This window comes from Dendrobates tinctorius, unplaced genomic scaffold, assembly GCF_039654945.1.
Source record: "Dendrobates tinctorius isolate UK_male_01 unplaced genomic scaffold, ASM3965494v1 ptg000162l, whole genome shotgun sequence".
NCBI lineage: Eukaryota > Metazoa > Chordata > Amphibia > Anura > Dendrobatidae > Dendrobates > Dendrobates tinctorius.
In genome coordinates, this window is record NW_027361829.1 from 19,303,374 (window position 1) to 19,375,462 (window position 72,089).

General features: G+C 44.2%; 1 protein-coding gene across 1 annotated transcript; it reads left to right on the forward strand.

Moving 5' to 3' along the window:
* The first annotated feature begins 33,915 nt into the window (after positions 1-33,915).
* Positions 33,916-47,301, forward strand: LOC141052570 (uncharacterized). The gene is made up of 5 exons (XM_073549816.1): positions 33,916-33,971; positions 34,064-34,122; positions 34,204-34,274; positions 34,475-34,666; positions 46,026-47,301. The coding sequence occupies exon 5, from the start codon at positions 46,243-46,245 to the stop codon at positions 47,257-47,259; it is 1,017 nt and encodes a 338-aa protein (XP_073405917.1). The 5' UTR covers positions 33,916-33,971; positions 34,064-34,122; positions 34,204-34,274; positions 34,475-34,666; positions 46,026-46,242; the 3' UTR covers positions 47,260-47,301.
* Positions 47,302-72,089: the final 24,788 nt, after the last annotated feature.

Genomic DNA, 72,089 nt, shown 5'->3' on the forward strand with positions numbered 1-72,089 from the left:
TCCAGCTCAATGTCATGCAGGCCTGCAATGCTGCTTACATGCAGGCTATGCAGCAGACTTGGTACTTGCAGCCATCAGTGGTGGCATTTCCACCTGTGCCAACACTGACACACTTGACCTCAATACTGAGTTCTGCTGCATACCACTGCACTGCCACCACCATTCCAATCCCTGCCTGACAATACTACAGCGCCACCACCATGCCGAGTGCTGCTGCACAGTCCACCGCCACCACCATGCCGAGTGCTGCCTCTGCTGGGACCTCCTCCACCACCACTGACATGCCACAGCAACCAGACCCTGGCAGGACATCCACCACCAGCATGCAGCAGCGGCAACTGGACCCTGGCATGCTGTCCACCATCACCAGGCCACAGCAGCAGCACCAGGATCCTGCCAGGACGTCCACCAGCACCAGGCCGTAGCAGCAGCACCAGGATCCTGCCAGGCCGTCCACCAGCACCATGCCACCAGAAGACACCATGCCAACGCTCCCCAGAAGACAGCACTGCCGAGCACAGGACAGGGACAGGAAGAAAAAAAAGAATGGACTCTCGCACTCCCTCCCCTCTCACCTGCCAATGTGTCTCTGATGTCCGGTTTGTCTCTCCCTTCCAGTGTGTCTGTCCACATCCCTGACCCCACTAGTTTCATCGCCCCTTCCCCTGCACCCCCTTGGTCGGCTTTACCCAATCAGTCATCTCAGCTCAACAACCCCCAGTTCCGTCACTTTACCCCAAGTCGCCGCAGTTAATTTCTTTCTTTATTTTTTTGTAAATAAATTAGATTTTCTTTGCTCATACTACTGTTTGGTTCTTTGTGTATTTCGCCACCGGCAACACACACCATGCGCTGACTAAACACACTGCGCCATACACTTTGTGTTTTTGACACCGCATAGCTCCAGGAGTGAGACATCTTGAACACTGCAGCTTTGCTTCTTGTGTTTGTCATGGAGCTATGAGTTGTCAAAAACAAATATGAACTGTATTTTCTCCAGCATCTCTTCAGTCTGCGTAATTTATTGGATGCAGACTGAAGAGACGATGGAGGTAATACAAGGCATATCTATACTCACCTGGCCAGGTGTCTGAAACAGTAAATTCAGGATGCACAAAGCCCAGCATCCTGAATTAACTATTTCTGACACCTGGCCTGGTGAGTATAGATATGCCTTGTATTACCTCCATCGTCTCTTCACTCTGCATCCAATAGATACTGCAGACTTTCGCTGGATCAAATCAGATGTCACCTACCATAGCACTGACATCATAAGTGTATTTGAGATCAAAGACATAGGAGACTCGGTACAGGTCTCAATACAGGTTTTTTATTAACACCAAACATTACAGGAACATTTTAACATTACAGGTACATACACAAACATAACAGAACATTTTATTAAACCATTTCATCTTGGCATGCCACATGTCCAATATCAGAAACAAAGTAGGCAGCAAAGGGTGATGATGGTAATCTGGCAATGGGTTTGAAACAGGTTCATCAAGTTCAATGTTGGGTCACTCTTTAGCCATTATGTAGTTATGCAGAACCACATAGGCTTTGACAACCTCATTGACTGTCTCCATTTTTAGATTAATGGCTGTTCCAAGAATGCGCCATTTGGAGACAAGAATCTCAAAGTTATACTCAACAGTTCTTCGGGCCCTCGTCAGTCTGTAGTTAAGAAAAAATGTTTGCGTGGTTCAAGTCCCGACTGGAGTATGGTTTCAGTAGGTTTTCACACATCTAAAAGGCCTTATCCCCAACCAATACAAATGGCATTGGTAAGCCTTGAGTGTTGGAAAGAGGTCGTGGCAGGGGGAAATTAAATTTTTTTCCCATACAAGCGTTGACCCATGTCAGAGTTTTTAAAAGTCTGGAAGTCATTGCCACGGCCAAAAGCTCCAATGTCCATGGCAATAAATCGATAGTCCTCATCTGCAATCGCCATGAGCACTACAGAAAAATATTTCTTGTAGTTGAAGTACTCACATCCAGATCTGGTGGGTTTGGTAATCCGAATGTGTTTTCCATCCACTGCTCCCAAGCAGTTGGGGAAATTACACACTCGACAGAAATTTTTGGAAATTTCCATCCACATTTCCGCGGTGGGTAGGGGGATAAGTTCATCCGGAGAACGTTCCACAAAGTCTGGCAGGTGTCCACAACTATTCCAGAGAGGGTGGAAATTCCTATCCGGTACTGACAATGGAGCGATGATAAGCTCTCTCCGGTTGCCAGGAATCTGCCAAACAGAGAAACAAAAAAAATTAGGAACAATAATATTTATTTTGGAGTTCTGCAAAACACAAAAAGGAAAAAACAATTAATACAAGGCAGAACAATAATGACAGGCGTTTGTTTTGAAATATTACGTACCTTAATGTGACCAGGAGACGTTCCTCAGTAGGAATCGCTCTACGGAGCTGGGTGTCCTGTCTCCTAATGGTTCCTTGGATTTTTTCCTGGAAAATTTTTCGCCTTGCGCACAAAAAGCACAAACACATGCTAAATGCATGAAAACGCTGCGTTTTTTTGACCGCATGCGTAAGCTGATGCCTATAAAAAACACTGCGTCTGCACATGTTTGCGGGTGGTTTTTCATGCGTTTGAGGTTGCAGAAGATACGCTGCGGATTCAACCGCAAATGTGAAACTAGCCTTACTGAATGAAATATCGCAGCTGCAAATCTTAATTCATTACATAATGGCATGCATTGAGAACAAGAAAACAAAAATGATCAATGTAAATCAAAATCAATATCCCATGGAGGTCTGGATTTAGAAGGATACTCAAAATCAAAGTGGAAAATCAAATTACAGGCTGATCCAACTTCAGTGGAAATGCCTCAAGACAAGGAAATGATGCTCAGTAGTGTGTGTGGCCTCCACGTGCCTGTTTGACCTCCCTACGACACCTGGGCATGCTCCTGATGATTCGGCAGATGTTGTCATGAGAGATCTCCTCCCAGACCTGGACTAAAGCATCTGCCAACTCCTGGACAGTCTGTGGTGCAACGTGACATTGGTGGATGGAGCGAGACATGATGTCCGAGATGTGTTCAATCAGATTCAGGTCTGGGGAACAGGTGGGACAGTCCATAGCTTCAATGCCTTCATCTTGCAGGAACTGTTGACACACTCCAGCCACATGAGGTCTGGCATTGTCCTGCATTAGGAGGAACCCAGGGCCAACCGCACCAGCATATGGTCTCAAACGAGGTCTGAGGATCTCATCTCGGTACCTAATGGCAGTCAGGCTACCTCTGGTGAGCACATGGAGGGCTGTGCGACCCTCCAAAGAAATGCCACCCCACACCATTACTGACCTACTGCCAAACTGGTCATGCTGAAGGATGTTGCAGGCAGCAGATCGCTCTCCACGGCGTCTCCAGACTCTGTCACATCTGTCACATGTGCTCAGCGTGAACCTGCTTTCATCGGTGAAGAGCACAGGGCACCAGTGGCGAATTTGCCAATCCTGGTGTTCTGTGGCAAATGTCAAGCGCCCTGCACGGTGTTGGACATTGAGCACAACTCCATCTGTGGACATCGGGCACTCAGACCATCTTCATGGAGTCAGTATCTAACCATTTGTGCAGACAAATGCACATTTGAGGTCTGCTGGTGGTCATTTTGCATTACCTGTAGTGATGGGCGAACACTAAAATGCTCGGGTGCTCATTGCTCGGGTCGAACAAATTGGAATACTCGGGTACTCGGACAGAACAACGAGCCCAATGTAAGTTCTATTGAAGACCCAAGCATTTTTACCGCGATCCCCCCCCGGGGGTCCTTTCAAGGTCTAAAAATGTCTGAAAATGATGGAAATGTCGCACCGCCTTGTGGGATGCAGGGCCTAGTACCTTGGAGGATGGTTCAGTCATGGTGACTCCGATGTCTCTAACAATCCCTAGCTGAGGTGGCAAATAATAAAGGGGGAAGTTGACGGATATATGAGTCTGAGAGTTATGTTGATGTCGGCAAGGTATGAGGCCGCGGACGAAAGAAGCATACACCAGGGGTCCCGTGCAAACTTGAAAGATGAAATTTACTGAATACCTGTAACAATTCTTATGTTTTTCCATATAACAGTCATGGATAGCAGATACAATTTTCCTTACACTTTGTGCCAGTCAAAGCATTTTCTCGGCCCCGGCCTTGGGAGGATGGCAGTAACTTTTCATTTGAATAAAGGCCCCGTCACACACAGCGATGTCGCCAGCGAGATCGCTGATTTTGTGACGCCACAGCGATCTCGCCAGCGACATCGCTGTGTGTGAGATGGATCAGCGACCGGCCCCCTTGCCAGGTATCGCTAATCGCGCTCCATCGTCCTGGGCCGTTTTTTGAGCGTTGGTCTCCCGCTGACCAGCGCGCATCGCTGCATGTGGCAACGAGAGACCAGCGATCAGCGACGCTGGACGCTGGTTTCCAAGGTAAACAGCGGGTAACTAAGAGCTGTGCGGCTCTTAGATACCCGCTGTTTACATTGGAAACCAGCTTGCTTGCTGGTCCTGATCGCTGGAGGGGCTGTCTATGTGACACCTCACCAGCGATCAGCTAATGATGTCCCAGCGATCCCATCCACATCGGATCGATGGTGGGATCGCTGGGACATTGATAGGTGTAACGGGGCCTTAACTGTGCTGCGTGAAGGAGGAGGTTTAGCTGACCTTAATCGGATCAGAGTATCCGGAAAATCTGCAGCTCCTTCGCTTGTCTCAGGACTCTGTTGCTGTAAACAAGGGGCACTCCAAAAAAAACTGCTATTTGTACTACCCGCTTGTCCTAGATGAGGAGCCTCAATTTCCTACCTCCTCTCACCACCAAAGCCGCACGACGCACCACCTTTTCAGTCTCCCTCACACCTCCAACTGCCACTTATTTTCAAATCAGATAAACAAGTTGCAATACCAAACTAAGGCAGAAGAGGGCAGCATAATATTAAATAATTTACCTCCTCCCAAGGCAAGACGGGAAATTGGTGTTACAAATGCAATCATGTAAGGAATAGAGAACACACTTACCATATGACATATAACATACATTAGAAATGGTTTTTATGGTCACTACAGAAACACTGCTCAAATGACACAACAACATCATGGGGATCGCCCCTGGAAGCATTCCTGACTCCTAGTTCACAGGTTTAAACAATTTTTTCAGAGTTTCATGCCATTTTTACCGGTGCATCAAAAAACATACCAAAACTAAACCAAAACGGATTTTGCTGGGAAATAAGTTAAGGTACATCCTTTTCAGGTTAATGTCTTGTATATAAGACAAAATAATTAACCCCAGACGAAAATGTTCCTCCCCCACTTAGGCTATGTTCAGACGCAGCATTTTTGAAGCATTTTTCAACTTTAACATTGCTTTCAATCAATGCAAATGCATTCACTGGGAAATGTCATTGTAACTTTTAACAACCCTAGCTGGCCATGTGGTGTGTGACACATAAGCAGACATATCTTGTTTCATTTATGAAGAATGGACTCTTAAAGTCACAGAGCCTATTTTTACAGGGGCATCAGGCGGCATTAATCTTAAAGGGTCATTATTAATCAGTGGGCCTCCTAAACTGTTATTGCCTATGCAGTGAGAGGATGGACTGCCAAGAATTACGACGCACCACAATACCCCTTTCATGAGTGGTACAGGAGGGCTTCCTGAAAAAATGTTGCATTGAATGCAAGGCATGGCCTGCCCCAAAGTTAAATGCACCCCAATAAGCTTTTCAAGCCACGTACTGGATGTCCACCTGAAAATCCACCTCACATTATTCATTTCGTAATCCCAAACTATTTTCTTATGCATTGTCTGCAAGGCCTGCCCTGATGCAAATTATCTGCACCCCAATATGCCTTTGAAACCACATACTGGATGGGCACAGGAAAATCCATTTCACATTATTCATTTTGTACTCCAATTCTGTTTTCTTATGCATAGACTGCAAGGCCTGCCCTGCTACCAAGTCATATGCATCCCAATAACCCCAATCCCATCTTGAAAGAAACATGGAGGTGGGCCTATTAACAAAAAATGTCCCATTAAAAAGGAGCGTGTCTCCTAGACTTGGAATGCCCATACACTAAGTGTGTTGGCTGTCAAACATTTTCCACTGTGGGGTACACCTCAACCTTTTCCATAACAAGCCTTTTACGCCCAACAAAACCACCCACACTTGTTCAGAATTCGACCCTGGCTGTAGCAGCACATAACACGTTAATGCTGGTGATCTAGTGGCGGCGGATGATGAGATGTGGAGGAAGGCCTGATTTAAAACTATGCCCAATTTAAAGAAGCGGGTCTCCTACAATTGGAATGGCCATATACTTCGTGTATGGGCTGGCAAACATTTCCCCTGTGGGGTACACCTCAACCTTTGGCAAAAGAAGTATTTGACGCACAACCTAAACACCCACGCTTATTACAAATTCGACACTTGCTGTAGCTGCACAGAACACGTAACCCATTTGAACTAGTGGGGGGTGGATGATGAGACTTGGAGGAAGGCCTGATTAAAAAATAGGCCCAATTAAAAGGAGTTTTAGGCATCGGGTTCCTGCAGCAGCTCAACAGGAATCCAGAGCCTCACATTCTGCGGTCTCCCATTGTCTATCGACCGCAGAGTAGTTTGCTCAGCAGTTCCGGCATCCCAGACGCTCTGCCCAGACCTGCTCTGTGGGTCTGGCTGTTGCTGCCACCTTTGAGTCAGCAATAGCAATGCAGGCTTCTCAGCAGCAAATCGCTCCAGAGGCTAAGTCCTTCTGTCCCTCCACTGAGCATGCTCACGAGACGATCTCCCATTGGAGATCGGGAGTCACATATCCAGGTCCTTCTCCAGATCTGATTGGTCCAACTCAGGGATTTGGAAGCTTCTGGAAGGTCCTGGCTATAAAAGGTTCACATGGCCACTCGGCCATGCGCTAGTATAGACTCTAGTGGCTAACTGTGTGAATGATGATGTATGCATGTACCTGCGAATAACTCATTAAGATCCCCTCCCTCTGATATTATGAGTGTGTATAGGGACTTAGGTTTAGAGTCAGCGCCAGTCAGTGGCAAGCTACAGCCACAATAGCATCCTCCACAGTGCTAGCATCCGACAGTGCGCCTGCTACCGGGCATTGTAGATTAGCGGCAGTGTCTGCAGTCTGCAGCTCTTCTTGGCATACGCAGTAGCAACGCCGCACACACGGTAGGTCTAGACAAACGCTGACCCTCTGCCTAGAGCCAAGCTCCTGTGACCATATACCGTAGTGCACTTCTCTGAGACCTGTGACGTTAACAGGCTCAGCCTTTTGTGTTTATCACTTAGGCGTCTCTGTGAATAAACAGAGATCGCCCAGCGCACCCGGGTGACGTTCAACCCGCGTGCGTAATACCGCCATATTGTACGTCCACCATTATCTAGAAGCAGTGTTAACACCTTCTGCACGGTGGACCCCGGGTGGCGAACGCACTTTACGTTATTTAATATTTAGTGCGTTCTGCCGTCCCTAACATTATTCTAGCGCCAGGGTCTGGCTAGTAATGGAGGACCTGCAGCAGCTAAGGCAGCACATTCGGCAGCTGGAGGGCAGGGTGGAGGCTATCGAGGGCTCCACCTCAGCTGCGAATGCTACAGTGGCCGCTGCCCAGGCAGTCGCAGAGGCTGTTTCGCGTGTGCCCACATCTACGCCTGTGCCGACAATATCCCGCCTCCCGCTGCCCGATAAATTTTCTGGTGACAGCGCCTTCTGCAGGGGTTTCATGAGCCAGTGCTCTATCCAGCTTGAGTTACTGGCCGCTTGATTCCCTACAGAGCGGGCTAAGGTGGGGTTTATCGTCTCCCTCTTGTCGGGCAGGGCGTTAGAATGGGCCACGCCGCTGTGGGAGCGTGGTGACCCCATGGTTCTGAGCGCTGCTCAGTTTCTAACCTCCCTAAAACAGGTATTTTTGGGGCCACGGGTCACTCACGACACCTCTCTCCAGCTACTAGCGTTAACACAGGGATCCCTCTCGGTCAGCCAGTACAACGTCCGTTTCCGGACACTGGCTTCCGAGCTGGAATGGCCTGATAAAACCCTCATCCCTGTGTTCTGGAGACGTTTGGCGGAGCATGTTAAGGATGCTCTATCTACCAGGGAGGTTCCCGTAAATCTGGAGGAGCTGATTACCATTTCCACCAGCATCGATCTCCGTTTTTCAGAGCGCGGGCTGGAGCGTGCTCAATCCAGACTGAAGGCTAGCTTGGCTCCCAACCGCTTTTAACCTCTAGAACCTCCTGAGCCAGAGAGTTTATCTCCAGAGCCCATGGAGGAGTCCCGCGCCAGTCTCAAGACGTGTCCAGCACAAAGCTCCACACGCTGTTACCAGTGTCGACAGTCTGGTCACCTGGCTAACAGGTGTTCGCAGCGGTCGAAAAAATGAACGCATTCACTGGTAATTGGTGGGGGTCTATTTGCTATAGAGACCTTCTCCCCCAAACCGGCGCTCCAAGGGACGTTAGTGGTGATTCCTCCTGGGAGGTACAGGTCACAGCGGATTCCAGGGCAGAAGGGAACTTTATGTCCTAGTCCTTCGCCCAACAGCACGCTATCTCGTTGGTACCACTTCCTCACCCAGTGCCCATCAGGGTGGTAAACGGGTCGACTTTGTCATCCCAGATTACCCACCAGACAGCACCCCTTAGGCTCTCAATTCCACTATCTCATCAGGAGACTCTGTCCCTGCTCATTATGCCACAGGGCATCGATCAGGTGCTCCTCGAGATTCCCTGGCTCCGTTGCCATTCCCCTCATATAGAGTGGTCTTCGGGGAAAATACTGGGATGGAGCAAAGACTGTGTGTGAAGGTGCATGGGGGGCAGCATCCAAGTAGCCTCTGTGGAGGTGTCTGCGGATCTTTCCACGTCCCCTACTGGGAATCTGAAGACCCGGGCTCCGGTCGCCCTTGAGTCAGTGCCGCCGGGCAAGACCTTTGTCCCGCCTCACCTGCGGTCCAAGGTTCTCATGTGGGCACACGTGTCCAGGGAGGGTGGCCAATTTGGCTACAAGCGGACCACAAAACTCCTGGCAAGGTCTTATTGGTGGCCGCACAGGGCTTAGGACACTAAAAAATACATTCAGGCATGCGCCTCTTGTGCTCGGAGCAGCTCCTCTAAACAGAGGCCAGCTAGGTTACTGTATCCCTTGCCGGTGGCAGACCGGGCAATGGAGGTCCGCGAAAGTTTGGGTCGCACCTAGCATGCCACTCATGTCTCTAAAGAGAGAATGAAGACGCCCGCCAACATACATAGGTTCCCCGCTCCAACTTTTGCCCCTGGTGACTTAGCCACCTCTGACGCCTTCCACGTGTCCCTTCTCAAACCTGTTCACATGTCCCGGTTTTCCGAGTCATCTGCCGGGACATCAGACTTGTCTTCGGACGAGTCTGAGGCCTATGCCTCTGTGGGACACAAGGTGGTATGTGGCAAAAAATAGCAAAAAAACAGGAAGGGTATATCCATGTTTGGTTGTGAAGAGGTGCATGTGAATACACCTCACAAAAAAACACTACATTGGAGTTTATGCTTCGCTATCATCATTTGGTGGTGTCGCGAAGTCAGGCCCAATGCATCCATTGTTCATTTTTATAAGAGTCAGCCTGTCTGCATTTTCTGTAGAAAGGCGAATGCGCTTATCTGTGCTAATGCCACCAGCAGCACTAAAAACCCGCTCGGACAAAATGCTAGTGGCAGGGCAGGCCAGGACCTCCAAGGCGTACAGAGGAAGCTCATGCCACGCGTCCAGCTTGGATACCCAATAATTAAAAGGCACAGAGGAATTATGGAGGACGTTGGTACCGTCAACAAGGTACTCCCTCAGCATCTTAGAAAAGATTGCATTCCTTGTGAGATTACCCCGCGCCTCAGTGCATGGGTGATGGGAGAGTCTTAGAACACTGTCCCAGAACTTTGCCAGTGTTCCCCTGCCTCTGCTGAAGTGGACTTGTGTCTGTGCCGCCTGTCCTGCTTGGTTGGCCAACAAAATGTTATCTCTGCCGCCTGCATTTTGAGAAGGGAATTTTTTTTAATAACTCTGCAACGATGGCCCTATGGTACTGCACCATTTAAGTACACCTGTCTACCTCTGGAACAAGAGATACAAAGTTATCCTTGTAGCATGGGTCAAAAAGTGTCACTAGCCAGTAATGACTGTTACCAAATATTTTGACAATACGAGGGTCACGGGAAAGGCAGCGCAACATAAAAGTCAGCCATGCGTGCCAGACTGGTAACAGGCAAGCCTTCCATGTCCTCACCAACAGGACTGACCAAGGTGTCCTCCTCCTCCTCTTCTCTGTCCTCAGGCCATCCATCCTGAACAGTATGACAGTTGTGGTTGTAGTCCCTTCTATAGCGCATGAAAGTAGCTCCTGTTCCTCCTCCTCTTCCTCATTATCAATCAATCCACGTTGGGATGACATGAGGCTGGGCTGTGTGTAATCACCCTGTATGGTTCCTTGATCCATGTCCTCATGCTCCAACTGCAATGCATCCTCTTTCTTTGTGAGCAGAGAGCTTTTCAGAATGCAGATGAGTGGGATAGTGATGCTAATTATGGCGTCATTGCCGCTCACCATCTTGGTGGACTCCTCAAAATTTTGGAGGATGGTACATATGTCTTAGGCCTCTTTCACACTTCAGTTTTTTACAATCAGTCACAATCCGCCAGGTTTTTAAAAAAACGGATCCGCAATTTTCTTTTGAGGATCCGTTTTTTTCCCCATTGACTTCCATTATTGGCGGATTGTGACTGATTGCAGTCCGTTGCATCTGTTTTTTTTGCGGATCCGCCAAAAGTTCCTGTCCGTCACCATCCTCAAAGATTTCAAAACGGAGCTTGCAACGTTTTTTTCTGTGGCGGATCCTCCAGACACTCATTTAACCCGAAATTCTTTCTGGCTGCCGGACAAAAAAATTCTCTCTCTCTCTCTCTCCCTCTCCCTCTCTCTCTCTCTCTCTCTCTCTCTCTCCTTTTCCAGGCTGCGATTCCTTTAAAATTCTTCATTTGTCGGATCCGTCAAAAAAACGGGTGGCATCCGTTGTCATCAGTACTAAAACGGATCCGCCATCCGTGCTTTTGGCGGATTTTGACTGATGCAAAAAACTAAAGTGTGAAAGAGGCCTAACATCTATGTCCACTCCTGAGGTCTTATTTGTGGTGTCAAACCTGAAACACAACGGCCTTGTTGACGCTGGTATTCAACAACTGCCCGCTTCTGCTCACAAATCCTTTCCAACATATGGAGTGTAGAGTTCCAATGTGTGGGGACATCACACACCAATTGGGGAGCCGGAATCTGCAATCTGTCATGATACCAGTGCGGGTTTGACTCGCATATGTGGGGTTAATGTCTGGAACCAGTGCTGATGACTGGCATTTCTAGGGTTAAAGGTTGTGATCCCAGTGCAGGCTTACCTGCACACCTGGGGCTTATGATTGTGGCCTCTCCCAGGTTCTGGGAAAGGCTTCTTATAGCCTCAAGAAGCTCCTATCCCCGTCAGTTATACTTTCGCCCTTGGCATAGTGTGGTGACCCCTGAGTGTGTTTGTGCTGTGTTCTTGTTTATCTGATACTCTGTGTACGACTCGGTCTGTTCTCTGGATACTGCTTGTTGGATTCTGCTTGGTACCTTCTATGTCTGTTTGGCTTTGACCACTGCCTGGCCCCAACTCTCCGTTCTGTCTCATCCCAGGTACTTTACTGTTATCCTTGTGTATGACCCGGTTTGTCTGACTTTGAGAACTCCTGTATTAGTGTTCTGCCTATCTCTGACAGCAGGACGCTAAGCCCCACCCCTTTGTGGTCACATGACCGTAGGTCCTTCACTGCTCACTGACTTTAGCTTCTCCAGGTCCTGCTTCCTGAACTATCCGGCCGTGTCTGACCCCGGGCCCCTCTGCAGTGTGAGTGAGTCCTTGCTCAGCGGTGGCTGCACGTCGACCTTAACAGGACCGTGACATTATAACTGACCGTTAAGTTTTTTGGTTGTTTTTTTTCTCTGCTGGGAAATATGGATCCCATACAATCTCTGGCTGAACAAATGAAAAATCTGAGTCAGATGTTTCAGGGTTTATCTCTGGAGCAGCAAGCTCTGGCTCGTTCTCAGAAGCAGGTTTCTGAGACAGTGCGGGGGGCTTTAGCTGCTGGGTCTCTGGGGGCTGGGGCAAGTGGTGTTGTTTTGGTGTCCCCAGAACCACCTGATAAACAGCCTGACTTCTTTTCTGGGAGCAAAAAGGAGTTCAGGATCTTCATGGAGGGGTGCAAACTCTTCTTTAGTTTGAGGCTATGTTCCTCTGGGGACAAAAGTCAGAAGGTTGGGGTCATTATGTCTTTATTAAGAGGGTCCCCACAAGCTTGGGCTTTCTCCCTTCCTCCCACTGCCCCTGAGAGAGTGTCTGTGAATGCACTTTTTGAGGCCCTCGGGCACATATATGATGAGCCGGACCGAGTGCGATTGGCAGAGGACATGGTGATGAGTGTCTGTCAGGGGAAATACTCGGCTGAGTGGTTTTGTACAGAATTCCGCCGCTGGGCCACAGAGGTCTCTTGGGACAACGACGCACTCCGAGGACTCTTTCGCAGAGGCTTGTCCGAGCAGTTACAGGATGCCTTGGCATTACATCCCCCACCTAACTCACTCGGTGACGCCATGACCCAGGCAGTCCGGATGGACCGCAGGCTGCAGGCCAGGGGGGTGACGCAGGCGGAGACTCCATTGTTCCCTAGTGGAAAAGAGACTGTTTCTGTGCCCATGGACGTAAGGGCTCTCTCCCTGAAGGAAAAGGAGAGACAACGCCGGAGAGAAAAGCAGTTATGCTTCTACTGTGGTAAAACGGGACATTGGAAAAGGGAGTGTCCTGATTGTCCATCCTCGACCAGGTCGACGGGAAACAACTAGGTCTGAGTAGGCAGTGGGGAGACTACTCAGACCCTCAGGTACCCTTTTCCTCTTTTCTAAGGTGTTGCTTCATGTGGAACTGTTAGTGGACGGTTGTTTTTTTCCCTCTATAGCTTTTGTGGATTGCGGATCATCCATCAATCTTATTGACTCCCAATTGGTCACACGCTGTAAGATAGGGACAGTTAGACTTAAGGTTCCGATCAAAGTGGTGGCCATTGACTCCTCCCCCCACTAAGGAGGGAATTCTCTTTATGTCTGACTTGTTTTCGCTGAAAGTGGGCGCTACCCATGTGGAAAACTTAAGTTGTTTGGTTCTGGACAATCTACCAGCAGGATTGGTGTTGGGCATGCCCTGGTTACAACGCCATAACCCAGTCATTAACTGGAAAACGGGGGAGATTGTTCAGTGGGGGTTTAATGATTCGATGTTATGTGATAAGTCTGCACTATTGGTTGAACCTGTTAAATCTGTATCTGTGTCATCTGTCGAGCTGGAAGGTATTCCAGAATACCTGAAAGAATTCGAAGATGTCTTCTCTGAAAGCGAGGCCAAGACGTTGCCGCCACATAGACCCTTTGACTGCGCTATTGAGTTAGTCCCCGGGGTTAAATTGCCTAAAGCCCGTCTGTTTAAATTGTCTGGCCCTGAGCGCTTGGCCATGAAAGATTACATTGCTGAGAGTCTTCGCAAAGGACGCATACGTCCCTCAGTCTCACCTGTGGCGGCAGAGATTTTTTTTGTAAAGAAAAAAGATGGCGGTTTACGTCCCTGCCTCGATTTTCGTGAGCTCAACAAGATTACTGTACGAAATACGTACCCCCTTCCGTTGATTCCCGATTTGTGTAACCAACTTTCAGGGGCAAAATGGTTCTCCAAACTGGATCTTCGGGGAGCATATAATTTGATAAGTGTCCGGGAGGGGGATGAAAGGAAAACCGCGTTCCCCACGACCGAGGGACTGATTGAAAATTTAGTCATGACATTTGGTCTTACCAATGCACCAGCCATATTTCAGAATTTCATCAACGTGGTATTCTCGGATCTCATTGGTCGTTTTGTTGCCATTTACTTAGACGATATTCTGATATACTCTCCCGACAGTCAGTCTCATCTGAATCATGTACGAACCGTTCTCCAAAGACTGAGGGAAAATCATCTGTATGCCAAATTGGAGAAATGTGTTTTTTGTTCAAGAATTGTCTTTTTTGGGATTGTGTCCTGTGAGGGTTTTCGCATGGACCCCAAGAAGGTGCAGGCCATTGCGGATTGGGTGCAACCCCGAGACCTTAAGGGTCTTCAGCGCTTCTTGGGGTTCGCCAATTATTACCGCAAATTTATTCGGGGGTTTTCACAGGTGGTCAAACCACTCACAGATCTTACATATAAAGGTGCGGATGTGAGAAACTGGTCCTGGCTCGCAAAAGAGGCCTTCGCGACCCTGAAAAGAAGCTTTATGTCTGCTCCAGTGTTAGTACATTCAGATCCCTCCAAACCATTCGTCGTGGAAGTGGACGCCTCTGAGGTGGGGGTGGGGGCAGTGTTGTCCCAAGGGCCTGCCACTCTAACCAACCTCAGGCCATGAGCTTTCTTTTCCAAGAAGTTCTCTGCCACGGAAAGAAATTACGACGTAGGCAATAGAGAGCTTCTTGCGGTCAAATTGGTGTTTGAAGAATGGAGGCACTTTTTGGAGGGGGCCAGTCACCGGTTACGGTGATCACGGATCACAAAAATTTGTCATACATTGAGTCTGCTAAAAGACTAACGCCCAGACAGACCCGTTGGTCATTTTTTTTCCCCGTTTTCCGGTTACTATTACATTTCGTCCAGGGTCTAAGAATGTCAAGGCTGACGCCTTATCACGCAGTTTTCAGCCGGTGTCTCCCCCTGAGCCACCGTCCTCCATTCTTTACCCTGGGCTTGTGTTAGCAGGGGTCTCGTCTGAATTGGAACGGGAGATTCAGGGGGCCCAGTCGCGGGATCCGGCGGCCAAGCCGGGGGGTAAGTTGTTTGTCCCAGAGCAACTTCGCTCGAAACTTTTGCAGGAGTTCCATGAATCCAAGCTGAGTGCTCACCCTGGTATTTCAGCCACACGTCTGGCGGTGGCTAGGATCTTTTGGTGGCCTACCCTTGGTTTGGACATAAAAAAATTCATTGCTGATTGTGGGGTCTGCGCTAGTTCTAAATGCTCTCATAGCCAGCCAGCAGGGGAGCTGATGCCCTTGGCAGTGCCCGAAAGACCATGGACTTACCTGCACACCTGGAGCTTATGATTGTGGCCTCTCCCTGGTTCTGGGAAAGGCTTCTTATAGCCTCATGAAGCTCCTATCCCCATCAGTTATACTTTCGCTCTTGGCATAGTGTGGTGACCCCTAAGTGTGCTTGTGCTGTGTTCTTGTTTATCTGATACTCTGTGTACCACTCGATCTGTTCTCTGGATACTGCTTGGTACCTTTCATGTCTGTTTGGCTTTGACCACTGCCTGGCTCCGACTCTCTGTTCTGTCTCATCCCAGGTACTTTACTGTTATCTCTGTGTATGACCCGGTTTATCTGACTTTGAGAATTTCTGTATTAGTGTTCTGCCTATCTCTGACAGCAGGACGCTAAGCCCCGCCCCCTTGTGGTCACATGACCGTAGGTCCTTCACTGCTCACTGACTTTAGCTTCTCCAGGTCCTGTTTGCCTGAACTATCCAGCCGTGTCTGACCCCGGGCCCCTCTGCAGGGTGGGTGAGTCCTTGCTCAGTGGTGGCTGCACGCCAGCGTCGGGTTCCTGCAGCGGTTCAACAGGAATCCAGAGCCTCACATTCTACAGTCTCCCATTATCTTTCGACCGCAGAGAACATTACTCAGCAATCCCAGCTTCCCAGACACTCTGCCCAGACCTACTCTGTGGGGTTGGCTATTGCGGCCACTTTTGGGTCAGCAATGGCAATGCAGGCTGCTCAGCAGCAAATCACTCCAGAGGCTAAGTCCCTCCGTAGCTCTACTAAGCATGCTCACGAGACGATCTCCCACATGTCCAGGTCCTTCTCCAGATCTGATTGGTCCATCTCAGGGATCTGGAAGCTTCCGGAAGGTCCTGGCTATTAAAGGTTCGCATGGCCGCTCGGCCATGCACTAGTATAGTCTCTAGTTGCTACTGTGTGAATGAGGATGGATGCATGAACCTGCGAATGACTCATTAATATCCCCTCTCTCTGATATTACGAGTGTGTATAGGGACTTAGCTTTAGAGTCAGTGCCAGCCAGTGGCAAGATATAGCCACTATAAGCATCTACACAGTACTAGCGTCCGACAGTGCGCCCCCTCTTGGGCATTGTCGACTAGCGGCAGTGTCTGTCGCCATGCTGCAGCCTGCAGCTCCTTTTGGCGTCCACAGTTGCAATGCCACACGCACGGTAGGTCTAGACGGACGCTGACCCTCTGCCTAGGGCCCAGCTCCTGTGACCATATACCGTGCGTGCACTCCTCTGAGACCTGTGACGCTAACAAGCTCAGCCCTTTTGTATTTTGCACCTAAGGCATCTCTGTGAGTAAAACAGATCGCTCAGCGCACCTGGGTGACGTTCAACCCGCGTGCGTTATACCACCATATAGTATGTCCGCCATCAGCTAGCAGCAGTGTTAACCCCTCCTGCACGGTGGACCCCGGGTGGCGAACGCACTTCACGTTATTTTATATTTAGTGCGTTCCGCCGTCCCTAACACACGGCAAGGGCGGCTGAAGCTGTAGCTGACTTTCTAAAATGTGCACACAGGCAGCAAACTTTAACCAGCAGAATCAGCAGCTCTGGATAGCTTTTTAGAAAACGTTGAACAACGAGGTTCAGCACATGGGCCAGGCATGGTACGTGTGTCAGTTCACCTCGCCTCAGAGCCGCCACCAGGTTCCTGCCATTGTACACATAACCATGCCTTGCTGGGGATTCAGCGGTGTCAGCCACACATCTGCCTGCTCTTTCAAAGCTGTCAACAACTCTTCAGCATTGTGCGATTTGTCACCTAAGCAAATTAGCTTCAGCACAGCCTGTTGCCGCTTTTCTTTGGCAGTGCTGCAGTGCTTCCAGCTTGTGACTGATGTGCTCCTTTCTCCTTTTGGACATGGAGGCTGAAGAGGAGGAGGAGGTGCAGGAGCTGTACATAGTGGGGGCAACCCTGATTAACATAGGGCCCGCAATCCTTGGCGTCAGGAAGACGTGTTCCATCCCAAGGCTGGGTCCCGGCTTCCACTATATTAACCCAGTGTACCATCAGTGAGATGTAAAAATTTCTGGCCTGTATTTTTTATACATTTTTTTGTGCTAAATACTGCTGTATATCAGTCCAGTTACACCCCGGACCATAAAAGAAACCAGCCGTAAATTGTTCAAACTTTGAGCACACAGAGATATGAGCTGGCACGCAGATACCACACGGAAAAATGTGTGGCCTGTTTTGTTATTTTTTGGCAAAATAGTGCTGTATATAATTACAGTGCCAGACAGCCAAAAAAATGAATTTAGGGCTAAAAAGACCAACATTTTTAGCAGACGGATGGATGAGGCGTGCCACAGATATACCACAATGTACAATACGTGGCCTGTCTGTATTTTTGGGGGGATTCAGCAAACTAGTGTTAAGAAATTGTGTAAGACACTCAAAAAAAATACTCAACCGTACCACATAAAAAATAAATATTTCTATGCACACTCAAAAGGGATGTTTGGGACCCCTTTAAAATTGCTGAATTTTCACGCTGTGCTAGGAAAAGGATTTGGCTGTATTGTGTACTGTCAAAAAGCAAATGGAGGAAAAACAAAATTAAAAAAAGGGCTCTGGATTGCTTTGCAATAAAAAAAAAAAACTATTAGTCCTGGCCCAAAAAATTTTCAAAGCCAATTGCACCTGGGGCTAGGTAAATACGGCCAATATATCCCACAGGTAGCAGCAGCAGCACCAGAACACAGGACCCTCTTGATATATGCAATGATATGTATATACACACATACAGTGTCTGCAGGCCTTGCACTCATGTGTATAGAGCAATGTACTAACTACCCTGCCTACCAAACACTGGAACCTATATACTCCAGATTTAGTCCTTAGAAGGACTGTTGGTTTAGCTGGATTTGAGTTGTTTAGGATGGTAGACCCCACACTAACTAATAAATCCCCAATTCTGACCCTATCAAGGCTGCAGCTCTCCCTACACTATCTCAATCCGGAGTTGAATGCAGCGAGCAGGGCGGCGTCCAGTCTCTTATACCCCTGATGATGCTGTGCGGCCAGCCAATCACTGCATGACCACAACAAAGATGGCTGTAGCGTTTCATTGCCTGGCAGACAATTTCTGCATCGTGATTGGGTCTGTAAAGTCCGCCATAAAAGCTGGGTGGAGACCCGAGTTCCCGCCAAGTAATCCCGGAAATGCTCGGTGCTCACCGAGTACACAGAGTACAGTGATACTCGGGTGAGCACTGAGCAGTGGCGAGCACGTTCGCTCATCACTAATTATCTGTTATGGCCAGTAGAGGGGCTGCTAAGGAAGAGTCCAGCCAGAGGGCCCATGATCAAATTCTTTTTTCCTTCTGCATAACCCCTTTCTGCCATATGACGTACTATCCCATGCTTGCGCCCTGGGACTTAATTACCAGGGACGGGATAGTACGTCATAGCGATCAGCGGCGCCCACGTGGTGAGCGCCACTGATCGCGACCGGGTGTCAGCTGATAATCATAGCTGACACCCGACACTATGTGTCAGGCGCGGTCACGGACCGCCCCCAACATGTTAACCATGATCGCAGTGTACCGGGGGTTTAGGGAAGCATCAGGAGGGAGGGGGCTCCCTCCGTGCTTCCCTTTGACCACACACAGCAGCGCAATGTGCAGCGCTGCTGTGGGGCCTCCTTCCCTGCAGGTCCCAGGATCCAAAATGGCAGCAGGGACCTTCGGGAGCCTGCAGGGAGCCGGCTTCCTCAGTGCCTGCAAAGCGCAGGCACGAGGAAGCCTGCAGTACTACATGTGACAGATCGCTGATCTGTCACAGCGATCTGTCACATGAAAGTTATGTCCCCCCTGGGACATTGTAATAAAGATAAAAAAAAGTGTAAAAATTATAAAAAATCGCTAAATAAATTGAAAAAAAAAAATGATCCCTAATAAATTCATTTTTTGGAAATAAAATAAAACAATAAAAGTACACATATTTGGTATTGACGCTTCTGTAACGACCCGCCCTATAAAACTGTCCCATTAGTTAACCCCCTTAGCGAACCCCTTAAAAAATAAAAATAAAAAACAAACCAAAAAATAAAGCTTTATCATCATACCGCCGAACAGAAAGTGCAATAACGCACGATCAAAAAGATGGATATAAATGACCATGGTACCACTGAAAACGTCATCTTGTCCTGCAAAAAACGAGCTGTGATACAGCATCATCAGCAAAAAAATAAAAAAGTTATAGCTCGCAGAATAAAGAGATGCAAAAATAATTATTTTTTATAAAATTGTTTTCATTGCATAAAAGCACCAAAACATAAAAAAAGACATAAATGAGGTATCGCTGTAACCGTACTGACCTGAGCAATAAAACCTTATCAATTTTACCACACGCGGAACGGTGTAAACGCACCCCCCAAAAAGAAATTCTTGAAATGCTGGTTTTTGTTCATTCTGCGTCCCAAAAATCGAAATAAAAAGCAATCAAAAAATGTCACATGCCCGAAAATGATACCAATAAAAACGTCACCTCGTCCCGCAAAAAACAAGACCTCACATGACTCGGTGGGTCAAAATATGGAAAAATTATAGCTCTCAAAACGTGGTGATGGCAAAAACTATTTTTACAATAAAAAGCGTCTTTTAGCGTGTGACATCTGCCAAACATAAAAACCGCCATAAATAGTAAATCAAACCCCCCATTATCACCCCCTTAGTTATGGAAAAATAATAAAATTAAAAAAATGTATTTATTTCCATTTTCCCATTAGGGTTAGGGCTAGTGTTAGGGATAGGGCTGAGATTATGGTTAGGGGTGTGTTGGGGTTAGGGTTGGAGTTAGAATTGGGGGGTTTCCACTGTTTGGGCACATCAGGTGCTCTCCAAACGCAACATGGCTTCTGATCTCAATTCCAGCCAATTCTGCGCTGAAAAAGTCAAATGGTGCTCCTTCCCTTCCAAGCTCTGCCATGTGCCCAAACAGTGTTTTACCCCCACATATGGGGTATCAGCCTACTCAGGACAAATTGCAAAATAACTTTTGGGGTCCAACATCTCCTGTTACCCTTAGGAAAATAAAAAATTGGGGGCAAAAATATTTTTGTGGAAAAAAATATGATTTTCTTATTTTCACGCCCGGGCGTCATAAACTTCTGTGAAGCACTTGGGGGTTCAAAGTGCTCACCACACATCTAGATAAGTTCCGTGGGGGGTCTAGTTTCCAAAATGGGGTCACTTGTAGGGAGTTTCAACAGTTTAGGCACATCAGAGGCTCTCCAAACGCGACATGACACCTGCAGACCATTCCATCAAAGTCTGCATTCCAAAACGTCACTACTTCCCTTCCGAGACCCGACGTGTCCCCATACAGTAGTTTTCTCCCACATATGGGGTATCAGTGTACTCAGGACAAATTGGACAACAACTTTTGGGGTCCAATTTCTCCTGTTACCCTTGGGAAAATAAAAAAATTGGGGACTAAAAGATCATGTTTGTGGAAAAAATATGATTTTTTTAATTTTCACGCCCGGGCGTTATAAACTTCTGTGAAGCCCTTGGGGGTTCAATGTTCTCACCACACATCTAGATAAGTTCCTTGGGGGTCTAGTTTCCAAAATGGAGTCCTTTGTGGGGGGTTTCCACTGTTTAGGTACATCAGGGGCTTTCCAAACGCGGCATGGCATCCATTCCCAATTCCAGCCAAAAAAGTCAAATGGCACTGCTTCCCTTCCAAGCTCTGCCAAGCGCCCAAATAGTGGTTTACCCCCACATATGGGGTATCAGCGTACTCAGGATAAATTGCACAATAGCTTTTGGCATCCTGTTACCCTTGGAAAAATAAAAATTGAGGGTGAAAAGATCATTTTTGTGGAAAAAATATGATATTTTAATTGTACGGCTGTACGCTATAAACTTCTGTGAAGCCCTTGGGGGTTCAAAGTTCTCACCACACATCTAGATATGTTCCTTGGGGGGTCTAGTTTCCAAAATGGTGTCATTTGTGGGGGGTTTCCACTGTTTTGGTAAATCAGGGGCTTTCCAAATGCAACATGGTGTCCGATCTCAATTCCAGCCAAAAAAGTCAAATGGCGCTGCTTCCCTTCCGAGCTCTGCCATGCGCCCAAATAGTCGTTTACACCCACATATGGGGTATCTGCGTACTCAGGACAAATTGCACAATAAGTTTTAGGGTCCTGTTACCCTTGGGAAAACAAAAATTGGGAGTGAAAACATCGTTTTTGTGGAAAAAATATGATTTTTTAATTGTATGGCTGTATGTTATAAACTTCTGTGAAGCCCTTGTGGGTTCAAAGTTCTCACCTCATATCTAGATAGGTTCTTTGGGGGTCTAGTTTCCAAAATGGGGTCACTTGTGGGGGGTTTCCACTGTTTAGGCACATCAGGGGCTCGACAAACGTGACATGGCGTCCGATCTGAATTCCAGCCAATTTTGCATTGAAAAAGTCAAACGGCGCTCCTTCCCTTCTGAGCTCTGCCATGCACAGAAACAGTGGCTCCCCCCCACATATCAGGTATCAGCGTACTCAGGACAAATTGAACAATAACTTTTGCAGTCCAATTTCTCCTGTTACCCTTGGTAAAATAAAAAAAATTGGACCTGAAGTAATTTTTTTGTAAAAAAAAGTTAAATGTTCATTTTTTTAAACATTCAAAATATTCCTGTGATGCACCTGAAGGGTTAATAAACTTCTTGAATGTGGTTTTGAGCACCTTGAGGGGTGCATATTTTAGAATGGTGTCACTTTTGGGTATTTTCTATCATATAAACCCCTCAAAGTGGCTTCAAATGTGAACTTCCTAACTTCCTAACTTCAAACTTCCTAACAAAAAAAAAATTTTGGTTCCAAAATTGTGCTGATGTAAATTAAACATATGTGAAATGTTATTTATTAAGTTTTTTGTGTGCCATATCTCTGTGATTTAAGGGCATAAAAATTCAAAGATGGAAAATTGCAAAATTTTCACCAAATTTCCATTTTTTCCACAAATAAACGCAAGTTATGTCAATGAAATTTTATCACTAACATGAAGTACAATATGTCACGAGAAAACAATGTCAGAATCAGTGGGATCCATGGAAGCGTTTCAGAGTTATTACCTCATAAAGGGACAGTGGTCAGAATTGTAAAAATTGGCCCGGTCACGAACGTGCAAACCACTCTTGGGGGTTAAAGGGAAGGAGCCATCAAAAAAAAATTTTTTCCAGTAATTGAAAAAACGTAAAGAATTAAGGTTTAAATTCTCTTTAAAAATATTATCATTTGTTTTAAATAAGTAAAATATGAAAAATAATTTTAAAAGGTTTGGTATTTCCACTTTTAAACAGTAGGGGAAGCAGCTACTGAAATTCGACAAAAACCTAATGTACAACTAGCTGCAGTAATTATGGTCTGAACCTGCAGACATGAGTGTGATGTCACTCATCCCCTCCCCTTCTGGGTGTTTGCTAAGGGATAAGAGAGGATGACATTTAGGCTGAGTTCACACGTGGCTTTTTTTGCGTTTCCGTGGCGGTTTTAACCGCATGATTTTGCCGCGAAAACGCAAAAAATAAGCATCCCATGCATTCCTATGGGATTCCGCAGTGCTGCGCTAATGCTGCAGTTTTTACCGCTGCGGAATCGCTTTGCGGTAAAAAACGCAGCATGCTCATTAATTTTGCGGAATCGAGGCGATCCCACACCCATAGGAATGCATTGTTCTGCTTACTTTCCGCATGTGGCTGTGCCCACCATGCGAAAAGTAAGGAGAACATTTGCGGATGGTACCCACGGTCCGGAGTAGAGGAGACTGTCCTTCGGGCTTTGGGTACCATATCCCTGTAAAAAATAGAATTTAAAATTAAAAATATTGTTATTCCCACCTTCCCACCTCTCTCCACGCTCCTGGTCCCAGTAAGCCTTTGCGAGCGATGACGTCCGTTCTCACGGTCATTCGCACGACGTCATCGTGAATGACCGCGAGATGTCGAGATCCCGCGAGAACAGACGTCATTGCGGTAATTGTCGCAAAGGATTACAGGGATCGGGAGCGTGGAGAGAGGCGGGAAGGCTGCGCGGGACGTCGGAAGGTGAGAATAACAATATTTTTTTTTATTATTATTTTTTACATTCTATCTTTTACTATTGAGGCCGCATAGGCGGCCTCAATAGTAAAAAGTTGGTCACACTCGTCAAACACTATGTTTGACGAGTGTGACCAAAATGTCAATCAGTTCTCCAAGCGATGCTCCAGATCGCTTGGAAAACGCTAGCAATTCTGCAAGCTAATTACGCTTGCAAAATGATAGTTTTTCCATGGGAAAATCGCGGGAATTTAAAATGCGATTTTCCCGCGGAATGGAATTCCGGAATTCTCGCGGTAATTTCCGCGAGAGTTCCGCTACGTGTGAACCCAGCCTTAGGAACACAGTGAGCAGCCATTTTGTTGGTAACTGCAATGTATACTGACAAGTAGACGATCACCGAGGATGGCAGGCAGCAAGGATTCTGGGAGATATATGGTGGAGGGAGCAGGGTGACAGCAGCACAGACATGGCTATGACTAAGAACATTTTTGTTCGAAACATCTGATTTGAATGTTTGTTGCTGGAACTTTTTGTTTGATTACCACAGCCGCTTTTTCCGAGCACCATCCTGGAGTCCACAACCAAAACCACAGGAATTCATAATAGTGAGCTGAATACTTTTTTTCTTTTCTTCTTTATTGACAGCAGCACAGAGTATTTCAGGAGAGGAATGTGCTGGTCTATGGGGGGGTGCACCCTGTTCGGTGCGTGGAGCAGCCAGGGATTGTACATAGAGCACTGTCTTTTATACACATGGATGGACCGTCTGCTTGTCTGCTCCACAGAAATCCAGGAAACGTTTCTGCTGATTGATGGCCTGTTCTGATCCAGACTTTGCATGCAAAGACCCCATTCCCCTCCTCAGATCCTGTCTTCTCCATCCTGTCCTGGCGATGTGTGAAAGCGAGACGACAGGCACAGTCCCAGGTGACGCTGGGAAGCAGGCTGGGGGGGGAATGTAGACATATAGTAACGATAAAAATGAGACCCCTCTCTTCAGCTGCCTCACCAGCCCTCCCCTGACTGCACCTAATTGGAGGTCATGCTGCCCCTTTATTACCCCAGACCCATGTGCTCAGCCAGAACCACCCTAGAATGGGTCCCCTTTCTGCAGATAATACTGCCATAGTATTCTCACATAATGCCACCATATAGATCACACATAATTCCGCCATATAGTTTACACATAATACCGCCATATAGATCGCACATAATACTGCCATATAGATCACACATAGCGCCATAGTGTTCTCACGTAATACCACCATATAGATCACACATAATACCGCCATATAGTTCACAACTAATACCGCACATATAGTTCTCACATAATACCACCATATAGTTCACACCTAATGCCGCCATATAGTTCACACATAATACCGCCCATAGAGTTCTCACATAATACCGCCATATAGTTCACACCTAATACCGCCATATAGTTCTCACATAATGCCGCCATATAGATCTCACATAAATCCGCCATATAAATCTCACATAATGATGCCATATAGATCTCACATAATACTGTCATATAAGTCTCACATAATAGTGTTGTATAGATCACACCTAATACCGCCATATAGATCACATATAATAACACCATAGTGTTCTCACATAATACCGCCATATAGTTCACACATACTACTGCCATATAGCTAACACATAGTACCGCCATATAGTTTTCACATAATACTGTCATATAGCTAACACATAATATCGCCATATAGTTCTCACATAATACCGCAAGATAGATCTCACATAACACTGTCATATAATTCTCACAGAATACTGCCATATAGATCATACATAATACAATCAGTATCACACATGGGATTAGATACACAGCTCAGCAGACAGTATCATACAGGAGTGGATTAGATACACAGCTCAGCAACAGTATCATGCAGGAGAGGATTAGATACACGGCTCAGTAGACAGTATCACACAGGAGAGGATTAGATACACGGTTCAGCAGACTGTATCACACAGAAGAGGATTAGATAGACGGCTCAGCAGCCTGTATCACACAGGATAGGATTAGTCAGGTGCTCAGGTCCTGCTCCAGATTCCATTGGTCCAGCTAAAGATCTGGAGACTTCCGGAAGGTCCCGTTTGCTATAAAAAGCGTGCATGGCTGTTCCGTCATGCGCTAGTATAGTCATACTTGCTGCTGTGTGTATGTTGATGGATGCATGGACTGGTGAATGACTCATCTGAAACCCTTGGATATTATGATTGTGTGAGGGATTGAGTTATAGCCAGTACCAGCGCCAGCGCGCTGTTGCTCCTCAGGCACACTTGCTAGCATCCTACATCGCGCCTGCATTACAGCAGTGTCACTCTGCATCACTATCCATGCCGCGCTGCAGTAGCAGCCTTTGGTGCGTTCGCGGTTGCAACGCTATTCACATGGTTGACACGGTAGGTCTAGTCGGATGTAGTACCGCCATCTTGGGCTACTCCTGTGACCATTTACCGCGTGTGTTTTGCTGTGCTCCTGTTATTCTAACAGGCTCAGCGTTATTGTGTTTTCCTTTTGTTGTTGCAGCTCTGTGAGTTCAACAGGGATTGCTCTGTGCACCTGGGTGTCGTCTAAACCCTGTGCACACTACCGCCTTATTGCTCTGCCACCATCTAGCTGCAGTTTTTCCATCTACCGCACGGTGGACCCCGAGCGGCGAACGCACTTTATTTATATTTCTATTTAGTGCGTTCCACCGTTCCTAACACATGGTCACTGGACAGTCCTCCTTCTATACCCCTGAGCTCTAAATTCAGACCTTTGGGGCTTCATGAGTTGTGGAATAAAAGTGTGCTAGATGTTACGGTTCTGCAGCACAGGACTAGGATAGAAGGGGGAAACTGACCCTGCACTACAACTAGACTGATACCCTACGATGGAGTGGGCGACCCACTCCTAGCGAATAGACCCACCGATGATCCTCGGTTAATCTCAAGCGAAGACCTATAGATAGGGGGAGGGGTGTCCCAGAAAGACCTAAGGACTGGGTATAAAAATGGGTCACCTCCTAATAGAAAACACAGAGAAGGCTGCAGAAACCAACAGGATAAAGAAACAGACTAGCAGGACCAGAAGTCCCAGCACTGAACAGGTTACAAACACAGAAGGCAAAGCACCAAGCCAGACCTCAAGCGGATTAACACTGTTGCCCAGCAAGGATAGGGAGACAGATGCAGGTTAATAAAGAGTGATACTATCACCTGACCCAAGACAAACCCAGCACCAGAGGAAAAAGACCAGCAGCCTGAACACCATAAGAAAATAGCGGACGGTAAAAAAAAAAAAAAAACAGATTCTAAGAGTACCACCCCTTTAACGAGGATCTCCCGGATCCTCTAGGCCTGGCCTTATTCGGAAATCTCCTGTGAAAAAGTTTAATTAACCTTGCGACTGAGACGTTCCCAGCTTACACCCAGGAATTGTCCTCGGGACCGAAACCCTTCCCGGACACGAAATACTGTAACCCTCCTCTGTGCCACTCGGAATCAAGAATGCGTGAAATCTCAAACTCGCAGTCCTCATCAATTGAAGGAGCAGACGGCATAGCCACCTTATCTGTCGTGTCAACTTTCTTCAGCAAAGATACATGAAAAACTGAATTAATTTTCCAAGATGAATTAATGAACACATTAATCCCATATGCATGAGTCTCATGAGGAAAAAAGGAAGAGATCCCAACCATTAAAAAACGATATTTTATTAAACAATCAAGATAAAAATACATTAAAAAAAAGCAAAATACTGTCCAGGGGACACCAAGCGGCGGTAAATGAATCAAAAATTATTGTATTAAATACAAAACCATTAATGCACACAGTATCAAATAAATTCCATATAGCTGCTTATAACGGGTGTGCATTGATGTTTTCGTATTTAATACAATAATTTTTGATTGATTTACCGCCGCTTGGTGTCCCCAGGACAGTATTTTGCTTATTTATTATCTATTTTTATCTTGATTGTTTAATAAAATATTGGTTTTTAATGGTTGGGATCTCTTCCTTTTTTTTTCCCATGAGACTCATGCATATGGGATTAATGTGTTCATTCTATTTGAAGTGCCCAATATGATTTTGGTCATTTTTTGTTCAATCAAGATGAAAGAATGTCTAATCTCACCACTGCCGAGTTGACAATCTGAACCACTTTGAAGGGTCCTACAAACTTAGGACCCAACTTTTTAGAAGGGATCTTCAAACACAGATTCCTAGAGGACAACCAAACCATGTCCCCAACAATAGACTTCGCCTCCCTTCTTCTCGTCAAAATATTTTTTAGACCTCCTATTAACCTGTTTCAGATTATGGCACACACTGGTCCAAACCCTTTCCAAATTTCCAGAAAAACTCTCCTCCTCAGGCACCGCCGCCCCAATCCTAGTAAAAAGACCGAAAGATGGATGCTTCCCAGTACAACAAAAAAAAAGGAGAACACCCAGCCGAAGAAGACGTATGATTATTGAGAGCAAACTCAGCTAATGGTAAATCTTCCAACCACATCTCCTGATTGTCTGCTACAAAACATCTCAAAAACTGCTCAACGTCCTGGTTCTTCCTCTCGGTCTGTCCATTGGACTCCAGATGATAACCTGACAAAAATGACAAATGAACCTTAAGTCTGTTACAAAAGGCACACCAAAATCGAGCCACAGACTGTGGTCCCCTATTGGAGACAATGTCCGTGGGAACACCATGGAGTCTGACAATCTCTTTCACAAATGCCCTGGCAAGTGTCTTAGTGCAGAGTAATTTATTGAATGGATAAACCCAAGAAAAGAGGAAGTACCAGACAACATAAAAAAATACTTAGAAATTTTATTAATCACAATTAAAATAGATTGTATATGAAAAATTATACAGAACACGGCAGAGTGTGCTCCATGCAACTATCAAAAATAGAATCAAGTGAACAGGTATACAAGACAGCAAAAAACACCATATAAGTACAGACCAGAAACATATGACCACTGAGTTCAAGGCAATAAATCCATGTGGATAGAAGAATAGTGGACTAAGATCCGTACATGACAAATACTAATAAAATATGTCATGCAAAGTGCACTGTGTCAAGATATAGAATGCCATAATTCATGAAGTCATGTAAAGTACATTGTGCTAGAATGAGAAATTTGCTGTACTAGGGAAAACCTATAAGCCCAGGAGGTCTCCCCTCTGAATAAATGCCAAAGTGCCTAAAATAAAGTGCTGCAAAAAGTGCAGATAAGGGCCAATATAAATAGGTTTAGCCAAAGGGTTACAAATTATATGGTAAAATGTATACCTGTTGATAGTGGCGAGATTTACAAGATTTATGCATAAAAAAGATGGAGGAGAAAAATATAACACTTGGGGTAAATACGGAGAGGAATAAATGGAGTTTGATAAGCACCTTCAGTCATTCTAGATCAATTGTGCGTAAATTGTTGAGAAATATTTGTTCATTTTACAAGGAGATCCTATTTTTGTCCTCAATGATTCCCGACAAACCAAATATTATTTATAGAAGAAATAGAAGTTTAAAAAATTTGGTAGCACCAAGCAATATAATGCAGAAATATAAAATGTCATATGAAAACGATAATGGCAGCTGGGGCTGTTTTGCATGCAAAGTACCCAAATGCTTGTGCTGTGGAGTGATCCAGGATAATGGAAGGAATTTTTATTCTAACACCACCAATGAGACTTTCCAGATCAAGCACAGGGTTACTTGTCAGTCCACATATATAGTCTATTTATTGGAAAGCCCTTGTGGGCTTCAATATGTGGGAAGGACCATCCAGACAGCACATGCAAGATTGAATAAGCAGAGACAGAACATCCGCTCGGGTAATCAACATAGTGTGTCCCGACATTATGCAGGGAGTCACAATAAGGATCCAGGAAAGATAAGATTGATCATCATTGATCATATTAAGGAGTTAGGTTAAGAGAGGCTGAGTAACCTTATTAAAGTACTGTCACACTTAGCGATGCACCAGCGATATGACGCGGTTAGGATCACTGGTGCATCGCTAAGTGGTCGCTAGTGAGCTGCCACACAGGCAGATCTCACCAGCAACAATATCAGCGGTCGGGGGTCGTTACTTACCTGTCAGACGAGGCGATCCTGACGTCCTCCCGCCCGCGTCCACACGCCGCTCGTCGGCGCCACAGGAAGCCCAGCAGGAAGCTGACGACGAGAAACGGCCCAGGACGTTCTCGCGCGATCAGCGATAACCAGCGGGGGAGCGGTCGGAGGTAAGCATCAGACATAGCGATATCGCTAGCAATATCACTATAACGTCACAAAAACCAGTGACGTTATAACGATATTGCTAGCGATATTGCTTAGTGTGACAGGCCCTTTAGAAGAGGAAGTTACTGGATGTTCAAGTTGGGCACGTTATATCCAGAGGGACTCAATCTCACCATAGAAAAAGTTTCCAGGTAGGGTTAATAGTTTAGTGATTATGATTGATTTCTTTTTTGTGTAATGTGTGAATTTTTAAAAAAATATATGGGGGAAAAAAAAAGTTTTTTTATGAAAAGCTTTTTTTTGGGGGGGTTTTATCTTTTGGATAGGGTGTATTATTAGTTTTTTATGGAATATTGAAGTTGAATGTTGTAATCTGCAATATGTATAATGATTGTATAATGAATACGTTTTTTAATGTTTTTATTGGGGATGTAATGGTTAATGCGTAATATTAAGGGGAGGTTGCATAGAATTGTGGGTTGTTCCAACTAGGGCTACCTTTTAAGGTTGTAACAATGGATTCTTCCTTCATTCCACCTGAGGAAGACGGCTGTGACCGTAGAAACGCGTTGTGGGTATTGGAGGAAGTATAAAAACTGAGTTTTAAACCCCCTTTTCGGTTTCTGCCTCTCCTTTAGCGCTCCTACAAACCGCTTTGTTGCAGCTGTCCTTCAAACTGCACATCCAAGCTCTTACCACCTCTTGTCACCTCCAGCTCAAAAATATTTCCAGAATCCGTCCTTTCCTCAACCCTCAATCTACTAAAATGCTTGTGCATGCCCTCAGGAAAGATATATATCTCTTTGTACCGTGTTAGCCAGTAGATAGAATAATATTTAGAATTGAGAGTCCTCAGTGGTTGATACCTTTTAATGGCTAACTGAAGAGATGGTAACACATTGCAAGCTTTCAAGACTACTCAAGTCTCTTCATCAGGCAAAGACTAAGACAACATCTGAAGAATCACATATTTATGCACAAAACAGCACAGAAATAATGAAACAGATAAGAAAAGTGATCTGAAGCAGAATTGTCATTGTGGGAGAGGGATAAACATAAATATTGGAACAGTTCATAGACAAGGAGTCTGAATGTTTTATTGTCCTCTGATTGGGGTCTGGTTCTGTGTTGTGTGATGCCCCCAGAAGGTCTGAAGCGCAAATTCCTTAATTGATGTAAAAAGACCTAAATCCATGCAACACATTCACTCCTGCACTGAGTGTGTCAAAGGTTGTCATAAATTTATACTCTAGGAGGGTCTGGAAGTATAAATTTATAATAAGACGTCGTGGGAGGATGCAGGGACTGGGGATGGTGACGGTGCTAGAGTCGATGTGGGATCAGAGGTGGGTGCAGACCTCTTACTCACTGGAGCTGTGCTTGGCTGCGACGGTCCTCCACTACGGCAGTGTGAAATTGGAATCACAGCCGCGACGGTCCCTCTCTCCAAAACTTCCAGCTTCTCTATCAATCCTTCCGACACCGGCTCCTCTGCATCTGCGGTGTCTCTGCTCTCAGTAGGTAACTTGCTGGGTAATGACTTCCCTCTTCTGGGCACGCCGTCTGTCTCTTCTGAGCTCCACCCGTTCATGAGTGGAGTTACTTCTGGCTGCTTGAAATGTTTCCTACCACTCTGTTGGAAAGGCTGAAGCTTCTTCTTCGCCCGCACCCATTTTAGGCAGGCATTAGTCTCAGTGGGATGTGGCCTCGACTCAGGCTATGGCCTCCTTCCTTTTGGTGCCAACTTTTGTACACGACGCCCATGAAAGACGGCACCTTCCTCCATTTTCCTCCTTGTCAGTGCTCGGAACTATCTTAAAGTCATTATCAGCCACCATCTTTAACTCTTTCACAGTTGTCACCAGTTCTGTAGCTGCAGGGATTCTGGATTCGATATTGCCAACTACGCCAAATGTAACAAGTAGTCGTGGGCGAGTCCATTAAGCAGCAGTCAGCGTGCACCCCAGCATCTTGCACTTTGAGACCTGGGTGCAATGTAGTACTCACTTCTGTTGCTGAGATTCCCTCAGTCCCTGTCACACCAGCCTCTGGCTCCCAGTTTCCATGAAACACCACAACGTCACAGTTCTTTTCCAACAGTTGAACTTTACTAAACAGCAAGGCATCCATCACATCAGCAACATAGGAAACATTGCCCTGTGTGAACTATCATTTCACTGCCTTCCGGGCAGACTCTAGTATCTCTGTTATTTCTCTCACACAGTACATGGCATATAAATGACATCACAGTACATAAACATTACATTTCACATTAATGAACAATGAGGTGCCGCATGTAATCGCGTGAACAGCGCCCAGGGGAGAGGATGCATGTGAGGTTCCCCTCCACCTCCTTACAGAGTCAAGGACCGATAATACACAGGCCCAGGGGAACATTTCTAAAAAGGGTCTCTGCCTCAATATGTATGCCGCAACTGCTTGAATGCATAATGCACAATAAAGTCGAACCTGTTGAACAAGACCTATGGTCTCCAGTCGTATCTGTAGCCAGATCTGGTCCCATGTACAGGGAGGTAACAAGGGCTTCATAATAAAAAGAGTAAAGAACGAACTTCACAGCACACCCTACACCTGTCTGACTCCTGTTTAGAAGAAGGGTCTCAGGGCAAAGAGAACTCAGTTCCGACCCACAGCAAACTGGCCCCGTATTCCCCTTCAGGAAACTTTTTTTTTCACTCAGGCTCTTTTGGTCGCTCCTAAATCCTGGACCCAAAAATCAGTCAAAATTAATCCCTCTCAGCAACCTAGTGTTACTGGTACAGAGTTAACATTACCTAGGCCAGTGATGGTGAACCTTTCTGAGACTGAGTGCCCAAACTGCAACCTAAAATCCAATTATTTATGACAAAGTGCCAAATGCCCCACCATGATCCCTTTCATGTAGAAATATGCCCCATTATGATGCCCTTCATGTAGAAATATGCTCCATCATGATCCCCTTCATGTACAAATATGCCCCATCTTGATCCCCTTCATGCCGAAATATTGGCCATCATGATCCCCTTCTTGTAGTAATATGCTCCATCATGATCCCCTTCATGTAGAAATATGCCCCATCATGATCCCCTTCATGTAGAAATACCCCATCACGATCCCCTGCATGCAGAAATATGCCCCATCATGATCCTCTTCATGTAGAAAAGTCCCATCATGATCCCCTTTATACACAAACAAAAAGCACAGAATGACAAATGTGCAAAAATACCTTGCAATAAGACATATAACAGTAATTAGCAAGTGCTGATAAAAGGTAATAACAAACACAGGGTATTTAGTCGATACTTTTTTTGCAAAAAAATGTATGCCAAGCTACTTCACCAACGTCGAGGTAACCCGTATTGAAGCAGTCCCTATCTAATGTATTTAAAACCTGAACATATGAACAGTGTCTAAATGAGCAGGATTAAGACAGGAGCTTCCTGGTATGGACACGTGGTGCAAGACAGCTCCTTATGTGCATGTCACACAAGAGAGGGGTGGGGTCTCTCAAATCATGCATAAGCAAGAAAAAAACTGGATTAAAAACACACATGTGACATGCACAATGTGAACAAGTCTGTTGGACCATGTTCACACCACCCTGACTGAAACACAAACAAAAAGCACAGAATGACAAATGTGCAAAAATACCTTGCAATAAGACATATAACAGTAATTAGCAAGTGCTGATAAAAGGTAATAACAAACACAGGGTATTTAGTCGATACGTTTTTTTTGCAAAAAAATGTATGTCAAGCTGCTTTACCAACATCAAGGTAACCCGTATTGAAGCAGTCCCTATCTAATGTATTTAAAACCTGAATATATGAACAGTGTCTAAATGAGCAGGATTAAGACAGGCGCTTACTGGTATGGGCACATGGTGCAAGACAGCTAAACTTTCTCAGGAGTGGCCGGCCAACCATAATTACCAAAGGAGCTCAGCAACAACTCCTCCAAGAGATCACAAAAGTCCCCACAGCAACATCCAAAGAACTACAGGCCTCACTTGCCTCAGTTAGGTTGGTTTCACATCAGCGTTTGTGTGCGCAGCTTTTCTATTGCATCTTTCCGCATGCTTCTTGGTTTCCTATCTTTAACATTGGGGACGCAGGTACATGCGATTGGATGCTTTTTGCCGCGTTTGACGACGCATGCGGCTGGGAACAGTAAACGCAACATGTTGCAATTTTGGAGGCGTCAATTTACCGCCTAGAAACGTATGCGGTCGTTTTCGGAAGTAATGCATCGAAAAAATGCATTGCAGTCTATGCGAACGCATGTATTCACAAGCTCCCGCCTTTGTTTGCGTTTGTGAACGCATATGTTTTCCCACAATAAACCTGTCTAGACACTAATTAGCCACCCCCACACAAACCTAGATAAAAAGAGGGAGTGTGCATTGGCAGTCCACAACTCTGCAGACTGCACACAAGCAGAGAAGAAGCGCTGACCTGTGAAGAATCTCCAATTTGAACAATGTGAGTATTAAAGCCAATGTCTGTCTTTTTTTTTTTCCTCTCTTTATATGTACTAATAATTTCTGTCTCTTTTTACTTGCTGCATTCATCAGAATATATATCATCTTCAGAGGAGCGCCCTGTCCCTGAACATGCTGGACAGGAAAGTGAAGTGAGTACTCCCCTCTATAGATTGGTAAGTATTCTCTATCATATCTACACATGTGGCAAAAATTTTTTTTTCTTTTTTCAGAACAGTTCAGTTCAACTGTAGCAGAGGGCGAGCAGGAGCAGCAAGGAGAAGTTCGGGTGTCTAGGCGGCGTGTAAGTATACCTGACTGATTGTACTCTGTTTATTGTATCCTGACTGTACTATTCTTGCCTGTTCATTTCTTCACTTTGCTTATTTCTGTACCTTTTTTTTCTTGACTTTACTTATTATTACCTGTTTTCTGTCTGTTTTTTGTTCTTTCTTTTCTTTTTTTTAATCTCTCCAACTTTAATGTATTTCTTTCTTTTCTAAGTTCCATAACGGGATGAAGACCACATAAACAACAACATCCTCATCTCCCTGGTCCATGAGCGAGTCCCGTTGTGGGACACCCGAGTTTCACAGCACTCGGACAAGGTGTGGATCCAGCGACTATGGAATGAGGTGGCAAAAGCGATGATGGATGGATGGGACCATGCCCCAGATCGGGTCCGCAAAGCATTTCGTAAGTATTGCAATGCTGTGTGATGCAGCTGTGACCATGGCCGGGATCACACGACTGTGTGTGATGCAAGAAACTCCTGAGAGTTTCTCTCATCACACACATCTGTGTGATCCCAGCCAAAAGTGCATTGTCTAAACTTTTTTTTTTTTTTTTTTTTTTTTTTTTTTTACAGTGCTCAAAGTCATGGTTAGGACATGGTTAATGTCCTGTTCTAACAGGGTTAACTTTTGCCGGCCTCTCTCTGGATCTGGGAGGGGTATTTATACTCACTCCAGACTAGGATTCCCTGTCAGCTACACTGTTATTCTGGCTATGTGTCTGACCCCTGGTGTGCTTGTATACTGCATTGCTTGTTTGATTCCTGTGTATGACCCGGTCTGTCCCCTCACTCTGTTCTCTCACGTTTTGGTACTATCGTCTTCTCCTGTTCTGACCTCCTGGCTTGGCTATCGTTACTCCGTTACAGATTATACCGTCTATTGCCTGTTCTAGTTTTCTGATCTATTGCTATGTCCTGACTATCCATTCTGTCTAACCCTTTGGTATTGTTGTGCTATGTCGTGCTTTGACCCCGGCTTAATCTGGTTTACGTCTCTGCCTATGCCCCTTGGTAACTTGTCCCGCAGTTACCTTTCTAGGAGCTTTCCTTCAGCTCCTAGCTCTGTGGAGCTTAGGCCATGCCCCCAGCAGTCACGTGCTTCAGTCCCTGTTAGTCTGAAGCACGCATCTTCACCGCTGCTGCCCCACTCCACAGGTATCTTTGAGCACTGTTTTTGTACTAAGGACATGCGCACTGGCTCAGTGAGCAAGTGCAGTGCGGTGTTCCTGACATTATAGCTGACCATTTTAGTTTTTTTTCTCTTTCTGAGGAAAAAAAGTATCTTCATGGATTCCATGCAAGCTTTGGCTGATCAGGTCAAGCACCTGACCCAAATGTTCCACAAACTTAATGTGGAACAGCGCACGATGGCCCATACCCAGCAACAGTTGGTGGATACTGTGCAGGGGGCTGTCACTGCAGGGGCTCCTAGTGCTGGGGATAGAGATGTGTCATTGGCATCCCCCGAATCTCCGGTCAAATTGCCGGACCCTTTCTCAGGGGATAAAAGGGAGTTCAGGTCATTCAGAGAAGGATGCCAGCTTTTTTTTCTCTGAGGCCCCGCTCCTCCGGGGATGAGTTCCAGAGGGTGGGGGTCGTCATTTCCCTACTTTGGGGGGCTCCACAGGTATTGGCTTTTTCTCTCTCTTCCTCTGCTCTTGAACGTATGTCTGTGAATTTGTTCTTTGAGGCTCTGGGGCACATTTATGATGAGCCTGATAGAGTGCATCTGGCAGAGGATATGGTGATGAGTGTGACACAGGGGAGGCACTCTGCTGAATGGTTCTGATCAGAGTTTAGATGTTGGACCGCCGAAGCATCCTGGAACGATGCCGCCCTGAGGGGCTTGTTCTGCAGGGGCCTGTCTGACTGTCTGCAGGATGCTCTGGCATTGCATCCTCCTCCTGATACCCTGGAGGATGCCATGATGCAGGCAGTCCATATGGACCGGAGACTCTGTGCTAGAGGAATGATGCAACAAGAGTCTCCCTTGTACCCCAAATTGTGTGACACTGCACCTGTATCTGAGCCCATGGAGGTTGGGTCAGTGTCGGTTAAGGAGAAAGAGAGAAGGCACTGTAGAGACAATCTACTATGCTTTTACTGTGGAGCCTCTGGACATTGGAAAAGGAATTGCCCCTCCTGCCCTTCAGAGAAACGACTGAGTCTGGACAACAATCGAGGAGGTTGTCCAGACTACCAGGTACATTTTTTTTCTCACGTATAAAGATGGTGCTCCAGGTTGAATTGGAACTTGCTGGTGGTCCAGTTATGACCACCGCCTTTGACTGTGGTTCCTCCATTAATCTGATGCCCAAGTTGTTACCCTTAATAAGATAGGGACAGTCAGATTAAAAAACACTGTTAAAATTGTGGCTGTGGATTCATCCCCTCTTACCCGGGATGGAATTTGCTTTATGTCTGAAGTTTTTTCTATGAAAATGGGTTCCACTCATGTGGAAAAGTTAAGTTGTTTCATTATGAATACTCTGCCTGCAGGACTGGTATTGGGGATGCCCTGGTTGCAACGCCACAATCCTCTCATTGATTGGGTGAAGGGGGAGTTCATCCGATGGGGATGTAATGATAATGGTCTGTGTTGTAACCCGGTTCCTTTTGTCAATCCGATAAGGTCTGTCGGTCTGGAGGGTATTCCGGAGTACCTGAGAGACTTTGAAGACATGTTTTCCGAAAGCGAGGCTGAGGCACTCCCACCACATAGACCATTTGATTGTGCTATCGATTTAGTACCTGGAGTCAAATTACCCAAGGCTCGTTTATTTAATTTGTCCGTGCCTGAGCGCCAAGCTATGAAAGAGTACATCAAAGAGAGCCTTCGCAAGGGTCATATTCGGCCCTCGGTCTCACCCGTGGCAGCGGGGTTTTTCTGTGTAAAGAAAAAAGATGGTGGGTTGCGACTGTGCCTCGACTTTCGGGAACTGAATAAAATTACTGTTAAGAATACGTACCCTCTCCCGTTGATTCCTGACTATGCAACCAACTCACGGGGGCCAAATGGTTTTCTAACCTCGATCTACGAGGGGCTTGTAACCTTATAAGGATCTGGGAACCCCCCTTTGCATTTGTGCACTATGTATTGTGATTGAGACTGTATGAGGGGTCTGTTACATTAATTTGCTACCCATATAGGCCACCTTTTGCCAAATGTGTTCTATTGTTTTTAACTTATAAGGGAGATAGGGTCCTCTTTAGAGCAGGATTATCTCTCTATAGAAATTAGGGGTCCCTTTAATTATCGGGTAGAGGGTCTCCCTAGTGGCTGCAGGGTATATCAAGGCCCCTAGGGATAGTCATCGTTGAGCGGGGGCGCCACAACATTCCCCCCTAGGGTGCCAACCTCCGCGGCCAGGCAGGTGGAAGCTCAGTTTGCACATTAGGGATTCCTAGTTGTTCCCTTTATGGGTTTTTGTTTGAACACTATTTGTTTTGTGTTTTTGTCACTTTCTTTGGTGTATAACCAGTTATGGTTTTTTAATCAATAAAGTATCTGTTTTAGGGGATACTTATATGATTTGATGTTTAGATCCTTTTTTGCATTATAATTTGATATTGTCAGAATACGATTCAGGGATCGCCAGTTTCCTTGCGAGCCCAATTAATTCAGATTTGTGGCTGAAAGATGTAAATCAGGCATTCAGAATAGGGGGGATACCCGAGAATAGTACTGGTCCTTTGGCTCTCAAGAATCTGTTTAATGAAGTATATGGGGGTACAAGGATTTTCTGAAATCCTGGTGGGAAATAAGAACCTTGGAGAATTATTTAAAAAATCGGATTATTCCAAGAGGTCTGAGGATAAATATTAATCCTTCCCCCCAGGATTGCCTCACCTGATCTTATGAGTGCATGGATCAAGGAGTCTATAGAATCATCTATGAGATTCATGCAAATCTTGTTATCTTGTTAGCAGAAGAAAGGAAGGTGCTTGAGAGGTCTACCAGTGAATTGAACAAATTGATTGAACGAGTCCAAGTTTAAAGTAGATCCCGACTTCAATAGAAGGGAGGGGTTATTACAAACCTCTGAGAGGTATCAGGCCCTATTGAAAGAGCGAAAACATCTACAGTTTCACAGGGATCTAAAGGACTTTAGTGAAAATCAGGTGTTTAATTATCAAAAAGACAGGCAGAGGCTTCGTCCTCTGATGTATATACTTCTGATACGGAAAGGGCAGAATTAACATCGGGTGGTGTACATCAATATAGAGAAACTTTACCGAAACAGAGATGGCAAGGCAGGAGGGGCAGATTTGAGAGAAAGGGAAGAGGGTCTTACAGGGGAGGCATGAAGGTGCCAACCTCGTTCTCGGTACCCAATATGGCATCTGGGTCTGTTCAAGCCTTTACCTCTACCTCCTCCTCTTCCTCTTTTTTGGACCAAGGTGCGAGGACAGGCTATCAACTCAGAACCCGTTTCAACCATTAAGGGGACAGATTCTGAACCTGTCCTTGCACACCCAGACAAGGGATGAGCAGAGTGTCCTCTCGAGAGGCTTGAACTTTGTACTGACCAATAAGTTCAACTGTTTCAAATGGGTGAAGGATTTAAATCTGTTTTGCAGGAAATGGAAGTGGAGAAAGTTTTTCAGACACAATAGTCGGGAGGTATGTCGACAGCAGGGCCTCAGCGAGGAAGACATTGAGGGCTATGAGGCGCTCCTTGGCCTCCTTAGGGAAAATGACAGAGCCCCTAATGTCGGTAAGGGCCTGTTCACCACATTGAGAAATAAAAGTGAGAAGATGCCACCTCAGGGTGATATGGGAAATATTGATATCTCTGCCCTGCTGGTGGAGAGGGACCTTAAGAGGATAACAAAACCTGAGTGGGAAAATTGTGACAATCTGGTGGCAAGTGAGCGGTCAGCTCTGGAGGCCCTTAAGAAGAATGACCAATTGGTGGTGAAATCCTCCGACAAAGGGGGTAACTTGGTAATTATGAACCATAAGGAGTATCGTACCATGTGTTATGCTATATTACAGGATAATTCCACCTATGAGGTACTTGGGGGTAACCCTATGACTGCCTATAAGGAGGAACTCCGATTAATCCTAGTTGGGGCTTTGGCAGATGGTTTAATTTCGAAAACGGAATTCGATTTTCTTCCCCCTAAGTTTCCATTGGCAGCAACATTTTATGCATTACCAAAGATACATAAGGGCCTGGACCCTCTAATGAGGAGGCCGATTGTATCGGGTGTGGACTCTTTAACACAAAATTGTGGTCTTTATATCAATCAGATTCTGCATCCTTATGTTGTCTCCATCCCATCATACTTGAGGGATACATCAGATTTACTGCTGAAACTGGAGGGGGTACAGCTTGAAGAGAATGTCTGGTTGGCTTCCATTGATATAGAAGCCCTATATAGCAACATACCACATGAAGCAGGGATCAGAGGTGTAGGACATTTTCTAAGTCAAAGATCAGTAGCGTGCAGAGGGCTCAATAACTTACTGGCATCTCTCTTGCGGTTCACACTTACCCACAATGCATTTACCTTCAAGGGCAGGTTCTACCACCAGCTCAGGGGCACTGCGATCGGGAGTCCCTGTGCCCCGTCGTATGCAAATTTGTTCCTGGGCTGGTGGGAGGAGACTATCATATTCGGGGGTGAAGAAAAATGGTCTCATAATCTGGTATCTATGTGGTATAGATTCATAGACAATGTTTTTGTGATATGGACAGGGTCGAAGAATCAATTTGTAGAGTTTGTGAGGGAATTGAGCCAAAACGATGTGGGTCTCAAGTTTACCTCCGAGATCCATAAAACAGGAATACCATTTCTAGACATCAAGATTAGAAAAGAGAGGTATCCCTAAGGGACAATTCCTCAGATTGAGGAGGAATTGCTCTAGGAATGATCTCTTCCAGAAACAAGCTGGGGACATGTTTGGCCGCTTCAGGGAAAAGGGGTATCCAAGACACATTCTTGACACAGCGTATGATTTTGCAAGTAAAGCAAATAGACAGCAATTGCTGCAGAAACGCGTGGTCGAGGGCTCGACCGAACAGCTAAGGATTATTGGGACATTTGATGCCAGGCATCAGGAGGTCAGAAGGATCCTGTCCAGACATTGGGATGTTCTCAGACTAGACCCAGACCTAAAGGATATGGTTAGTGAGCGTCCCAATATTACGTTTAGGAAAGGCAAATCCATTAAGGATATGTTGGTACACAGCCAATATAGGAGACAAGGGGTCAGTGGTACATGGCTGGACAGGAGACCTTGTGGCTTCTTTAAGTGTGGGGATTGCAGTTTCTGTAAATTTATGAAACCTGGGAAGTGCTTTCGCAACTCAAGCACGGGAAAGTTTTTTATCAACGAGACTTCTCGAACTGCAAGACCACAGGAGTTGTGTATATGGCCACATGCTCGTGCCCCAGAGACTACATAGGGAAGACCAAAAGGGAGTTTAGAAGGAGAGTGGGGGAACACATGGGTGACATTAGGAATCAAAGGGAGACCCCACTTGCAAAACATATGTGGATGTGTCATAAAGGTAACCCCGGGGATATCAAATTCACTATAATAGAAGTGGTCAATGTGAACCCGAGAGGAGGGAATGTAGATAAGATGATTCTTAGAAGAGAATGTGAGTGGATTTTTAGGATGGAGTCACTGGAGCCTAGGGGGCTAAATGAACAGCTCTTGTTTGTCTGTTTCTTATAAGCCACAACTGAAGGATGTGACCTTTTTTGAGTTAATTGGCCTTCTCAGTTTTTGTGTTTGGTTTCCTTTTTCTTTTGGGATTCCCATTTATCATTATGGAATATTTTATGTATCATTTTCCCTTTACCATATGCTGCTATATATGCCCTATGGGATATAGAACAATTCTTGGTATCTGAGTCTTCTGAGGCGTTTGTATCCCCACGCTTTATAGGATAATAAAATATTATACTGTGTCTACTCCCAGTTCATTTTATTTTTATGATATATTCTGCTGCCTGCTTACATTGCCAATCTAGCTGAGAGGCTCTAATGCGATGGCGCGCTGTAACTCATTCAGTTACATTTGAGCTGATAACGTGGTGTATAAAGGTGCAGACAGGGGATATGTCGGGCATTTTGTTGTATCGCTGAGCATGCGCAGTATGACACAGACAGGCGACTCGGCCATAAACTGGGAGGTCTGATGTAACGGTGTGGGGTGGGTACGTTACGCTGGTACATTGGTTATGGCGTCAGTGCCCGGAGCAGGCACGATAGAGCATATGACTGTGTGCCATATGAGGTACCCGGAAGTAAGAGACGGCTTCAGTGAGGAATAGGGGATCATGCGTAGTGGAGCACTTGAATGTGTGCTGCATGAGAGACCCGGAAGCCAGGGACGGCCTCAGGGATGGTTAAGCACAGTGAGATGCTCTGATTGAGGTCCCTGATTGGGCATATACCAGTGACGCTGGGACATGCGCCCTAAGACCATGGGAGGACGCTACGTCACAGGATTGTGAGTGGGCATTACATACATACTGATGGCGGTGGTTTTAAAAGGGAGGTTAGTGAAGTATCGTTTGGCTACTGCACCTTATCTGGGACAGATATCAAAATATCTGGCCTCCTGATGAGTCTAAGTAGGCGAAACGCGTTGAGGCGTTAACCATGTGATGGCAGGTGGTGGGTGACACAGATGAGTATCGCTATTGCAATTCTGTGCTCATTTTTTATCTGTGTTGACATTAATTGGTTGCATATTAAGACATGGATGCATATTAAGCCATGTCTGATAGCATTTTGGCACTAGTTGGATGTGAATATTATGGTACTAGTGGATTATGCCTCTGGTGATATGTATCTTTGAGTATCAAGGCTGCTATCCGAAACAAGGAAGGTGTGCTTATAAAGGTTGTTGCATCATCAAGTGTTATTGAATTTTCCAGCTAATGAACCCCTTTGCATTTTGCACTATATATTGTGATTGAGACTGTATGAGGGGTCTGTTACATTAATTTGCTACCCATATAGGCCACCTTTTGCCAAATGTGTTGTATTGTTTTTAACTTATAAGGGACATAGGGTCCTCTTTAGAGCAGGATTATCTCTGTATAGAAATTAGGAGTCCCTTTAATTATCGAGTAGAGGGTCTCCCTAGTGGCTGCAGGGTATATCAGGGCCCCTAGGGATAGTCATCGTTGAGCGGGGGCGCCACAATGTCATCCCCCCCCCCCAGGGTGCCAACCTCCGTGGCCAGGCAGGTGGAAGCTCAGTTTGCACATTAGGGAATCCTAGTTGTTCCCTTTTATGGGTTTTTGTTTGAACACTATTTGTTTTGTGTTTTTTGTCACTTTGTTTGGTGTATAACCAGTTATGGTTTTTAATCAATAAAGTATCTGTTTTAGGGGATATTTATATGATTAGATATTTAGATCCTTTTTTGCATTATAATTTAATATTGTCAGGATCTGGGAGGGGGATGAATGGAAAACAGCGTTCCTGACAACTGAGGGGCTGTTTGAAAACCTGGTTATGCCCTTCGGCCTCACTAACGCTCCTGCTGTTTTTCAGAACTTCATTAATGTTGTTTTTTCTGACTTGATTGGGCGTTATGTAGTCATCTACTTGGATGACATCTTGATATACTCTGAGGACAGTCAGTCACACTTACACCATTTACGTACCGTTCTTATGAGACTTCGGGAGAACCATTTGTATGCTAAGCTGGAGAATTGCTCATTTTTTATGCAAGAACTGTCTTTTCTGGGTGTAATTGTATCCGGGGAGGGATTCCGCATGGATCCAGGAAAGGTTCAAGCCATTACCGATTGGGTGCAGCCTCATGACCTGAAGTGGTTGCAGCGATTTCTGGGCTTCGCTAATTATTATACGAAGTTCATTAAAGTGTTCTCGGAGGTGGTGAAACCCTTGACAGACCTCACTCTTAAAGGGGCAGATGTAAAAAAATTGGTCCGTGGCCGCAAAAAATTCCTTCCTTACATTAAAGAAGTGTTTTACCACAGCCCCTGTGTTGGTACAACCCGATTCGTCAAGACCTTTTATCGTCGAGGTCGACGCTTCGGAGGTGGGGGTGGGGGCAGTATTGTCATAGGGCCCCTCTACCCTGACTAACCTCAAACCCTGTCCCTTTTTCGCTAAGAAGTTCTCTTTGGCTGAGAAACTATGATGTCGGTAACAGGGAATTGTTAGCGGTTAAATTGGCCTTCGAAGAATGAAGGCATTTTTTGGAGTGGGCCACTCATCCCATTACGGTCATCACTGATCATAAAAACCTGGCCTATATCGAGTCTGCTAAGAGATTGACCCCCAGACAGGCTCAGTGGGCACTTTTTTTTCTCAATTTCATTTTACCATCACGTTCCGACCAGGGTCTAAAAATGTAAAGGCGGATGCCTTATCCCGAAGTTTTGATTCTGTGTCCCCTCCAGAACCTTCTTCCTCCATTCTTCACCCAGGAGTGGTTGTAGCCGAAATCTCCTCTGAGTTACAGAGAGATTCTGGAAGCACAAGCTCCCAGGAATAAACTCCCAGGTAAATTGTTTGTACCCAAACAATTCCGTCTCACACTCCTTCAAGAATTTCATGATTCTGTATTAAGTGCACACCCTGGTATTGCAGCTACCCGGGGGGCAGTAGCTAGGGGTTTTTGGTGGCCCTCTATGGGTACTGATATAAAAAGGTTTGTAAATACTTGTGGGGTGTGCGCGCGCTCTAAAAGCTCTAAGGGCCGGCAGGGGAATTGGTGCCTTTGCCAATTCCGGATAAACCATGGACACACCTGTCCATGGACTTTATCACTAATCTTCCATCTTCCAAGGGCAACTCAGTGGTATGGGTAGTGGTTGATAGATTTTCTAAGCAAGCCCACTTTGTGCCATTACCTGCGTTACCATCTGCTGAAACCTTGGCCCGCTTGTTTATACAGCACATTGTTCGATTGCATGGAGTGCCCGTGAACGTGGTGTTGGACAGGGGTGTGCAATTTGTGGCCAGGTTTTGGAGAGCGTTTTGTATGAAGTTGGGGGTCACGTTGTCATTCTCCTCTGCCTATCACCCGGAATCCAATGGACAGACTGAAAACACCAACCAGTCGTTGGAGCAGATTCTGAGATGCCTGGCCTCCTCCAGACAGGAAGACTGGTGTGAGGTATTGCCCATGGCAGAATTTGCATTCAACTGTCATATTAATCAGTCTACCGGAAAGTCTCCCTTTCAGGTCAATTATGGGTTTGTTCCGCAGTTTGGGGAATTTCCCCGTATGGATTTGGATTGCCCTGGTGCCGAGGGGATGGTACAACAGTTAAATACCCTCTGGGGGAGGTGCAGGGGAACATCTTCAAAGCCCAGAAGAAGTACAAACATTTTGCGGACAGGAGGAGGGGGTTGGGTCCTGCGTTAACAGTGGGGTAAAAAGTCTGGTTGTCCACCCGTAACGTCAAACTTAAAATACCCTCTATGAAGTTGGGCCCAAAATTTATTGGCCCATACAAGATTGTAGAGGTGATCAACCCGGTGGCCTACAGATTACAGTTGCCCACCTCCTTCAAAATATCTAACGTCTTCCACAGGTCCCTATTAAAACCTGTGGGGATAGTTAGAGAAGATCCCTCATCTGTGGCTCCACCAGTGTTGGTAGAGGGTCAATTGGAGTACGAGGTAGGGCACATCATTGATTCACGGTGGGTGCGCCGGAGACTTCAGTACCTTATTCATTGGAAGGGATATTCCGTGGAGGTTCGGTCATGGGTTCCGGCCAGTTCGGTGCACGCTGATCGACTGGTGCGGGCTTTTCATGCCAGATACCCTGAGAAACCTGGGGGGTCCATTGGCCCCTCATTAAGAGGGGGTACTGTCATGGTTAGGACATGGTTAATGTCCTGTCCTCACAGGGTTAACTTTTGCCGGCCTCTCTTTGGATCTGGGAGGGGTATTTATACTCACTCCAGACTAGGATTCCCTGTCAGCTATACTGTTATTCTGGCTGTGTGTCTGACCCTTGATGTGCTTGTATACTGCATTGCAGTGATTCCCATGTATGACCCGGTCTGTCCCCTCACTCTGTTCTCTGTCTCACATTTGGTACCATCGTCTTCTCCGGTTCTGACCTCCTGGCTTGGCTATCGTTACTCCGTTACAGTTTGTCCCTATTGTACCGTCTATTGCCCGTTCTGGTTTTCTGATCTATTGCTACGTCCTGACTATCCGTTCTGTCTAACCCTTTGGTATTGTTGTGCTATCTCGTGCTTTGACCCCGGCTTAATCTGGTTTACGTCTCTGCCTATGCCCCTTGGTAACTTGTCCCGCAGTTACCTTTCTAGGAGTTTTCCTTCAGCTCCTAACTCTGTGGAGCTTAGGCCACATCCCCAGCAGTCACGTGCTTCAGGCCCTGTTAGTCTGAAGCACGCATCTTCACCGCTGCTGCCCCGCTCCACAGGTATCTTTGAGCACTGTTTTTGTACTCAGGACACGTGCACTGGCTCAGTGAGCAAGTGCAGTGCGGTGTTCCTGACACAAAACACGTTGGTGTTCGATGAAGGATCGCTTCAACAAAGACCTTCGTCAGGAGAGCCGGGTTCCCAGTGGTTCTGGATCAAGGATCAGAAGATATAAGTACCACCGCATGCTGTCATTTTTGAGACCTGTCCTTGCCCAGAGAACATATGTATTTTTGTGGTCTATTGGATTGTGTTGTACTGCCTGATCTGTATTTTTCTATTCCACATGAGTTGGCGCTTTTAATATTGTAAATATTTGGTACTAATGTTTTAGTTTTCTTTTCACAGCACCTGGAGCAGCACCCTTGAGCCTCGTTCCAGAGCGGTCCTTCATCAAACAGCCACAGACCTGTCCCAGCCATCCACCATCGAAGCAGCAAGTGGGCCGGCAACACAGACTGGAGACTAGAAAGTTGGTCCATCAGGTGTTCCCCTGTCTCAAGCCTCTGCCATTTCTTTTTCGGCGTATCCCCACTAGCGGCAGAAGTCCTCGAACAGGACACTCATGTTTTTGCACTTGAGCTCGATCTTTCCTGATGGACTCAAGGCGATGGGAGACAGACTGGATAATGGCTTCAACCTTATGAAGACACTTATCAAGGATGTCAACCGAAGCCTTCACCAAGTGACAGCCGACCTCCAGAGGCCAGCACATCACTTTTTCAATCAAATAGAACGGGGCATGTTGGAACACCTTACTCCTGATCTCCAGCTCAATGTCATGCAGGCCTGCAATGCTGCTTACATGCAGGCTATGCAGCAGAGTCGGTATTTTCAGCAGTCAAAGGTGGCATTTCCACCTGTGCCATCACTGACATGCTTGACCTCAATGCCATGCTCTGCTGCATACCACTGCATGGCCACCACCATTCCAAGCCCTGCCGGACACCACTACAGCGCCACCACCATGCTGAGTTCTGTTGGACAGCCCACCGCCACCACCATGCCAAGTGCTGCTCCTGCTTGGACGTCCTCCACCGCCACTAGCATGCAGCAACTGTACCCGGACCCTGGCAGGACATCCTCCACCAGCGCCTGGACCCTGGCAGGACATCCTCCACCACCATCAGCATGCAGCAGCAGCACCTGGACCCTGCTTGGACATCATCCACCACCATCAGCATGCAGCAGCAGCACCCGGACTCTGCTTGGACATCCTCCACCAGCACCAGCATTCAGCAGCAGCACCCAGACCCTGTCAGGCCGTCCACCAGGACCAGGCCGCAGGAACAGGACACTCAGGCTCCCCAGAAGCCAGCGCAGATTACAAAAAAAGGCAAAAAAAACAAGGACTCTCAAAATCCCTCCCCCCTCCCCTCCCAATGTGTCTGTGATGTCTAGTTTGTCTCTCCCTTCCAGTGTGTTTCTCCCGTCCCATGCCTCCAGTACCATCCATGACCTCCCTGACCCCACTAGTTTGATTACCCTTTCCCCTGCAACCCCTGCGTCGTCTTTACCCAGCCAGGCGTCCCAACTAAACACCACCCGGTTACTTCATTCTACCCCCAGCTGTCGCAGTTAATTTGTAATTTTATAAAATAAATTTATTGTTTTTTGCCCCTAATACTGTTTGGCTATTTGTGTATTTTGCCTCCGGCAACACACACCGTGCGCCGTAAAAACACTGCGCCGTACACTTTAGAATTTGACACCACATAGTTCCAGGAATGACAGCTTGAAAACTGAAGCTTTGCTTCTTGTGTCTGTGGAGCTATGAGTTGTCAAAAACTAATATGACTTGTATTTTCTCCAGCATCTCTTCAGTCTTCTTAATGTATGTGACACAGACTGAAGAGACAATGGAGGTAGTACAAGGCATATCTATAGTCACCTGGCCAGCTGTCAGAAGTAATGAATTCAGGATGCACAAAACACAGCATCCTTAATTACCTATTGCTGACACCTGGCCTGGTGACTGTAGATCTGCCTTGTATTACCTCTAACATTCTCTCTTCATTCTACGTAATCTTTTTAAAACACAATGAATAAACAATGGAGGTCATACAAGGCATATCTATACTCACCTGAACAGGTGTCAGAAATAGTGAATTCATGATGCTGGGTTTTTAAGCATCATGAAGTCACTATTTTTGACACATGGTCTGGTGAATATATAAACTGTCTCTTCAGTCTACGTTTTCTATTGAAAACAGACTCTGGAGATGATGGAAGTCATACAAAGCATATCTATACTCACCTCAACAGGGGTCAGAAATAATTAATTCATGATGCTGGGTTTTTGTACATCATGAATTCACTATTTCAGACACCTGTTCAGGTGAATATGCATTAGCATTCTATTACCTCCATCGTCTCTTCAGTCTGTTTTAAATAGATTATGTAAACTGAAGAAACAATGGACATAATACAAGGCATATGCATACTCACCAAGCCATTTTTCCGAAATAGTGAATTCATGATGCTGGGTTTTTGTACATCATGAACTCACTATTTCTGACACCTGGCCTAGTGAGTATAGATATGCCTTGTATTATACCTCCATCGTCTCTTCAGTCTGCGTCCAATAGATACTGCAGAAGAGACGCAGGATGTAATTATGTCAACTACCATACCACTCACATAATAAGTGGTTTTGAGAGGAAAAACATAGGAGACTCGGTACAGGTATAAAAAACGATATTTATTAACAACAAACATTAGGAACTTTTTAATCATAACTGGTACATACAGTACACAAATCCAACAGAACATTTTACACCATATCATCTTGCCATGCCAGATGTCCAATGTCAGAAACAAAGTAGGCAGCAAATTGGTCCCTCATGTGGACAACTTCAACTGACCGAAGAGTGTGATGCTGGTAATCTGGCAATGGGTTTGTGACTGGTTCATCCAGTTCAATGTTGGGTCGCTCCTTAGCCATTATGTAATTGTGGAGAACCACACAGGCTTTGACCACCTCATCAACTGTCTCCATTTTTAGATTAATGGCTGTCCCAAGAATGCACCATTTGGAGACAAGAATCCCAAAGGAACACTCAACTGTTCTTCGGGCCCTGGGCAGTCTGTGGTTAAAAATCCTTTCACTGTCGTTCAAGTGCCGACTGGAATATGACTTCAGTAGGTTTTCACACATCTGAAAGGCCTTATCCCCAACCATAACAAATGGCATTGGCGGGCCTTGAGTGTTGGGGAGAGGTCGTGGCAAGGGTAAATTAAAATTTTTGCCATACAAGCGTCTGCCCATATCAGAGTTTTTAAAAGTCTGAGTCCTTGCCACGGCCAAAAGCTCCAATGTCCACGGCGAGAAAGCGACAGTCCGCATCTGCTATGGCCATGAGCACTACAGAAATATAATTTTTGTAGTTAAAGTACTCCGATCCGGTTCTGGCGGGTTTGTAAAAAATTCTCGTTTATTTATTCAGGACTTGTAACCAGATGTGATACTCTAAAGAAAATATCACAAAGTTTCTTATAAAAAAAGTAGTGGTTTTTTGAATCTTCCACCAAAAAAGATCATTATAGTGAAATATGAAAATAGGTGAAATAGTTATAAAGAGATTGTCCATTTGTTTATAGCAAAGCTTGTTCCACTTCTTTCCTTGGATGGTAAATGACATCTGTCTCTCTTAGAAGCATCGTAAAAGCAACATGGGGTTAACTTACATATCAGCTGTCCATTCAACGTAGTGGTCGAAGAGAGTGCCCCCTTCCTGCAGGCAATGAATTATATACGTCCCACAGAGCATGTGTTCTCTCTATATGGGGTTGACATTTACCATGAGCTAAATTTACAGAAATAACCTGTCAGCTAAAAGCATTGCGCTAGGTACAGAACTGAGAATAATAATATAAATCTATAACTAATTCCCCCTTTTGAGGGTGACAGACATCAATTGGAACCCTCAAAATAGATAAATCTTTAGGATAATAAAATCTTCTTTCTTCTTCTTTGGAAAAATAATTAAATATCCTTAATAATATCAGATTATTGTTATACGTACTCAATAGCATAATGATGTGAATTCATGTTATGGTAAGCCGTGAACAATATTCATATAAAATATGTAATTATACTTCCCTAAATCTAAATTGAAGCATCTTAGGTCCAGTCATCGTCATCATCTGATGTCATCTGGTCTTCATTTTGATGTCTTCTGTCTTCTTCTTGGTTCTTGTAAAACACAGTCTTTATATGATAATTCCTTTGAAATAGCATATAGATATTGTAAAGCTTGTGTGTCATGTGTCAAAGTCCATAAATTCAAATGTTGATAAGAAAACAAAGTCCATAGGTGAAATGCAGCTTTAATATCTGTGCAGTGTTACCTTTAAAGACCTGGACTTACATTGGCTCACTTTGGATATTGCTGGAATCCTCCATGTCATCCGCACAGGTCTTTGAACAGGTGTGACGTGTTTGGTCAGCAAAGCAAGCGTTAAAATGACTCTTCCTTGCTAAACATAGCACCATAACCAGTCCTCAGTCCTAGTGCACAGGACACGTCAGGGTTGTAGCTTCCTGACAATTACCTTATTGTTCACCAGCTTTCATCGAAGCATTGCATGTGATAGGAAACCACTGGAACTTGATAAGAACGTGATAACACAGTTCATCTCAGCATCATAGGATCATCGTCCTCTGGTTGTCAGGTTAGATACTTTAATCATGGTTGTCAGTGGTGAATACTGCACTTGTGGTAGTCGGTGGTGAAATGAATTGTAATTGACACAGTCTATTATTACTCAGAAATCATAGCTTTGTTAACTTCTGGGACTTCTAGATAGCGTTCTTCTTCTTGAGACTGGTAAGAATCAATTGTATTTGAGATATAAGAAAAGTCTTTATTATCAATTTCAGTATCTTGCTTGAAGTCTTCAATCCCTATTCTATACCAAATCTGGTAATTTTCCTAACCTATAATATCACAGCGTACCATAGCAATCAGTAATATCCATATAATTATTATCAGAATATTAATATGCAATTCATGTTTGACTCAATAAACTAATAACTAATAATACATTATTAACCATATTCTTCATGTGATAGAACAATTTTTTATGTCATAGGTGTAATTACCTTTTTCAACCCATACAGTTAGGTCCATATATATTTGGACAGAGACAACATTTTTCTAATTTTGGTTCTAGACATTACCACAATGAATTTTAAACAAAACAATTCAGAAGCAGTTGAAGTTCAGACTTTCTGTCATGATCAGGTTGGATTCTGACAAATTTTGCACAAGTAACCTTTTTTTTTTTTTCCTTTAAGCTGTTTGCTTAAAGTTAGCTTTGCCCCTGGTGGCCATTAGGGTCATTACACTGTGGTTGTTTTAGTTCTAGTTTTGCCCCCGGTGGCCGTTAGGGTAATTGCACTCTGGTTACTTTGGTTCAGTTGCCCCCGGTGGCCGCTGGTGTTATTGCACGTGATAATGAAGCAGGTGTGATTCCCTGGCTGCTACCTATAAAGGAGTAGCAGGTGGTCTCACTGACTGTTGGTGAAATTGCTCATTTCCAATCAAGTCTGGCGAAGGAAGGAACTACAGAGAGGAGTTCCTGGGAGCTCAGGGGAGCTCTGGTGTAATAGCTTCAGGCGGAAGCTGAATTCAGGTGTCAAGCTTCAGGGGTGAAGCTGAACTTTGGAGTTGTACTCTGTTGCTGGGAGCAATAGCAACAGAGCAAAGCTAAGTGGTGTTTTTCCCTGTTTGTTGCTTTCCTTGTGTGTGTATTAGTGCAGTGGTGGGATTAGTTTCTGCACCGTCCAATTCACTAAAAAGGGATAGGTGCAGGGCGAGCTAGGGATTTGAGGTATCCAGCTCGTCACCAGGTGCGGAACCTGCCTAGGGATCGTCAGGAGTGTAGGGACACTGCCTCAGGGGAGTGCAGGAGGTCTCCTTGTCCCCATTCCCTATTGCAGGGCCCTCCATTGTAACTGTTTCCCCGGTGTTTCCATTAACTGTTTAAATTCGCCCTGCTGGAGGCGGTGTATCTAGGGTCACAGGTGTTATAGAAATTCGCCCTGCTGGAGGCAGTGTGTCCAGTCACACGTGACATTACATTATCACCAACCCTAACATTTTTCTCTGGTGAGCCATGGGCCAAGTTCAGACCGGTGAGCAGTTGCTGCTTGTCCTCACTGAGTTGAGTGAGGAGCTGAATGATGTGTTTAAGCAGCACCTGCAGCGGAATTATGGGTCTGAGGCCTACCCTCTGCCTCAATTAGAGGGTCCATTTGCGGCTTTGGTGAAGATGCGCCTTGGAGTCCCTGCTGAGGAGCAGGAGTTGCTTATACTGGCAGACATACCCAGGCAGGTGGGAGGAATTGGTGTCCCCATGGTGCTGCCTGGTGTTCCCCAAGGTGAAGGGGTACATCTCTGTAGTGAGCAGACTAATGATTTAGTTCTTGGCACTCACGCCGAAACTTCGGTAATATCAGAGAAGCCGTGTCCCCCTGGTCGTGTGGAGGAAGACGACCTGGGAGTGTATATTTCCTTCTCGCCCTCAGAAGGTACTATGTCAGCAGAGGTGATGGTTGGCGAGGTACCTGAGGGCATACCGGTGCTTGTTAACAGTGGAGCAGAAGTCAGTCCGGGGGATGCTCAGTTTGTCCAGACTCATGGTCTGAGGTGTGAGATGCCGGACAAAACCATAAGCGTCCAGGCCATTAACTCTGTCCCACTGAGCCAGGGGGGGTTAAAACAAGTCATAGAAGACACTTTGCTGCATAGTAGACATCATGATGAGTCCCAGTCATACTACGTCTTGGAGGGAAATCCAGCACCTATCGCTGTGGTCCCCCTTGGTATTAAAAACACAACCCAGTCTTAGATTGGCGGACTAGGGAAGTAGTCAGCTGGGAGCAGTCGTGTGAGAGCTGCTGCCTAGGGGCTACTGTCTCTGCTGTCTCTCTACAAACGTCCCCTTCCTCTCCAGTGAGAGCAGCGGAGGTGATGCAGGAGAGTAGGGGCAAGGTTCAACCCTTGCCATTAGCCAACCCTGAGAGGTGCAGACCTCGTAGTGGGAGGGGTTGAAGGGTGGTGTATCCCTTAGTGAATTGCGGGGTGTGAGTGTGGTGACAGAGGGGGATGCCTCTGTTGTCTGTTCCAGAAAGAGTTCACCGCATTGTGACAAACAAATGCATGGCACTAAACGTTCAGGTCCGGACCTGTGTGTGAACAAGCATGTATGGGTGGCCATCAAAAACATCCAGTGGAAGTGTGTTGCGGGGGTCTGGAATTCTCAGGTGATTGGGCCGTATTTGGTGTCGGCCATCATCGGCCCGGAGACTTACCAGCTGGAGATACCCACAAACTTGCCCATACACCACTCGTTCCCCAGATCGGTGCTTTGGAGATGGGTGGTGCCTCCGGAACATACATTGCCAATACCAGCGGTGCTCGTTTGTCATAAACCTGAAGTTCAGGTAGTTGTTGGGGTGAACTCTGGATCTGGGCGTTCCCACTGTAGGTTTTTTTTTTTTGGTGAAGAGCAGTCTTGGGGGTCCAGAGGCCCCTCATTGAGGGAGGGTACTGTCATGATCCAGGTTGGATTATGACAGATTTTGCACAAGTAACCTTTTTTTTCTCCTTTAAGCTGTTTGCTTAAAGTTAGTTTTGCCCCCGGTGGCCATTATAGTCATTACATTGTGGTTGTTTTAGTTCTAGTTTTGCCCCCAGTGGCCGTTAGGGTCATTTCTCTCTGGTTACTTTGGTTCAGTTGCCCCTAGTGGCCGCTGGTGTTATTGCATGTGATAATGAAGCAGGTGTGATTCCCTGGCTGCTACCTATAAAGGAGTAGCAGGTGGTCTCACTGACTTTTGGTGAAATTGCTCATTTCCAACCAAGTCTGGTGAAGGAAGGAACTACAGAGAGGAGTTCCTGGGAGCTCAGGGGAGCTCCGGTGTAATAGCTTCAGGCAGAAGCTGAATTCAGGTGTCGAGTTCAGGGGTGAAGCTGAACTTTGGTGTGGTACTCTGTTGCTGGGAGCAATAGCAACAGAGCAACGCTAAGTGGTGTTTTTCCCTGTTTGTTACTTTCCTTGTGTGTGTATTAGTGCAGTGGTGGGATTAGTTTCTGCACCGTCCAATTCACTAAAAAGGGATAGGTGCAGGGCGAGCTAGGGATTTGAGGTATCCAGCTCGTCACCAGGTGCGGAACCTGCCTAGGGATCGTCAGGAGTGTAGGGATACTGACTCAGGGGAGTGCAGGAGGTCTCCACATCCCCATTCCCTATTGCAGGGCCCTCCATTGTAACTGTTTCTCCGGTGTTTCCCTTAACTCTGTTTAAATTCGCCCTGCTGGAGGCGGTGAATCCAGGGTCACGGGTGTTATAGAAATTCGCCCTGCTGGAGGTGGTGTATCCAGTCACATGTGACTTTACACTTTCAGCTTTCATTTGAAAGTATCCATATTAAAATTGGATGAAGGGTTTAGGAGTTTCAACTCCTTAACATATGCCACCCTGTTTTTAAATGGGCCAAAAGTAATTGGACAGATTAAATAATTGTAAATAAAATGTTCATTTCGACTACTTGGTTGAAAACCCTTTGTTGGCAATGACTGCCTGAAGTCTTGAACTCATAGACATCACCAGATGCTGTTTCCTCCTTTTTGATGCTCTGCCAGGCCTTCACTGCGGTGGTTTTCAGTTGCTGTTTGTGGGCCTTTCTGTCTGAAGTTTAGTCTTTAACCCCTTTCTGACATCAGACGTACTATCCCGTCCATGGGACCCGAGCCCCTATGCCCATGGACGGGATAGTACGTCTAGCACGATCAGCGGCGCCCACATGGTGAGCGCCGCTTATTGCGGCCGGGTGTCAGCTGATCACAGCTGACACCCGGCACAATGTGTCAGGGGTGGTCACGGACCGCCTCCGACACGTTAACCCTTTGCACACCGCGATCAAACATGATCACGGTGTACCGGGGGTTAAAGGGAAGCATCGGCAGGGAGGGGGCTCCCTCCGTGCTTCCCTGAGCCCCCCACAGCAGCGCAATGTGCAGCGCTGCTGCGGGGGCTCTTTCCCTGCAGGCCCCCGAATCCAAGATGGCGACGGGGGCCTTCGGGGGCCTGCAGGGAGCTGACTTCCTCAGTGCCTGCAAAGCGCAGGCATGAGGAAGTCTGCAGCAGTGCCTGTGACAGATCGCTGATCTGTCACAGTGATCTGTGATGTGACAGATCAGCGATCTGTCACAGGACAGTGATGTCCCACCTGGGACTATGTAATAAAGTTAAAAAAAAAAAGTGTTAAGATAATTTTAAATCGCCAAATAAATTAGAAAAAAAAAATATTCCCCCAATAAATCCATTTTTTTTTTAAATAAAATAAAAACAAAACAATAAAAGTACACATATTAGGTATCGCCGCGTCCGTAACGACCCGCCCTATAAAACTGTCCCATTAGTTAACCCCTTTAGCAAACCCCTTAAAAAATAAAAATAAAAAACTAAGCAAAAAATAATGATTTATTATCATACCGCCAAACAAAAAGTGCAATAACGCGCGATCAAAAAGACGCATATAAATATCCATGGTACCGCTGAATATGTCATCTTGTCCCGCAAAAAACGAGCCACCATACAGCATCATCAGCGAAAAAATAAAAAAGTTATAGCTTGCAGAATAAAGCGATGCAAAAATAATAATTTTTTATATAAAATAGTTTTCATTGCATAAAACCGCCAAAACATAAAAAATAACCTAAATGAGGTATCGCTGTAACCGTACTGACCTGAAGAATAAAACCGCTTTATCAATTTTACCGCACGCGGAACGGTGTAAACGCACCCCCCCAAAAGAAATTCATGAAACGCTGTTTTTTGTTCATTCTGCGTCCCAAAAATCGGAATAAAAAATGATCAAAAAACGTCACGTGCCCGAAAATGGTACCAATAAAAACGTCAACTCGTCCCGCAAAAAATAAGACCTCACATGACTCGGTGGGTCAAAATACGGAAAAATTATAGCTCTCAATATGTGGTGATGAAAAAACTACAAAAATGACAAAAATCTTGGCACTCAATATGTGAAATATTCAGACACTTTTATTTTGTGCATCCAGACAGAAAGGTTTAAACGTTTTCGGTCCAGCATAGGACCTTCATCAGAAAAATCTCGTTTACTGAAATATACATACAAAAAAAGAACAAAAACAAGGCATTAATTGCTGTCCGCATCATCACAGAAATACATACTAACAAAAGACATGACAAAAATATATGTTCCAACTTCATCAAAAATTCAAAGGAGAGAGAGATGGCTAGTAGAGGTACTATCCAAGGGTGCTTTGCTGAGTCAGGCGATGGTAACTCCAAAAGTGCTGTGCTGGTCGTTAAGGAAGAGGGATCCTATAAGTGAGTATTGTTGAGCATAGAAGGAATTACAACAGATAATAACTTGTAATAGTATGGTGCACCCTTGTGCTTTGAAGGATACAGGTATAGCGATATCTCATACATGTGCAATCTAGTGCTTCCAAGATGGCTAGGAATAGAAGTCACACCAATACCTGAAATAAATAAATCCTTGCAATGGTAGCCAAATCCTTGTCTTCCTGATCTCCCCCTGGCCCTATTGTTCAGCCCACAACATAAGGTGTTTTTTTTTGTTTTGTTTTTTTTTTTGTTTTTTTTTCTCTCCCATCCTGTGTAAGCTCATTTCTCTCCGGTCATGTGACCGCTGTGATGCAGTCCAGGTCTGCATTTAAACCCGGAAGTGCTCACTCCTCACAGCGTCTTCCACACAGGGCAGCCAGACCACAGACCAGGGCTTCACCAGAGCGCAATTCAATTCTAGAGGTTGTATACCCACTGCTATCAGCGCTGTCTTCACTCCTTATTTTAGTGACCCTAGAGGTCCCTTTTCTGAAGCCCTACGCTGTACAGGTATATTTATCTTCCTTCAACCTGTTCCTTGCCTCCCTCTTGTATTTCACTGGTTGAAAGGCCATTTATTTTGCAGCTGCCTGTTCTAATTTTGGATGGCTCAGTCCACATACACTTTCCAGATGCCAGCCATTTAACATTTCCACTGGCCATCCAGGTATTCCATCTTAGACCTTTTTTTCAGTCTATATGACCACACATAGTTCGTTCTATGCTGCTATATGACTGCCATATACATCTATTGCATTTAATTAGAACCTCCATTTTGCTTTTAGACTCTCTACTTTGTCCTTCTTTTGGCTACCATTGCAAGGATTTATTTATTTCAGGTATTGGTGTGACTTCTATTCCTAGCCATCTTGGAAGCACTAGATTGCACATGTATGAGATGTCGCTATACCTGTATCCTTCAAAGCACAAGGGTGCACCATACTATTACAAGTTATTATCTGTTGTAATTCCTTCTATGCTCAACAATACTCACTTATAGGATCCCTCTTCCTTAACGACCAGCACAGCACTTTTGGAGTTACCATCGCCTGACTCAGCAAAGCACCCTTGGATAGTACCTCTACTAGCCATCTCTCTCTCCTTTGAATTTTTGATGAAGTTGGAACATATATTTTTGTCATGTCTTTTGTTAGTATGTATTTCTGTGATGATGCGGACAGCAATTAACGCCTTGTTTTTGTTCTTTTTTTTGTATGTATATTTCAGTAAACGAGATTTTTCTGATGAAGGTCCTATGCTGGACCGAAAACGTTTAAACCTTTCTGTCTGGATGCACAAAATAAAAGTGTCTGAATATTTCACATATTGAGTGCCAAGATTTTTGTCATTTTTGATTGATGGGTTGGATACCCGACTTGAGCACCAACAACCAAACTATTCCTGAGTGCCGTGCTCTCTTTATAGGATGAAAAAACTACAGTCATATGTTAAAGTTTGGGCACCCCTATTAATGTTAACATTTTTTCTTTATAACAGTTTTTGGTTTTTGCAACATTTATTTCAGTTTCATATATCTAATAACTGATGGACTCAGTTATATTTCTGGATTCAAATGAGGTTTATTGTACTAACAGAAAATGTGCAATCTGCATTTAAACAAAATTTGACCGGTGCAAAAGTATGGGCACCTCAACATAAAAGTGACATTAATATTTTGTAGATCCTCTTTTGCAAAAATAACAGCCTCTAGTCGCTTCCTGTAGCTATTAATGAGTTCCTGGATGGAGGTATTTGTGACCATTCCTGTTTACAAAACAATTCCAGTTCAGTTAAGTTTGACGGTCGCCGAGCATGGACAGCCCGCTTCAAATCATCCCACAGATGTTCAATGATATTCAGGTCTGGGGACTGGGATGGCCATTCCAGAACATTGTAATTGTTCCTCTGCATGAATGCCTGAGTAGATTTGGAGCAGTGTTTTGGATCATTGTCTTGCTGAATTATCCATCCCCTGCGTAACTTCAACTTCGTCACTGATTCTTGCACATTATTGTCAAGAATCTGCTGATACTGAGTTGAATCCTTGCGACCCTCAACTTTAACAAGATTCCCGGTGCCGGCATTGGCCCCAAAGCATGATGGAACCTCCACCGAATTTTACTGTGGGTAGCAAGTGTTTTTCTTGGAATGCTGTGTTTTTTAGCCTCCATGCATAACGCCTTTTTGTATGACCAAACAACTCAATCTTTGTTTCATCAGTCCACAGGACCTTCTCCCAAAATGTAACTGGCTTGTCAAAAAGTGCTTTTGCATACCTCAGGCGACTGTGGCGTGCTTGCAGAAACGGCTTCTTTCGCATCACTCTCCCATACAGCTTCTCCTTGTGCAAAGTGCGCTGTAATGTTGACCGATGCACAGTGACACCATCTGCAGCAAAATGATGCTGCAGGTCTTTGGAGGTGGTCTGTGGATTGTCCTTGACTGTTCTCACCATTCTTCTTCTCTGCCTTTCTGATATTTTTCTTGGCCTGCCACTTCTGGGCTTAACAAGAACTGTACCTGTGTTCTTCCATTTTCTTACTATGTTCCTCACAGTGGAAACTGACAGGTTAAATCTCTGAGACAACTTTTTGTATCCTTCCCCTGAAAAGCTATGTTGAATAATCTTTGTTTTCAGATCATTTGAGAGTTGTTTTGAGGAGCCCATGATGCCACTCTTCATAGGAGAATCAAATAGGAGAACTACTTGCAAGTGGCCACCTTAAAAACCTTTTCTCATGATTTGATACACCTGGCTATGAAGTTCAAAGCTCAATGAGGTTACAAAACCAATTTAGTGCTTCAGGAAGTCAGTAAAGTAGTTAGGAGTGTTCAAATCAAGAAAATGATAAGGGTGCCCATACTTTTGCACCGATCAAATTTTGTTTAAATGCAGATTGCACATTTTCTGTTAGTACAATAAACCTCATTTGAATCCAGAAATATAACTGAGTCCATCAGTTATTAGATATATGAAACTGAAATAGCTGTTGCAAAAACCAAAATTGTTATAAAGAAAAAAGGTTAACATTAATAGGGGTGCCCAAACTTTAACATATGACTGTAATTTTACAATAAAAAGCGTCTTTTAGCGTATGACAGCTGCCAAAAATAAAAACCGCCATAAATAGTAAATCAACCCCCCCGTTATCACCCCCTTAGTTAGGGAAAAATAATAAAATTAAAAGAAAATGTATTTATTTCCATTTTCCCATTAGGGTTAGGGCTAGGGTTAGGGCTGAGATTAGGGTTAGGGGTGTGTTGGGGTTCGGGTTGGAGTTAGAATTGGGGGTTTCCACTGTTTGGGCACATCAGGTGCTCTCCAAATGCAACATGGCGTCTGATCTCAATTCCAGCCAATTCTGAGTTGAAAAAGTCAAATGGTGCTCCTTCCCTTCCAAGATCTGCCATGCGCCTAAACAGTGTTTTACCCCCACATGTAGGGTATCAGCCTACTCAGGACAAATTGCAAAACAACTTTTGGGGTCCAATTTCTCCTGTTACCCTTATGAAAACAAAAAATTGGGGGCAAAAATATCAATTTTGTGGAAAAAAATGATTTTTTTTATTTTCACGCCCGAGCGTTATAAACTTCTGTGAAGCACTTGGGGGTTCAAAGTGCTCACCACACATCTAGATAAGTTCCGTGGGGGGTCTAGTTTCCAAAATGGGGTGACTTGTGGGGAGTTTCAATAGTTTAGGTACATCAGGGGCTATCCAAACGCACATGACACCCGCAGACCATTCCATCAAAGTCTGCATTCTAAAACGTCACTACTTCCCTTCCGAGCCCCGACGTGTGTCCATACAGTAGTTTTCTCCCACATATGGGGTGTCAGCGTACTCAGGACAACTTGGACAACAACTTTTGGGGTTCAATTTCTCCTGTTACCCTTGGGAAAATAAAAAAATTGGGGACTAATTGATCATGTTTGTGGAAAAAATACAATTTTTCTTTTATTTTCATGCCCGGGCATTATAAACTTCTGTGAAGCCCTTGGGGGTTCGAAGTGCTCACCACACATCTAGATAAGTTCCTTAGGGGGTCTAGTTTCCAAAATGGGGTCATTTGTGGGGGGTCTCCACTGTTTAGGTACATTAGGGGCTCTCCAAAGGCAACATGACACCCGCAGACCATTCCATCAAAGTCTGCATTCCAAAACGTCACTACTTCCCTTCCGATCCCCGACGTGTGTCCATACAGTAGTTTTCTCCAACATATGGGGTGTCAGCGTACTCAGGACAAATTGGACATCAACTTTTGGGGTTCAATTTATCCTGTTACCCTTGGGAAAATAAAAAAATTGGGGAATAAAAGATCATGTTTGTGGAAAAAATACGAATTTTTTATTTTCACGCCCGGGCATTGTAAACTTCTGTGAAGCCATTGGGGGTTCAAAGTTCTCACCACACATCTAGATAAGTTCCTTGGGGGGTCTAGTATCCAAAATGGTGTCATTTGCGGGGGGTTTCCACTGTTTTGGTACATCAGGGGTTTTCCAATCGTGACATGGTGTCCGATCTCAATTCCAGCCAAAAACGTCAAATGGCGCTGCTTCCCTTCCGAGCTCTGCCATGCGCCCAAATAGTGGTTTACCCCCACATGTGGGGTATCGGCATACTCAGGACAAATTGCACAATAACTTTTAGGGTCCTGTAACCCTTGGGAAAAGAAGAATTGAGGGTGAAAAGATCATTTTTGTGGAAAAAATATGATGTTTTAATTGTACGGCTGTGTGTTATAAACTTCTGTGAAGCCCTTGTGGGTTCAAAGTTCTCACCACATATCTAGATAAGTTCCTTGGGGGGTCTAGTTTCCAAAATGGGGTCACTTGTGGGGGGTTTCCACTGTTTAGGTACATCAGGGGCTCTCCAAACGTGACATGGCGTCCGATCTGAATTCCAGCCAATTTTGCATTGAAAAAGTCAAACGGCGCTCCTTCCATTCTGAGCTCTGCCATGCGCCGAAACAGTGGTTCCCCCCCACATACCAGGTACCAGCGTACTCAGGACAAATTGCACAATAACTTTTGCTGTCCAATTTCTCCTGTTACCCTTGGTAAAATAAAAAACATTGAACCTGAAGTATTTTTTTTTGTGAAAAAAAGTTAGATGTTCGGTTTTTTTTTAAATATTCAAAAAAATTCCTGTGATGCACCTAAAGGGTTAATAAACTTCTTGAATGTGGTTTTGAGCACCTTAAGGGGTGCAGTTTTTAGAATGGTGTCACTTTTTGGTCACTTTTTGGTATTTTCTATCATATAGATCCCTCAAAGTGGCTTCAAATGTGATGTGGTCCGTAAAAATAAAATGGTGTTGCAAAAATGAGAAATCGCTGGTCAATTTTTAACCCTTATAACTTCCTAACAAAAAAAAATGTTGGTTCCAAAATTGTGCTGATGTAAAGTAAACATGTGGGAAATGTTACTTATCAAGTTTTTTGTGTGCCGCATCTCTGTGATTTAAGGGCATAAAAATTCAAAGTTGGAAAATTGCAAAATATTCAAAATTTTCGCCAAATTTCCGTTTTTTTCACAAATAAACGCAAGTTATTTGAATGAAACTTTACCACTATCATGAAGTACAATATGTCACGAGAAAAAAATGTCAGAATCACCGGGATCCATGGAAGCGTTCCAGAGTTATGACCTCATAAAGGGACAGTGGTCAGAATTGTAAAAATTGGCCCAGTCATGAACGTGCAAACCACCCTTGAGGTGAAGGGGTTAACAAGTGAAATACATGCTCAATTGGGTTGAGATCAGGTGACTGACATGGCCATTCAAGAATATTCCACTTCTTTGCTTTAAAAAACTCCTGGATTTCTTTGGCTTTATGTTTTGGGTCATTGTCCATCTGTATTATGAAACGACAACCAATCAGTTTGGCTGCATTTGGCTGGATCTGAGCACACAGTATGGCTCTGAATCAAAAGCAACATGAGCCAGCTCACCACACTTCCACCGCAGACCTCGGCACTCCGTCTGGACTGACGTATAACAAGTAGGAAGAGCAATTAGTTCCAGCTGCGTGTAAAATCTTTCTTTATTTCTTCAATAAAATAATTAAATCTTCATAATGTGTGCCACAACATGGACAACGGCAACGCGTTTCGATCTGTAAGATCTTTGTCAAAGCCATAAAGACACATTGATTGTATCTGCTTTATATAATACATGTAGTCCAATGGCATTCATGGAATACAATCATGTGACAATCTATAAAACTACAAATCACAAATATAGATATATAAATTAAAACATATTTTGAAAAAACAATATTTTGCTTTTTAACAGTAATGGAGCATTAGGTCATTTCGTTTATTCAGACCTTGCGGAGATCGAGTATTAAGGTGATAAATCCAAAAAGCCTCTCTTGTTAAGAGACGTCGCTTGGAGTCTCCTCCACGGAAAGGAATTTTAACCTGTTCTATTCCCTGCACTCTGAAACCAGTGATATTGCGGGCATGGTGTGTGATGAAGTGCTGGGATACAGCTGACAGATTGCGATTTAGATTATTCATGTTAAAAATGTCAGATAAATGTTCCCTAATGCGCACCTTCATTTTTCTAGAGGTGCAACCTATATAGGACAATTTACATATTGTGCAGTCTATTTTATATATTATATTAGTAGAATTGCAGTTTATATATTGTTTTATATTGTAATACACTGTCTCCCCAGAATTAGAAAAATTCTTAGTAACATTTGCATATCTGCATGTCTTGCAATTAGTTGTTCCACACCTAAAAAAACCCTTGTATGTCAACCATGTTTTATCTGATTTTTTATTATTGTTTTCAGAGAATAAATTGGGCGACAATTTGTCGCCCAGTGTAGGTGCTCTCCTCGATACTATATTTATACCCGGCGCCAAAATTTCTGCTAGTTTGGTGTCCTCATATAAAATAGGTAAATATTTGTTAATGATTTTTTTAATATGTGAAAATTGTCAGCTGAACTGAAAACAAATGTAGGGTTTTTTGCCTATACTAGACTCATTAATGTTTCTGTTAGTAGAAATCATGTCAGTTCGATTTTTACTTTCTACTATTTTTCGTGCTCGATTTAGGGACCAATCTGGATACATGTGATTTTTGAGTTTTTTACTCATATGTACCAATTCACCATTTAAATTACTTTCTTCACTGCAATTACGTTTGACCCTCGTATATTCCCCCACCGGTATTGCTTTAAGGGTATGCTTATCATGTCCACTAGTCGCATGAAGGATGGTATTCCCACTATAGGGTTTATGATGCGTTTTGGTGGAAATTATTCGGCCTTCAATACCTGCCAAATCCAAATCCAAGAAAGATATATGATCCAGATTGGATTCATATGTGAATTTAATGTTATACTCGTTAGAATTCAGATAATGAATAAAGTGTGGTTTGGCAGATACATCTCCACCCCAAATTATTAGGGTATCATCGATATATCTACCATACCATACCATTTGACTATAAAAAGGATTGGAACTGGAAAAAATAAATTCATATTCCCAATAAGACATAACCAAATTGGCAAGGGATGGTGAAAATTTGGCTCCCATCGCCACTCCTTTTAACTGTAAATAATAACGCTGATTAAACGAGAAAAAATTATGTGACATTAGAAATATGACTGCTTGCAAGACATAATTAATCAAATCTGAAGAATAGTTGCTAAATTTTTCCAAATGAAACTGTAACGCCCTTATTGCTAGTGTGTGAGGGATGCATGTATATAATGATACTACGTCACAGCTCAACCAAGAATATGAAGACAACCAAATTTTATCTGAAAAATTTGTAAAACCTGCTTAGAGTCCCTAATGTAGCCAGGCATCCTTTGTACGAGGGGTTGCAATAATGTATCTACCCATTGTGATAAATGCTCTTGAGCTGACCCAATGCCCGAAACAATTGGACGCATGGGAGGAATGCCAACATATTTATGTATCTTGGGTACTCCATAAATGATTGGGAGCACCGGTTTTTCAACTTGCAGAAAATCTGCTTGTTTTTTGGTAATAACTCCCAATTCTAGACCCTCTGCTATAATTTTATTAGTTTTCTCACTAAACTTCTGAAGGGGATTATAATGTAATTCTTTATATGTTTGTTGATCTGATAACAACTCTTTCATTTTATCACAATAATCTTTAGAATCTAAGACCACCACCACCCCACCTTTGTCTGACATCTTTATGACTACATCTGTCATCAATTTAAGTTCTCTCACAGCTATAGATTGTTTCATAGATAGATTTTTGAATTTATCTGATTTACTATTATTCTGGTTAAATAGAGCCTGCAATTCTTTTTCAACTATATCCTGAAAACGATTCATACATTCAGATCTCGTCTGGACTGGATAAAAATAAGGATTTTTTGTAAGAAAATTTGATGACTGATTTATATATTCCATATCCCTATCTTTTTCCGTGTCCAAATCTTGTAAAGATACTAGAGAAACCTGCTCCTGAAAATTCATGTGCAGGAATTCATTTGACACTTGCTGAGTGGAATGATTAAATTCTTCTTCCTCAGTCATGTTTGTTGATGGATCATTCAAAAAGTGTTTTTTAACAGTCAAGTTGCGCATAAATTTGCTCACATCTAATATAGTTGTAAAGAGGTCAAAGTCTTGATCTGGAGCAAAGTTCAATCCCAGAGATAAGACTTGTATTTGTTCTGTAGATAAATTTCTAGATGACAGATTTAACACATTCTTGACTACTTGGTCTGGTACTTCTTCTTGCGGGTGGTGATTCCTAGCACGTTTGTGGTGCTTTCTACCCCCCGCGTCTTTTGCGTTTTTTGAATAATGGTGATCTCTAGTTGTAGTGCCTGATGCATTTTCATTTAATGATACATCTGAAGCACTTAGATTATTGTCAGAGGAGTCCGGGTCAGAAGACGTGAAAGAAACATGCGGTTTGAGTACTCTAGATTTAAAGTGTTTGCGTTTCTTGTGAGCATGGCTTTGCTTCAGTATAGATTTGGGAGTTAGATTGAAATTATCCCAATGGCCCCATTCGTACACTTTCATGCGACTAGTGGACATGATAAGCATACCCTTAAAGCAACACCGGTGGGGGAATATACGAGGGTCAAACGTAATTGCAGTGAAGAAAGTAATTTAAATGGTGAATTGGTACATATGAGTAAAAAACTCAAAAATCGCATGTATCCAGATTTGTCCCTAAATCGAGCACGAAAAATAGTAGAAAGTAAAAATCGAACTGACATGATTTCTACTAACAGAAACATTAATGAGTCTAGTATAGGCAAAAAACCCTACATTTGTTTTCAGTTCAGCCGACAATTTTCACATATTAAAAAAATCATTAACAAATATTTACCTATTTTATATGAGGACACCAAACTAGCAGAAATTTTGGCGCCGGGTATAAATATAGTATCGAGGAGAGCACCTACACTGGGCGACAAATTGTCGCCCAATTTATTCTCTGAAAACAATAATAAAAAATCAGATAAAACATGGTTGACATACAAGGGTTTTTTTAGGTGTGGAACAACTAATTGCAAGACATGCAGATATGCAAATGTTACTAAGAATTTTTCTAATTCTGGGGAGACAGTGTATTACAATATAAAACAATATATAAACTGCAATTCTACTAATATAATATATAAAATAGACTGCACAATATGTAAATTGTCCTATATAGGTTGCACCTCTAGAAAAATGAAGGTGCGCATTAGGGAACATTTATCTGACATTTTTAACATGAATAATCTAAATCGCAATCTGTCAGCTGTATCCCAGCACTTCATCACACACCATGCCCGCAATATCTCTGGTTTCAGAGTGCAGGGAATAGAACAGGTTAAAATTCCTTTCCGTGGAGGAGACTCCAAGCGACGTCTCTTAACAAGAGAGGCTTTTTGGATTTATCACCTTAATACTCGATCTCCGCAAGGTCTGAATAAACGAAATGACCTAATGCTCCATTACTGTTAAAAAGCAAAATATTGTTTTTTCAAAATATGTTTTAATTTATATATCTAGATTTGTGATTTGTAGTTTTATAGATTGTCACATGATTGTATTCCATGAATGCCATTGGACTACATGTATTATATAAAGCAGATACGATCAATGTGTCTTTATGGCTTTGACAAAGATCTTACAGATCGAAAAGCGTTGCCGTTGTCCATGTTGTGGCACACATTATGAAGATTTAATTATTTTATTGAAGAAATAAAGAAAGATTTTACACGCAGCTGGAACTAATTGCTCTTCCTACTATGGCTCTGAATACCTCAGAATTCATTCGGCTGCTTCTGTCCTGTGTTACATCATCAATAAACACTAGTGAGCCAGTGCCACTGGCAGCCATGCATGCCCAAGCCATCACACTGCCTCCACTGTGTTTTACAGATGATATGGTATGCTTTGGATCATGAGCTGTACCACGCCTTCGCCATTCTTTTCTCTTTCCATCTTTCTGGTAGAGGTTGATCTTGGTTTCATCTGTCCAAAAAAATGTTCTTCCAGAACTGTGCTGGCTTTTTTAGATGTTTTTTAGCAATGTCCAGTCTAGCCTTTTGATTCTTGATGCTTATGAGTGGCTTGCACCGTGCAGTGAAGCCTCTGTATTTACTTTCATGCAGTCTTCTCTTTATGGTAGATTTGGATATTGATATGCCTACCTCCTGGAGAGTGTTGTTCACTTGGTTGGCTGTTGTGAAGGGGTTTCTCTTCACCATGGAGATTATTCTGCGATCATCCACCACTGTTGTTTTCCGTGGGCTCCCAGGTCTTTTTGCATTGATGAGTTCACCAGTGCTTTCTTTCTTTCTCAGGATGTACCAAACTGTAGATTTTGCCACTCCTAATGTTGTAGCAATTTCTTGGATGGGTTTTTTCTGTTTTTGCAGCTTAGGGATGGCTTGTTTCACCTGCATGGAGAGCTCCTTTGACTCCATGTTTCCTTCACAGCAAAACCTTCCAAATGCAAGCACCACACCTCAAATCAACTCCAGGCCTTTTATGTGCTTAATTGCGAATGACATAACGAAGGGATTGCCCACACCTGTCCATGAAATAGCCTTGAAGTCAATAGTCTAATTACTTTTGGTCCCTTTAAAAACAGGGTGGCACATGTTAAAGAGCTGAAACTCCAAACCCTTCATTCAATTTTAACCCCTTCACCCCCAAGGGTGGTTTGCACATTCATGACCGGGCCAAGTTTTACAATTCTGACCACTGTACCTCTATGAGGTCATAACTCTGGAACGCTTCTATGGATCCCGGTGATTCTGACATTGTTTTCCCGTGACATATTGTGCTTCATGTTAGTGGTAAAATTTCATTCAAATAACTTGCGTTTATTTGTGAAAAAAACGGAAATTTGGCAAAAATTTTGAAAATTTCACAATCACAGAGATACGGCACACAAAAAACTTGATAACTAACATTTCCCACATGTTTACTTTACATCAGCACAATTTTGGAACCACAATTTTTTTTTGTTAGGAAGTTATAAGGGTTAAAAGTTGACCAGCGATTTCTCATTTTTACAACACCATTTTATTTTTAGGACCACATCACATTTGAAGCCACTTTGAGGGGTCTATATGATAGAAAATACCCAAAAGTGACACCATTCTAAAAACTGCACCCCTTAAGGTGCTCAAAACCACATTCAAGAAGTTTATTAACCCTTTAGGTGCGTCAAAGGAATTTTTTTGAATATTTAAAAAAAAAAATGAACATCTAACTTTTTTTCCCAAAAAAAATACTTCAGGTTCAATTTTTTTTATTTTACCAAGGGTAACAGGAGAAATTGGACTGCAAAAGTTATTGTGCAATTTGTCCTGAGTACGCTGATACCTGATTTGTGGGGGGGAATGACTGTTTCGGCGCATGGCAGAGCTCAGAATGGAAGGAGCGCCATTTGACTTTTTCAATGCAAAATTGGCTGGAATTCAGATCGGACGCCATGTCACGTTTGGAGAGTCCCTGATGTACCTAAACAGTGGAAACCCCCTACAAGTGACCCCATTTTGGAAACTAGACCCCCCAAGGAACTTATCTAGATATGTGGTGAGAACTTTGAACCCACAAGGGCTTTACAGAAGTTTATAACGTACAGCGGTACAATTAAAAAATCATATTTTTTCCACAAAAATGATCTTTTCACCCCAATTTTTATTTTCCCAAGGGTAACAGGACCCTAAAAGTTATTGTTTAATTTGTCCTGAGTATGCTGATACCCCACATGTGGGGGTAAACCACTATTTGGGCGCATGGCAGAGCTCGGAAGGGAAGCAGCGCCATTTGACGTTTTTGGCTGGAATTGAGATCGGACATCATGTCGCGATTGGAAAACCCCTGATGTACCAAAACAGTGGAAACCCCCCACAAATGACACCATTTTGGAAACTAGACCCCCTAAGGAACTTATCTAGATGTGTGGTGAGCACTTTGAACCCCCCAGTGCTTCACAGAAGTTTATAACACCCGGGCGTGAAAATAAAAAATTCGTATTTTATCCACAAACATGATCTTTTAGTCACCATTTTTTTTATTTTCCCAAGGGTAACAGGAGAAATTGGACCCCAAAAGTTGTTGTCCAATTTGTCCTGAGTATGCTGATACCCCATATGTGGGAGAAAACTACTGTATGGGAACACGTCGGGGATCGGAAGGGAAGTAGTGACGTTTTGGAATGCAGACATTGATGGAATGGTCTGCGGGTGTCATGTTGCCTTTGGAGAGCCCCTAATGTACCTAAACAGTGGAAACTCCCCACAAATGACCCCATTTTGAAAACTAGACCCCCTAAGGAACTTATCTAGATGTGAGGTGAGCACTTTGAACCCCCAAGGGCTTCACAGAAGTTTATAATGCCAGGGCATGAAAATAAAAAAATCGTATTTTTTCCACAAACATGATCAATTAGTCCCAAATTTTTTTATTTTCCCAAGGGTAACAGGAGAAATTGAACCCCAAAAGTTGTTGTCCAATTTGTCCTGAGTACGCTGACACCCCATATGTGGGAGAAAACTACTGTATGGACACACGTCGGGGCTCGGAAGGGAAGCAGTGCCATTTTGGAATGCAGACTTTGATGGAATGGTCTGCGGGTGTCATGTGCGTTTGGAGAGCCCCTGATGTACCTAAACTATTGAAACTCCCAACAGGTGACCCCATTTTGGACACTAGACCCCCCCACGGCACTTATCTAGATGTGTGGTGAGCACTTTGAACCCCCAAGTGCTTCACAGAAGTTTATAACGTTCGGACGTGAAAATAAAAAAATCATTTTTTTTCCACAAAAATGATATTTTTGCCCCCAATTTTTTATTTTCTTAAGGGTAACAGGAGAAATTGGACCCCAAAAATTGTTTTGCAATTTGTCCTGAGTAGGCTGATACCCTACATGTGGGGGAAAAACACTGTTTGGGCGCATGGCAGAGCTTGGAAGGGAAGGAGCACCATATGACTTTTTCAACTCAGAATTGGCTGGAATTGAGATCAGACGCAATGTTGCATTTGGAGAGCCCCTGATGTGCCCAAACAGTGGAAACCCCCAATTCTAACTCCAACCCGAACCCCAACACACCCCTAACCCTAACCCTAACCCTAGCCCTAATGGAAAAATGGAAATAAATACATTTTTTTAATTTTATTATTTTTCCCTAACTAAGGGGGTGATAACGGGGGGTTTGATTTACTATTTATGGCGGTTTTTATTTTTGGCAGCTGTCGCACGCTAAGACGCTTTTTATTGTAAAAATAGTTTTTGCATCACCACATATTGAGAGCTATAATTTTTCCATATTTTGACCCACCGAGTCATGTGAGGTCTTAGTTTTTGCGGGACGAGTTGACATTTTTATTGGTACCATTTTCGGGCACGTGACATTTTTTGATCGCTTTTTATTCCGATTTTTGGGACGCAGAATGAACAAAAACCGCCGATCGCGCTAGACGTACTATCCCGTCCATGGGCATAGGGGCCCGGGTCCCATGGACGGGATAGTACGTCTGATGTCAGGAAGGGGTTAATGTGGATACCCTCAAATGAAAGCTGAAAGTCTGAACTTCAACTGCATGTGAATTGTTTTGTTTAAAATTCATTGTGGTAATGTCTAGAACCAAAATTAGAAAAATGTTGTCTCTGTCCAAATATATATGGACCTAACTGTAGATGTCAGTGTGTTTTATGTAACAAGTGTTTTCATCTTTATTTACTAAAACTTTATTAATAGAACATAATTAGACCAATAATATGTAAGAACATATAGCCATGAATCAAAATAAGAATATATGAGTGAATGAATGAAAGAATTGCTGCATACAATTCAGAATTGAAACATTTTTCCCTTATAATGGAACCATATCATCGCTATATTTAATGAAGCAATATTCTCATACTAGACATTACTTTATTAAATGTTGATGTGTTTCCTTGATTGAGAGAAAAAAATTTAAGAATTAAAAATAAAGTAAGAATAATAAAAATTGAAAATGAAAAATAAAAATAAGGCCTTTATATGTTGATGACAAATGCAGAGTAGTTATGTTCTCTAACATATACCCTTAATATTTCCATTATCTGGATTATTTCATATTTGTCATAAACTTGTGTTACTAAAATATTCAAATTATGCAACTTTGCATGTAATACCCTTAGTGTAAAGATATGACTCTTTACAATACTTAAAGGGAATCTGTCACCTACCCTTTGGCGGGCGATGAAAACGAGGTCGGTCCGGTCCGATGGGCGGTGTTCCCGATGTGTGTCGCCTCCCCATCCTTGCCCACCGTCCACAGGTTATTGCTGAATTGGAGTAGGTGTACGCCATTTTTTGCGCGTGGCTAAGCATTCGTAGCTAGCGCACACGCAGTATGCTTTGCCCAACTGCGGGAAAAGCCGGACTGCGCATGCGCCGGTTAACTAAGCCCCGGAACACAGCAAAATACTACCGGGGCTTAGTTAACCGGCGCATGCACTGTCCGGCTTTTTGGCTTTGCCCGCAGTTGGGCAAAGTATACTGTGCATGCGCTAGCTATGAATGCTTAGCACACGCGCAAAAAATGGCGTACACCTACTCCAATTCAGCAATAACCTGTGGACGGCGGGCAAGGATGGGGAGGCGGCACACATCGGGAACACCGCCCATCGGACCGGACCGACCTCGTTTTCATCGCCCGCCAAAGGGTAAGTGACAGATTCCCTTTAATGTTATTATACCATTGTACCTTATTTATATTTCTTATTTATTAAAATGTGTAAAGAAGAGATATTAATCAAACATGATGACGTAATCAGGATCAAAAACACATTTCCCCTTTAATACCAAAAAATATTTTATGAAATAATTCACTTATCAAAGCCAAAATGAAAAATACTTAATTTATAAATTATTTGTGTAAATTCTATACTTGCTTTATACCATATATTTGTCTGAAGATGTGTACCCATCTACAGTCATGGCCAAAAGTATTGACACCCCTGCAATTCTGTCAGATAATATTCAGTTTCTTCCTGAAAATGATTGCAATCACAAATTCTTTGGTATTATTATCTTCATTTAATTTGTCTTAAATGAAAAAACACAAAAGAGAATGAAGCAAAAAGCAAAACATTGATCATTTCACACAAAACTCCAAAAATGGGCCGGACAAAAGTATTGGCACCCTCAGCCTAATACTTGGTTGCACAACCTTTAGCCAAAATAACTGCGACCAACCGCTTCCGGTAACCATCAATGAGTTTCTTACAATGCTCTGCTGGAATTTTAGACCATTCTTCTTTGGCAAACTACTCCAGGTCCCTGATATTTGAAGGGTGCCTTCTCCAAACTGCCATTTTTAGATCTCTCCACAGGTGTTCTATGGGATTCAGGTCTGGACTCACTGCTGGCCACCTTAGAAGTCTCCAGTGCTTTCTCTCAAACCATTTTCTAGTGCTTTTTGAAGTGTGTTTTGGGTTATTATCCTGCTGGAAGACCCATGACCTCTGAGGGAGACCCAGCTTTCTCACAC

Excerpts from the sequence above, each read along its gene's own strand:
- LOC141052570 (XM_073549816.1), top strand. The coding sequence starts at position 46,243 with ATGTTTTTGCACTTGAGCTCGATCTTTCCTGATGGACTCAAGGCGATG.